This window comes from Furipterus horrens, unplaced genomic scaffold (assembly GCF_987537825.1).
Source record: "Furipterus horrens unplaced genomic scaffold, mFurHor1.1.pri manual_scaffold_5, whole genome shotgun sequence".
Lineage (NCBI taxonomy): Eukaryota > Metazoa > Chordata > Mammalia > Chiroptera > Furipteridae > Furipterus > Furipterus horrens.
The window spans coordinates 121,290,152-121,362,240 of NW_028327175.1; the positions used below are offsets into that span (position 1 = coordinate 121,290,152).

A 72,089-nucleotide genomic window follows, 5' to 3' on the forward strand; every position below is an offset into this window, starting at 1 on the left:
AGGTGGGTGCTGGAATTATCTGGAGGAACACTTGGTAAAGCATTTGATTGTATAACCACTGTGCTGTACACCTGAAACTAATGCAAATTAATATTGAATATGAACAGTAATTGAAAATTTAAAACCACACATTTGCTTTAATTCTGTTTTTTAGAGTTCTCACCACATTTTTTCCATTGGACAAATTACTCTGCATCTCACAGTATATTTAAAATTCAGAATTACCTGTGAATTAAGATGAATACAGCTGAACCTAACTTACTTTCATAGGTAACATTGTTTCTGACAGGAATTCCTTTCCCAGTTCCCCTGCAAGACTCAGGAACTCCCACTTCTGCAGGCATTTTTGTAGCCTTGGGCAGCACCTCCAGAGAAGAAGAGCCTTTGGGGGGAAAGTGATGGAGACAGGCAGGGGCACAGGCAAGGGCTGCAGGCACCGTTTTTACCCAGGAGGAACTATGATTCCATCATATTCTCTCTGTTCTTAATAGACAAATAAACATTTGTGATAACGGCAGGAGAGGAGGAGGGTTGCCCTGGATGTAGACACCTGTTTCCTGGAATATGCTACTTTATTAGTTGGGGAATACCTCTGTTACTCCTCTAGGATGGAACCTCTTGCCTCTCTACATTTGCAGACACAGGCAACGACATGGTGACAGTGCTTTACCCCCATGGCCTTCTCTCCACCCTAGAGTGTAGGTGGGCCCCAGTGGTAGGGGTAGTTTTCTGGTAGTGATGGTTCTCTCTTGGACCTGGTGGCGGGGAAGCTACCAAGTGCTGACACCTGCTTCATTAGGTTTCAGCTTTTGTTGGTGTGGGTGTTTTTTCTGTCATATCAACATAGCTCTAACTTCTCTTCTGAAGGTCAACCTGGAGGCAAGGGAGGCTCCTCATTTCCCAGAACCACCTTGCATGCCCTACCCTATGGGCCACCTTCAGTCACAAGACATGGGCTATGAGCCACTGCCATGTTTTCCACCCTCGTGGCCTCTGGAATGTTACCGTCCTCCTCCACCTGCAGCACTTGGTGAGATGATCTGAAGAGTATGAATTGGCTTGTGAGGCATTTCCCCCATTTTTCTTATTAAGAGTTTTGAGAAAATGTACTGGTGGCACTGAGGGCTTTGCAATTCCTGAGCAAACCTGGGTAAGGACATTGTAACAGTCCTCAAGTCCTCAGGACATACACACAATCGGCTGTGTCATTTCTTCATCCTAAGCTGGGCAGCAGGTGTTTGTCATGGAGAAGGAAAGAGGCTTCTCACAGAAATGCAGACATATCAGTTCTGCAGATGTGCTCTGTACTAGACCATGTGCTAGGCACATCCCAGGCCTCATGAACTTAAGGTGTCCTTCAGGAGAGAGAAACATCCATTAATGACACAGAGCTTGTGATCACCATAACAGAAGCACTAGTGAAGGAACTTGACTACAAAAGTGGGAGATGTGGCCCTGCCTGGTGTGGCTCAGTGGATTAAGTGCCATCCTGAGAACCTAAAGTTTGCCGGTTCAATTCCCACTCGGGGCACATGCCTGGGTTGTGGGCCAGGTCCCCCATTGGGGTCACGTGAGAGGCAACCTTCTCTCACACATTGATGTTTCTCTCCCTCTCTTTCTCCCTCCCTTGCCCTCTGTCTTAAAAAATAAATAAATAAATAAAATCTTTAAAAAAACCCAAAAGAGATAGACCTGGCTCACAGGAGAATACAGAGGATATTGTGGAAGAGAAGGAAACATTAAGGAGGTACCCACGGGAGTTTGTTGGACTCAGGTAGATGGAGCTGGCAGGCCATTTGTGGCAGGACAAGCAGTTTGAGCATGGAGTGTGGAGGTGGCAGGTTCACACAGAGCCACTGCGTGTGTTCAAATGACACAATGTGGGCATTGCAGGTATCCTCATCAAATGTCCATGTTGCCACAAAGCCCTCCATTCATCATCTGAGTACAGATTATTGTTCCTCCTGGGTTTCTGGAGGTTCTGGAGCTGTGTGAAAGAATGCCCTGGAAATTGGTTCTGCCAGGATATATTTTGTGTTCCTGAGCTCATTGTGCTGCAAAGGGACTGGAAATGAAGACAAGATCTAGATCAGCTGAGCAGCTGCCTTGGCCTTCATCTGGAGTCAGATTCTGTGGGGATTTCAAGGTTGGACAGCACCCTTGCTGCACCCCCCTCACCACCTCTGACTGTCAGCTTCGCCCTCAATGTACACCACAATATCCGAATCATGGCTTGTGTTCTTGCTGCCTCAGCCTCCCATTCCAGGTATCAGGGGGGCCTACTCAGAACCTCAGCTCTATCATCTTGGAAATGGGAGTAATAGTAGTGTTTGAGGTCATTGTGAGGAAGATGAGACTAAGTACGTAAAGAGAGTGTCTTGCAAAATGTCTGGGACATGTTGGGCACTTAACCATTCTCATTGTTGAAAGGTAAGTATCTCCACAGAGCCCTGACCAGTGTGGCTCAGTTAGTTGAGCATCATCCCACAAAGTGAAAGGTTGCTTGTTTGATTCCCGTTTAGGGCACATGCCTGGATTGCAGGCTGGTTCCCGGTTGACGTGCGTGTGAGAGGCAACCAATCAATGTTTCTCTCTCACATCGATGTTTCTCATCCTCTCTTTCTACCTCCCTTCCCTTCTCTCTAAAAATAAATAAATAAAATCTTTTGAAAAAATGCCTCCACAGACATCATCAAAAGATGTTCATTGACATACACTGACTTCAACTAAGGGCATAACAGCTCAAGCTCTGGTATTTGCAATTCCTAATTCCAGTCCTACCAGTTAAAGCAGGAAAAGTTAACTATGGGAATGTGTGAGTTCAGATCTATGTCTGAGATCTGAAGACAGTGATTTTCCATTACATGTAGACACACCAATACCACTGTAACTAACGAGTACAGCAGAGGCCACAGGTATATAACAGAAGACAAAATGTGTTAGGAAATTGAGGTCATGTTGAAATAACTCAAAACTCCTTGCCTTACAGGACAATCAGTTTAAAATTTCAAGAGGACCCTGAGCCATGACAAACAGGCTCTGTGAATCACATATTTAGAGAGGCTGTCAGATCTGCATTATGATCTGAATGATTTCACTGCCCAAACCTGCCTCTCTGCTTCTGTCTCTCATGGTGCCGCCCTGATAGACCCCTCACGGCTCTGCATCTGTGTGGGTGTCTCCCTCCTCCAGGGTACACAGTGTGACGCAAGGACACACAGCTCACAGACAGGCAGGGACTGCAGCAGTGGGGGCAGAACAAGGGTCCCCTTTGGGGTAGTGTGTTCACTTCACAGGGCCTGGGCAGTCGTTTTGGGGGTTATCTAGACCTGGTGGTGGCTGTGACCACTCATTCAATAAACACTCAAGAGCACACAGTGCCTGCATGGCAAGGAATGACTGTGGTCAGAGAGAGCAGTATCCGTCCCCAGGACGTGGCCCATTTCTGATGGTGAGGAAGAAGTGAGGGACCAGGAGTGGCTCCAGGAGACCAGCAAGGTGGGCAGTGGTCATGTAGCCTTTGTGCCCTTCACCCAACTTGCCAGCTGCCCCCAACAGCTTAAAGCCAGGTGGCTCAGAGGGGATGATCGCAGCACAAGTTGTCTTGGCAAGTCCCATGAGCTCCCGTAACTCTCCCACAATTTTCTTATGCAGAACGGGCAGGGCAGGGGTCAATGGTGTAGTGACCCTCTCCCCCACCACCAAGGGGAAAGAATTGTTTGGAAATATCTGGTTCCCTCCAAGTCCCCCAATCCAATCCATTCTGCCCCAATAGTGCCCATAGCCTATGGTCATCCCTTCTGCTAGGTGGGGGAGGCCACCAGCCCTGGGGTCAACGTGTGACAGGCCACACACTACCCGGGAGTGGCTGGAAACAGCAGAGCAACTATAAATATCAGCTTGAGCTGCGTGTGTGTGTGTGTGTGTGTGTGTGTGTGTGTGTAGCTAAGTTGTGGTAAGGGAGCATGATGGTAGGAGAAGCAGCAATGCAGATGGGCTGAGTGCAGATGTAGTCCTCTCCCACTGTCTAAGGTACAAAGTGTCAAAAAAGAACTTGTACTGCCAGCAAGAGACTGAAGATGGCTGTGGCAGAGTTTCTGGGGGGAGGCTCTGAGCTGAGCTAGCAAGTCCGACTGATGCTGGTGGTCATAGGCTACAGATGGGTCTCATGGGAATGGGCCCTGGCCCTGGCCTGGGCATTGCCTTTCTAGTGGCAGATACAGAAACTCAGAGGACTGTGACAAGCCTGCTCATCAGAAGCTACTGCCCCAGTTTGGACGGCTGAGTGTCATTTCTTCAGGCCTAGGACATATGTCCTAGCTGAGTGTTCAACAATGGGCAGAGACATCTTCCTCGGTGTACTACCTGCGTGGAGAATGGGGATGGGCAGTGAAAAACATTGTTCATCTAATAGGGGAGATGAAGACACAAAGGGCCTTCACTAGTGTGTGCTTGTACTCAGTGTGAACACATGAGGCTGAAGGAATGTCCTCACTGGGTGGACTTCTCTGTTTTTCTGGTGGATCTGGGGAGAAGGGTAGGAAGGATGCTGGTATTCTTCCTTCTCCCATGTCACCTACGTTTTTTCCTGATCACAGGACCAGGGATGCATCTACAGAGGCTGTGAACAGGGATGATTGCTAAGTGAGAAACTGTCACTGTGTTTTTAACCTTATATCACAATTCCCAAAGGCCTGATTGAACAGGGAATGCCTTTACCTTGTCTGGCAGAATTACGATTAGCGTAAGTGCAGCTATGTTGCCTGGTGGTGAAGATGTCCCTCTAGTTCTGCACTTGTATCATCTTACCCTGTGTGAACTAGAGTGGATGGAGGGAGGGCACTTGCTAGACCAGTACCTCCGACCACAGTCCAGTCCAGCACTGCAGTGAACTCAGCATCCCTCTGGGTGTATATGCAGAAAAGGAATAGTGGCTGAGGGTAAGGGAATGAAAAGCTCAGCTGTGTTTTGTCATGAGGGAAATACAACATGACATCAATGCCTCAAAAGAGCCTCAGAGCAAGAGATGATAATGACTCTTGGCTCCATACTGGGTCAAGCTGAAAGGGTGAGGCCATGTATTTCTGAGACCTCTTCTGTTTGGGGATCTGTCAAGACTGAATAGCAGCCTGCAAACCTAAGCGGCTTCACCCTGCGAGATATTTTCATATGATAAGATGATGGACAGGCTAGTTAATGACCTGAGATTCTATTCATGTGCCAGTACCTTTTTACTTTTATGATACATTTGCTCTGCAAGGCCTGTGTTCAAAGACCTTAGGAGTGTCATTGTTCATGTCTGCAGTGTGGGTCTGCGTGAGCCTGGCCATGAGCCCTGCACCTGAGCGCCTGGGTGAGGCTGAGGGTGCTCTGTGCCCGTGCGTCTCTGCGCTTGTGGCATCTGTATGTATGTTTCCTGGGGAGTTTGTGTGTCTGTGCACCCCAGCAACTGGCAGCTGCAGAGGCAATCTCCCTAAGAGTGGCTCCCAGGACTGAGGAAGAAGGAAGCAATAGGTGCTTCTTCCCTGCCCCCCAGGCTGAGCCCCTTCTGCCCCTGCTCCTCCCAGCCTCTGGTGTCCCCTGGAGTCCCATTTCAGGCCCCAAGAACAGATGAAGTAAAGTCAGTTCATGGAATTCCAGGCCCAGGGTCAGTGGTTGGGGAAGACTCTGATAGCAGAAAGGAGTTATAGAGTGTGGAGGGCATCTGTTTGGGAAGCACTCTGGGCCCTCAGAGTGGGGTGGGAAGATCCTTGATCCCTGGGAAGGAATAAGTGGATGGGTGCATATGGAGGAAAGCTGAGAGGTAAGACATTTAGGCCCCTTGGTGCCTCCTAGGAATGAGGGACTGGACACCTCCAGAGAAGGTTGGGAGAGTCCTGTGGGACATGCCTGGTCTCTGGAGAGCAGGTCACTCACTTGCCCATGTGGGTGTAGGCTGGGACCTAGCAAAGGCAGGTGCCCGGGGCTGCTCGGAGCATCACTCCCAGACCTCTGGGTCCTGGTCATCTACTAGACATGCAGGGCCACTGGGAACACTGGGGCCTTGAGGGAGAGTCAGGCCCTGTGCTCTCTCCTGTGAGGATTGGACAGAACTATGGAGGGACCGCATTTAGGACAGGTTCATGCACAGAATGAATGCACAGGATCCCATTGATGTTGGCATTTTATTTCCTTCAGCCTCAATTTGAGTGCTCACCTGGTCAGTCCAAAGGAACAAGAGACTTGGAGGTAGGGTAGTGACTGATGTTAATTTGAAAGAGCAGAAATGTAAGAATGCTGGTCATCCTGTGCCCTTCCCAATCAACTCTCTCAACATTCCCACCCTTGCCCTCCACACACAGTGGGGGACCCGAGGCAGCCAGGAATTTATCCAAGGTCACACTCAAAAGTACGTTCTGAGTTTACTGCCAGTTACATCTGACCAAACTCCTTTTTCCGAAGCTCACTTCTTTTAATCTTGCCAGTGATGGTTTTTGGCAGCTCAGGGACAAACTCGACCTGGTTAAGGAGAAACAAGTATGTCAGGTACTCCTCCTGATCCTCTGAAGTAGGCTGTAGCCCTGTGACATGCTGTAACCAATGAAATGTGGTGGCAGCGAAGCGTGTCACCTCTCACAGAAGAGTCTGTAAGCACTGAGACTGACCACCCTCTCTGTCCATCTCTGATAGCACCTGGCAGGTACCTACATGGTGGCTGCTCCTTTATCCTGGTCCTAGGAAAACCAGGGTAGACATGTGGCATGGGCAGGGAAGGTACCTTCCTTAGCATAAGGCATGGAGGCTTTGGGGCTGTTTGTTACCCGCAATAACATCTAGTCTGCCCTGACTGGTAAGCATCCTCTGTTCTAGTCTCTAGAAGCAGCAGAGACTAATATTAGAAGCAAGAATCTGTTGTCATCAGATACACACGTGTTTGAGTTCCAGCTTTGCCTTTGTTAATTCTGTTCTCAGGCAATTTATATTGAGTCTCTGAGCCTCAGTTTCCTCTCTGTAAAATAGATGGTTAAACCACCTCAGGTGTGGAGAGGATTAAATGAAATAATTCATGTTAAAGTATTGAATCCAGGGCCTAGAACGTATAGTAAATATTCAATAACTTTTGGCTATATAGCTTTACACTATGTACCGACTATAAAACATTCAGACAATGCAGGAAATGTTACCTTGTTGGCACATGTATCCTTCCAAACTTCGTTTTTAAACAAATAGAATAATATTATGTATATTCTTTCATAGCTTGCTTTTTTTACTCTTAATAATATATGGTGGGACTTCTGGCCCAGATGGAGGCATAGACTGACACGCTCTGTCACCCTCTACAACTAAGAAGGATTACAACCACTGCAAAACTAAAAATAATAAGAAGTTCCTGAAAATAAAGCTACAAGGAAGTCCAACATATGCAGTCATAAACAAGTGGTGCTCGTCCCGACGGGTAGAAAGTGCGAACCCGCGGATGAGAAAGATCGAACTGTGCTGGAGGCGGCAGCCGCAGCAGCGAACAGCGGGACCAGGTGAGCAGACGCCTGTGTTTGGGGGAAGGAGAGAGGCGCCTGGGGGCCTCCCCGGCTGCAAATCAGATCCGTCGGCTCGCGATTCCAACACCCGGGAAGGCAGACCCCATTGGGAAGCGGCCCTGTTCCTCAGCGGAGAGTAACAGCAGGAATGCATCTTGGACCCCCACCCCCACACAAAGCGCCACAGGGTGGTGAGAAAGGTCGCCGGGTTGTGACAAGCACACGGGGTTCCACCCAATATAGCGTAGCAGGTATGACAGCGCCCCGCCCAAGAAGGAAAGGTAAACAAAACGGTCAGAATGGCAGAATTAATGCTTGAAATACCAATCAAACAGCTAACGAAAAAACAAATAAAAGCCTTGACCAATGAACAAATAGCAAATCTTTCCGAGGTTCAGTTCAGAGCTATAGTTATAAGACAGTTTACAGACCTAACAGTGGGGCTGAATCAAGACAGGCAAAGAATGAAGGCTAGTCCTGCTGAAATGAACAAAAATACATACAAGACAGGTGGTGAGGAAGGGAAAGCCATGGATCAAATTAACAAATCGGAACATAAGGAGGGAACAAATGGTCAACCAGTGCAGAAAGAGGAAACAAAAAGTGAGAAATATGATGAGAGGCTCAGAAACCTCTGGGAAAGCTATAAGCAATCAAACATTCGAATTATCGGATTGCCAGAGGGTGAAGAAGAACTAGAAATTGAAAAATTATGTGAAAAAATAATGAAGCAGAACTTCCCTAACTTGGGGAAGGAAATTAACTTACAGGTCCAGGAAGCACAGAGAGTTCCGGATAGGGTGAACCCAGGGAGGACCACACCAAGACACATTATCATCAAAACATCAAAAATTAAAGATAAAGAGAGAATCTTAAAAGCAGAAAGAGAGAAGTATTATGTACAAAGGGGTTCCAATTAGACTATCAGCGGATTTGTCAAAAGAAACTCTGCAGGCAAGAAGGGATTGGCAAGAAATATTCAAAGTAATGAAAAGCAAAAACCTACAACCATGATTACTCTATCCAGCGAAGCTGTCATACAGGATAGAAGGGCAGAGAAAGTGTTTCCAGGACAAAGTAAAACTGAAGGAGTTTGTTAGAGCCAAACCACTGTTATACGAGATGTTAAAGGGACTGGTTTAGAAGAAGGAGGGTCAAAACTATGAACATTAAAATGAAAACTGTATCACAACAACCAACAGCAGAAGCTAGGGAATCGAAACAAAGGCAAACTAAGTAGCAATGAGAGTGGGAAAAGAACTATAGGTATGGGGAACATATTGGGGGCAGGTCAGCGGGGAGGGGGAAGGGGGAAAAGGGAGGGAGATGATGCAGGAATTAAGAAGCATAGTAGGAGGGAGTGGAGTAGACATGAAGATGTTGAGAAGAACTATATGCACAACCAATGGGCATGGACTAAGGAAGGGGACAACTGGAGGGAGGGGGGAGCAGGGGGTAAAGAAATTGGGACAACTGTAACAGTATAATCAATAATAAAAATAAATAAAAATAATATATGGTGATATTTGTATGTTAAAAATAAAAAAACATCTAGGCCATGGCCAGATGGCTTAGTTGGTTGGAATGTCATCCCATACACCAAAAGGTTGTGGGTTCAATCCTTGGTCAGGGCACATACACCTGAGTTGAGGGTTCAGTCCCCAGTTGGGGTGCATATGGAAGGCAACCAATCAATGCTTCTCTCTCTCTTTCTTCTTTCCTCTCTAAAAATCAATAAACATATCCTTGGGTGAGGATTAAAATACTAATAATAAAATAAAATAAAATTTAAAGCTACATCATTAGACTTATGGTCAAGATGGAGGCATAGGTAAACATGGCTCATCTCCTCACACAACCACAGCAAAAATTACAACTAAACTACAAAAAACTTTCCCCCAGAACTGTCAAAAAATCAAGTTGTATGGAAGTACAACAACAAAGGAATTAAAGAAGTCACATTCATCTAGATGGGTAGGAGGGGCAGAGGAATGGAGATGTGAAGATTCAGCGATGCAGAATGGACAGCCCCATACCCACATGGGATGGATAAAAATTGGGAGGGATACCTAAGAAGTGAGGGATCCCATCCCCAAACCAGACTACCAAGCCTAGAGTTCCAGTGTCAGGAAGATAACTCTGCATAATTTCTGGTTGTAAAAACCAGGGAGGGTTGGGGTGGCCAAAGAAACTGTGGGATTCCTTGGCATCTCCTCTTAAAGAGCCTGCAATGGACTCAGGACTTATGCAGATTCACTCTCTCTGGACTCCAGCACTGGGGCAGCAGCTGGAAGGGCACCACTGGCATACAGGGAGAAACTGAAGTGTCTGGCCTCAGGATAAGCACTGGGGGGCAGCATCCTCCCAGACAAAATTCCAGAGGCCAAGCAGCAGCCATTGTCCATTTTCTGAGCCCTCCCCCTCACAGAGCTACAGAATGGTGACACCATATCTGAGGTTCCATCAACCTGATTCATATGAGTTGTTCCTCCCAGTCAATTACCTAAGGATCCACCCCATCCAACTTAAGGGTGTGTTTTTCTACAATAGGCCATGCTACTAAGACAGAGAGTCAAAGCATCTCCACATAGAAACAAACACAGGGAGGCTGCCAAAATGGGAGACAAAGAAATATGGCCCAAATGAAAACACAGAACAAAACTCCAGAAAAAGAACTAAACAAAAATTGAGATAAGCAATCTATCAGATGCAGAGTTCAAAACACTGATTATTAGGATGCTCAAGGAACTCACTGGGTACTTCACAGCATAAAAAAGACCCAAGCAAAAACAAAGGTTACACTAAGTAAAATAAAGAAAAACGTACAGGGAATCAACAGTGGAGTGAATGAAGCCAAGAATCAAATCAATGATTTGGAACATAACAAAGAAAAAAATTCAATCAGAACAGCAAGAAGGAAAAACAATCCAAAAACATAAGGATAGAGTAGGGAGCACCTGGGACAACTTCAAATATACCAACATTCAAATCATAGTGGTGCTGGAAGGAGAAGAGAAAGAGCGACAAATTGAAAACTTATTTGAAAAAGCAATGAAAGAAAACTTCCCTAATTTGGTGAAGAAAATAGACATACAAGTCCAGGAAGCACAGAGAGTCCCAAACAAGCTAGACCCAAGTAGGACCACACCAGGATATATCATAATTAAATTGCGAAAGGTTAAAGATAAAGACAGAATCTTAAAAGTAGCAAGAGAAAAGCAGAGAGTTACCTACAAAGGAGTTTCCATAAGACTATCAGCTGATTTCTCAAAAGAAACTTTACAGGCAAGAAGGGACTGGCAAGAAGTATTCAAAGTGATGAAAAGCAAGGACCTACAACCAAGATTACTCTATCCAGCAAAGCTATCATTTAAAATGGAAGGACAGATAAAATGCTTCCCAGACAAGGTAAAGCTAAAGGAGTATATCATCACCAAGCCATTATTATATGAAATGTTAAAGGGACATATTTAAGAAAAAGAAGAGCAAAACCATGAACATTAATGGCAATAAATTCACAACCATCAACAACTGATCATAAAAAAACAAACTAAGCAAACAAACAGAACAGAAACAGAATCATAGATATGGAGATCATTTGGATGGTTATTAGCTGGAAGGGGGAAGAGGGAGAATTGGGGAAAAGGTGCAGGGATTAAGAAGTATAAACTGGTAGGTACAGAATAGGCAGAGGGATGTTAAGAATAGTATAGTAAATGGAGAAGCCAAAGAACTAACAATGCATGACCCATGGACATAAACTAATGGGGGGTATTGCTGGGGGGAATGGGGGGTATTGAGTGGAGGGGGACAAAGCAGGGGAAGTTGGGACAACTGTAATAGCATAACCAATAAAATATATTAAAAAATAATTTTTAAAAACCTACATCATCATTTTAAATACAGGATAATATTCAATTTCACAAATAATTTAATAATTTCTGTATTGTTGACACTCTTGTTGCTTGCACATAACATTTAAACAGATGCAGTAGTGCCCTGGCTGGTGTGACTCAGTGGATTGAGGGCTGGCCTGCAAACCAAAGGGTCACTGGTTTGAATCCCAGTCAGGACACATGCCTGGGTTGTGGGCCAGGTCCCCAGTTGGGGGTACATGAGAGACAACCGCACAATTATGTTTCTCTTCCTCTCTTTCTCCCTCCCTTCCCCTCTCTCTAAAAATAAATAAAATGGACTTCTGGCCAAGATGGAGGCCTAGGCTGATATGCTCTGTCTTCCTCCACAACTAAGAAGGAATACAACTACTGCAAAACCATAAATAACCAGAAGTTCCAGAAAATAAAGCTACATGGAAGTCCAATGTATGAAGTTATAAAGAAGTGGTGCTAGTCCAGATGGGTAGGAGGGGCGAAGCCAGGGCAGAGAGGTCAAGCTGTACTGGCAGTGGCAGCTGCGGTGACAGCGGTAAGCACAGACACCCATATTTAAAAAGAGTTGAGAAACACCTGGGGAGCACCCTCAGCTGCAGACCAGACTTGTCAGCTCATGATTCCAATGCCAGGGAAGGCAGACCCCCTTCGTCTAAGACTGTAAAGGCTGAAGAGGGTGGGGACAGAGGAAGAAGCTGCTGGTCTCTCAGCAGAAATTAAACAGCAAGAATGCATCTTGGACTCCCGCCCGCACACAAAACACCACAGCATGGTGAGAAGGGTCGCCTAGAAGTGAGGAGTGCACAAGGCTCCACCCCCTATAGTGTAGGAGGTGTGACAGCCCCGCCCAGGAAGCAAAGGTAAACACAAAACTCTCAGGATGGCAGAGATCATCATAGAGATCCCAGTGACGCAGCTGATCAGCCAGCAAATATCTGATCTAACGAAGCAGCAGACAGGAAATCTTTCTGAGGCACTGTTCAGAGCTTTGGTTATAAGAATGCTTACAGACCTAACAACAGATCTTAAACAAGATGGGGAAGGAATGAAGGCTAGTCCTGCTGAAATGAACAGAAATACATATGAAACAAGTGGTGAGGGAAAGAAAACCAGGGATCAAATCAACAAATCGGAACAGAGGGAAGGAACAAACAGTCAACCAGTGCAGAAAGAGGAAACAAAAAGTGAGGAAAATGAGGAGAGGCTCAGAAACCTACAGGACAGCTATAAGTGGGCCAACATCCGAATCATAGGGTTGCCAGAAGGTGAAGAAGAAGAACTAGAAGTTGAAAAATTATGTGAAAAAATAATGAAGCAGAACTTCCCTAACTTGGGGAAGGAAAGAGAGTTAAAAAAAAAAAAAAAATGGACCCAGGGAGAACCACACCAAGACACATTATAATCAAAATGTCAAAAATTAAGGTTTATCCTTATCTTAAAGGCAGCAAGAGAGAAAAAGAGAATTATGTACAAAGGGTTCCCAATAAGACTATCAGCTGATTTCTCAAAAGAAACTCTGCAGGCAAGAAGGGACTGGCAAGAAATATTCAAAGTATTAAAAACCAAAAACCTACAAACACGATGACTCTATCCAGTGAAGCTGTCATTCAGAATAGAAGGACAGAGACAGTGCTTCCAGAACATATAAAACTGAAGGAGTTCATCAGATACAAACCACTATTATATGAAATGTTAAAGGGACTTGCTTAGGAGAAAGAGGATCAAAACTATGAACATTAAAATAAAAACTGTATCACAACAACCAACAACAGAAGCTAGGGAATCAAAACAAAGGCAGACTAAGTAGGCAACGAGAGTGGAAAAAGAACTACAGGTATGGGGAACATACAGGGGGAGGTCAGCTGGGAGGGGTGAGGGGTGAAAGGGAGGGAGGTGATACAGGAATTAAGAAGCATAGTAGGAGGGAGTGGAGTAGACAGGAAGATGTTGAAAAGAACTATATGCACAACCAATGGACATGGACTAAGAGGGGGGACAACTGGAGAGAGGGGGTCACTGGGTGGAGAAGAACAAAGGGAAAAGAAATTTGGACAACTGTAACAGCATAATCAATAAAGCACATTTAAAAATTAAAAATAAATATAATATTTTTAAACATTTAAAAAAATTTTAAATGCAGTAGAACAAAATATATCAGAATGGACTGACTGTTGTAAGGATAAATATAATTTTGTTACCATTCATTTGCAGTGTATGTAAATAAGTATGGACTTGCAGTATCAAATTTTTCTTAGTATGAATCATGTTAAAAAATAGCTTGGAAGCTGCTGATTTAGGTTTCTTTTTTTTTTTTCAAAATTTAAAAGATTTTAAATAACCTTCTCAGATAGCTTTGGGCACTTGTCTGATTTTTTGCCCTCAAGTTAACATGGATTCCTTTTGGGAGTTCCAACTCAGGATAGAGGTTCCGTCTCATTCAGTTCTCTGCCCCTAAACCGAATTGCTTCTTCTGCCGAAGAAAATGCTAGTTCTGTTTGCAGTTCAAGTTTCACCCAGCCATCCTACCAGACTTGGGGCAGCAGAGCTCAGAAAGGGCTCGGCGCGACCGCCCTCACTCACCTTCCTTGGGTACTTGTACGGGGCTGTCACTGACTTCACGTGCTGCTGCAGCTCCTTGGTGAGCTGGCCTGGATCATGGGACAGGAACTGTGGGGTCAGGACTATAAAAGCCTTAACCACCTGCAATGCAGAACGACAGTGGAGGCTCAGGGTGAACGCCAACCAATTGTACAGTTTAAAAAGTAAATGTTTATGTAATGAATGGAAAAACAAGTTGATACTTGAGCCTTTGGAAAAGGACAGGACCTGGTTCAAATCCAAATACTTCCAATTTCCACTCTTTGCCTTGGAAAGTTACTTAACTTCAAATTCCTTCTCTGTGACATGCAGACAGTACAGGTTCATGCCTCAGTGGGCTTATGCACAGATTCCACAAGATAATACATATAAAATATGCAGCTGGTTTAACTTTATTATTACCCCCATTATCATTATTTACTATTAATGTATGTACAGTTCTCTGCCTGGAACCCTCTAGACATTTAATAACTGTTGGTAAGTTATTGTTTTTATACTGTTATTTATGTCCCCATTTAATTGCACGGGGCCTATTACATAGTAGGTGATCAATAAACACTTGTTCAGTCAATGAGTGCATTGGAACCAGAGTTCTCAGATTTTCAGCCTGGCTCTACCACGGTATAATCTGGGTAAGTTATTTAATTTATTTATGCCTGTCTCTGTATCCATTAAAAGAGTCTTGAACTCACTAGGTTGTTGTGAGGTTAAATGAACCGGCACATAGTACGGGCTCACTGAATATTAGCTGTCATCAAAATCAGTGTTATTTGTTGGGATTATATTGTCACAGATGATGGCACCAGTGCCTCCTGCTGCCCACACGGCACAAGTGCACAGCGCACACCAACTACCCTCCCCGAAGTTCCCCTTGCACAGCTTTCCCATGTCCACACACAGACGCGATGACCTCCCGATCCTCACCTCCCCTCTAATCGGGTCCGGGCTGCTGACCACCGCTGACTCGGCCACCGCCGGATGTTCGGCCAGGGCGTTCTCCACCTCTGCCGGCCCAATGCGGTACCTGCGGGACCAAAGGTTCCTGCTCTGGTTCTGAGCAGATGCCAGGTCTGGAGAGACCCAGACCCTTCAATCTCGTGTTTCAGAGGGTCACAACTTCTGCTGGCATAGAGGACAACGGTCACGAGAGCCAGAGGACTGTGCAAAGGGTGTCAGGGTTTCTCTCCTCACTGCCTCTGGTGAGAGGTGTGGGGGCGGGAGTGTAAAGCAGGAGGACTCAAACTCTTGGGAGACTCAAACTTTGCCTTAAACATTTAGGGAAAGTCTGCCTCTTAGTCCCACTACATCAGCATTTCATTTAGAAATTTTAAAAGTAAAACAAACTTAATTTCCCTGATATATCCAATAGAAGTCATTACTTGTGTCACTTTTCCTCCTAACTCATGTACGTGTTGGGGACAACAGATTGGGAGCCAGGCTACCTCAGGTCAAATTGGGTTTCTCCCTGCACTATCTTGGAAACTTTCACAACTTATTTTACTGGTCAGTGACAGTTTTCTCATCTGTAAAATGGGTATAACAATGGCATCTATTAAGGTATACAAAGCACTAAGGAGAGCACTTTCACAAAGTGAGTACTCAGTAAAGGTTAGCTGCTACTACTATTATTTTTTGTTGTTGTTTCTGTGACATGTGCCATGTGCCCATCAGAGGAGCACAGAGAATAATTTCCCCCAATCAATGGGGACCCGCAGAGGCCAAAATGAGGTCTTCCTCCCCAGTCCTATCCCCCCACTCCTCTCTAAATTGCATGATGTGTTATTGTGGTTGTACTTCCAATCCTTCTTGAACTTTATTTTGATATTGGGAGAGATGCACAGATACCCTGGGCCAGGGCCCCGTGGATGTGGCTCTGTTCAGGAATAGGCTGAGGGTCCCATCACCGATGCATGGAGGACTGCAAGGCAAGCTAGATCCCGCCAGCATGCAAAGTGGTACCTCTGGGCTTTGGATAAGCCGCACCTACCCAGAAGCGTTGATGATGTCATCACCCCTCCCCAGGAACCAGATGTAGCCCTCTTCATCAATAGTTGCTTTGTCCCCAGAGTTGTAAAAGTCCCCACACTCCACTTCAGCTGTCTTCGCTGGGTCATTCTGCAAAGAGAAAGGCATTCTTGTTGAAGGCAATGAGTTTAGAGATGTGCTGCAACCTGGGGCTCAGATCTGGGTTAGAATCCTGCTTCTCTACTAGGCACTTGTGCAACTTCTGTAATCTGAGTCCACTTTCTTTATATGCAAACATTCAATGCATGCTACAGCACAAAATACACTAACAATTGATATCGATATAACACAGTAGCTGAAAATATGGGAAGTGTCAATAACCATTTGCTGAATAAATCTTCTTCCCCAAGTACTGTCTCATCTCATCCTCAAAGAAAGTCTATGGAGTGGTATTTTTTAAATTAAACTTTTAAGATAATTGTAGATTTGCATGCAATTACAAAAGTAATTAGATTCTGTTACCCTTTATCCTGTTTCCACAATGGTTTCATCTTGCAAAACTATAGTTCGATATCACAAGCAGGATATTGACATTAGTACAAGCCACCAATCTCATTCAGATTGCCCCAGTTTTGTACTCATTTGTGTGTGAGAGAGTGTATTTAGTACTGTGCAATTCTATCAGATGTGTAGGTTCAGGTATCAGCCACCATGGCCAGTCCCATCATCACCAGGACCTCTCATGTTGCTCTTTTATATCCACACCCACCTCCCTCCTCTGCTCTCTCTCTCCTACCTCCACATCCCTGACCCCTTTTCAGTAACTAATCTTTTCTCCATTTTTATAATTCTGTCATTTTAAGAATGGACTCATATAGCATGTAACCTTTTGCAAGTGGCTCTTCTTTCTTTTTTCACTCAATATAATTCTCCAGAGGTTCATCCAGGCTGTTGTGTCCATCAATACCTTGACACTATTTATTGCCAAACAGTATTTTATGTAAGTGATGAACCACAGTTTGCTTAACTGTTCACCCACAGAAGGGCATCTGGGTTATTTCTAGTTTTTAGCTATCACGAATAAAGTTGCTATGAACATTCATGCACAGGTTTTATGTGAGCTTGACATTTTCACAGACTATTTAACAGAAGAAGAAACTGATGCTCTGAGAGGCACGGTAATGTGCTCCAAGAAGGTAAGTGGGAGGGTTGGCATTTGAACCACTAAGCAATGTGTTGGGATTGTCCCTCTTATAGAACATGAGATTATTTTACAAGGTTCCAGTAAAAAAAAAATTTTTTAAACATTGAGTCACATCCCTTTTGGTTCTGATTACATCAATAAGACTCTGACATGTTTTTAAAATCTCTGGAACTACCAAGAGGAAGCTATGTTTCAAGATCAGAGCTTTTAGCAGGAATAGGACTTAGCTAGAATTTAAGAAAATTGTTTTGTTTGTAGTATAGTTATGGTAATAATTGTCTTCTGTTTTTGACAAATGAAACTGTTTTCCACTTGCAATACCAGATCAACTTATTCTTTTTTATTTTTATAAAACAAATGCTTTAAAGTAAACTAATAAGTATTGTGCTGCATTTGTCTAACCTGTCTGGGGGCACCTGGGGGACTGAAGCAAGACTCTCATTTCACAGAAGTCAGAATACAGGTGGGAAAAGCAGCAGGAGCTGCTCATAGAAGCTATCAGGCAGATAGCAAAATTAAGATGCCCGAGGCAAGAAATTATGGGTGGAGAACCACAATGGACCATCATGGTCTGGAGGAGAAACTGGGGTGATATTTTGGGCTGGGGTGAGGGAATTTGGATATTCAAGACAGCTGTGTATAGGGAGAGCGTAGAAAGCCATGCACATGTCTGGGCAAGATGCAAGCTCAGAAAAGCCCTGAGAAGACCTTAAGCTTTCACGTCAGGCTGATGACCCTAGGCTCAGAGCAAGACCAGCTGAGTGGTGGCAAGGGCCCCAGCGCAGAGCCCATCTACACAGTGGTTGTTCTCCTCTCCTCTTTCTGTTGATCTTTTCATTTGTTTGTCTGAGCTCCTGTCAAAACATTCACTGATCATGAGCTAAAGGATCAGAACTTCAGTGATGACACATGAAAAATAATAGTCCTTGCAAAAAAAATTGGAAAAATCTCAAAGCAAAGGACTACTATGACTATGGCTTCCAACAGTCAGAACACGAAGCAAAAAAAAAAAAAACAAAAAAAACAAACAAACAAACAAAAATAAAACCACCAGCAATCTCAACCCCTAGGGAAGTGGGAGAATCTGATTTCCAGGGTTATCACATTATAATAGTGAAAGGTCCAATTTTTAACTAAAAAATCACAGAACATACAAAGAAAACAGGACACATTGTTCATTCAAAGAAATAAAATTAATTAACAGATAAGAGAAGGAAAAATTGACAAAGAACTAAATGAAGGCAGTAAAATTAAATATTAACAAAGGAAATTAAGAAAACCATTCTATTGACTGTAGCATCAAGGATAATAAGTTCTAAGAATAAATTTAGTCACGAAAGTGAAAGGCTTGTACACTGAAAACTAAAACTCATTGCCTAAAGAAATTAAAGAAGACAAATAAATGGGAAGGCCTCCCATTCTCACTGACTGGAGACAATATTAAGATGGCAATACTACCAAAGCTATCTACAGTTTCAATACAATCCCTATCAAAATGTCAGTGATGTTTTTTGCAGAAATAGAACACTCCCTCCTAAATTTTATATAAAATCTAAAGGTATCCCAATAGCCAAAGCAATCTTTTAAAAGAAGAAGAAAGTTCAGGAATTTACACTCCTGATTTCAAAATTTACTACAAAGCCACAGTAATCAAAACAGTATAGTACTATCATAAAAGCAGCCATATAGACAACTGAAATACAACAGAGAGCCCATAAAGAAACCCTCACGTGTATCTTCAACTAATTTAAGACAATCAACCTCTGTATCATCCCTCCCATTGGTGTGACAACAGCAACCAAGGTTCAACTACAACAGAAGGGTACACACAGCCCACATGGGGGATGCACCTGGAGGGCCCAGCTTGGGTACTGAGGAGACTGTGCCACTGGGCCCCACAAATATCTATGACATAAGGTCACTCTACCAAGATCAGGAAACATAGCAGCTCTACCTAATACATAGAAACAAACACAGGGAGGCAGCCAAAATGAGGAGACAAAGAAATATGGCCCAAATGAAAGAACAGAACAAAAGTCTAGAGAAAGAACTAAACAAAATGGAGACAAGCATTATACCAGATAAAGAGTTCAAAACACTGTTAATAAGGATGCTCAATGATCTCAGTGAGAACTTCAACAAAAAGATAGGAAATATAAAAATGAAGATAGAATACATGAAAAAGAACCAGTCGAATGAAGAATACAATAACTGAAGTGAAGAATATATTACAGGGAATAAACAATAGATGAAGCAGAGGTCCAAATCAGCAATTTGGAAGATAAGAAAATAGAAAACACCCAATTAGAACAGTAGAAAGAAAAGAAGAATAAAAAAAATGAGGATAGTTTAAGTCATCTCTAGGACAACTTTGAGCCAAGATTTGCATCATGGCAGTGCCAGAAAGAGGAGAGAGCAAAAAATTGAAAACCTATTTGAGAAAATAATGACAGAAATCTTCCATAACTTGGTGAAGGAAATACACATACAAGCCCAGGAAGCACAGAGTTCCAAATAAAATGAACCCAAAGAGACCCACACCAAGACACATCATAACTAAAATGGTGAAGATTAAAGACAAAGGGAGAATCTTAAAAGCAGCAAAAGAAAAGAAGCTAGTTATCTACCAGTGAGCTCCCATAAGACTGTCAGCTGATTTCTACACAGAAACTTTGAGGCCAGAAGGGATTGGCACAAAATATTCAAAGTGATGAAAAGCAAGGACCTACAACCAAGATTACTGTATCCAGCAAAGCTATCATAGAATCAAAAGACATATAAAAAGCTTGCCAGACAAGGAAAAAACTAAAGAAGTTCATTACCAACAAACCATTATTACAAGAAATATTAAATGGTCTTCTTTAAGAAGAAGAAAAAAAGGTAAAATATATAAATAATAAAATGGCAATAACTACATATCCGTCAACAATTACTTTAAATGTCAAAGGAGTAAATGCTCCAATAAAAAGACATATGGAGGCTGAAGGGATAACAAAACAAGACCCTTATATGTGCTGTCTACAAGAGACTCACCTCAGGTTGAAAGACACACACAGACTGAAAGTAAAGGGATGGAAAAAGATACAGTGTTTCGTGAAAAAGGAAACAGACAAACAAAAAACTGGGGTAGCAATACTTATCCCAGAGAAAATAGACTTTAAAACAAATCTATATAACAAAAGACAAAGAAGGACCAAGCAATTCCGCTTGAGTATTTATATGAAGAAACCCAAAAGACTAAATTGGAAATACATGTGCATCCCTATGTTCACTGCAGCTTATTTAAAACAGCAAGATATAGGAGCAACCTGTGTCCATCAACAGATGAAAGGAAGTTTGATCAGTAGTGGGAGCAGAGAATAGACCCCAGAGAGCCCTGAGCAGCGTGGTCACTGCTGTCAGTCTAGTTACTCATCACACCCAGGGAGGAGCCACAGCTGCTGCAGCAGGCCCCAGTCACCAGCACCACAACCATGAGCAGTGGGCCAAGACCCAGTGACCACCCACTACCTTAACCCCACCCTACACTCCCACCCCCGTGCCACCCACCCTCAGTGCTGCAGACAACAAGCCTAGCACCACAGGGAGCAGGCAGCCCGGGCAGCCTCACATCGATGGCAAGGCAGTAAATATACAGAAGACTAACTATTACAGACACTATCCATGTCACAGGGGTCCTCCACATTACATGCACAACCCAAGGACATGAACTAAGGGGGGAGATTGCTGGAGGGTAGGGGTCCTGGGCAGAGGGAAGGAAAGGGAAAAGAAATTGGGACAACTGTAACAGCCATAATCACTAAGATATACTTAAAATGTATATGGAAAAGCAAAAAAAAAATTTTCTGCACACATGAATTTAATATAATGTTATATGTCAATTATACTTCAATTGAAAAAACTGGAAGTGACTTTACCAATTAAATTCAAATCACTGAAAGAAAAATGTCAAAATTTACTGAATGCCTACTATGCATTTTTAAAAAATGAGTGGAGGACTTGAATTGATAATTCTGCAGAGAAGTTATTCAAATGGCCAAGAGGAACATGGAAAGGTGTTCGACATCACTAGGCATTAGGAAAATGCAAATCAAGATCACAATGAGATACTATCTTCCACCCATTAGGATGTCTATTATTAAAAACAAGCAAAAAAACCCTGGAAATAACAAGTGTTGGGAAGGAAGTGAAGAAATAGGAACACTTGTTGATTGTTGGTGGGAATGTAAAATAGTTCACCAATTGTAGAAGACATGTTGGAAGTTCCTCAAATTTTTAAATACAGAATTACTGAATGGTCCAGCAATTCCGCTTCTGGGTATATACTCCCAAGAAATGAAAGCAGAAATTTGAACACATACCTGCACACCAATGTTCATAACAGCATTATTCACAATAGCCAAAGGGTGAAATCAATTCAAATGTCCATCAAGAGATTAATGATAAACAAAATGTGGTGTATATATACCATGCAATATTGTTCAGACTTATTAGGAATGACATTTCATCGCATGGCACAACAGGGATGAACCCTGAAAACATTGTGCTAAGTGAAACAGCCTGACACCAAGGGCAAATGTTGTATGATTCCACTTAATTGAGATACTAAAGTAGGCAAATTCTTACAGACAGAAATTATATGAAAGGTTACAAAAATGTGGAGAGATGGGGATAGGGAGTTAGTGTTTAATGAGAACATTTTCTGCACACGTATAGTTGTGATGGTTGCATAATATTGTGAATTTACTCTGTGCCATGGAACTGTATGCCCAAAAAATAGTGAAAAGCGTAAATTTTATGTTATATATATTTTACCTCAATAAGAAGAAAAGAAAAGGAGGGGGAAAAAAGCAAGCAAATCTCAGTGGAGGAGAGACAACATATTGTCGTGAGAACATGTGAAATGGGAGAGCATGTGTGGGCACATGTGAGGACATCTTTGCAAAATAAATGTCACACCCAGTAATATTAATTACTGCACCAACCACCCCAGTTCAGTTTAACCAAAATCGCTGTAGTTGAATCCAATCATTCATATTTTTTAGAAAAACTCCCCAAATGACTCTAAAGTGTAGGCAGGCTTGGGAACCACTGATCTATATGCATTCTAGTCTGTTTTCTCTTTTATCCAAACTTAAAATTGTGCTTGTGCGAATTAAGGCTAAGTCCTGCCTGTTTGCCTTTGGGTAATAGTACGTATCACAAGAGGAGCAGCACCCCTGGAAGTCGGAGTGATGACAACAGATGGCTGTTCTTTTGGAGGAAAGAGACAGAGCCTGGGATCACTTTCAGATCTGTGCACCCTTCCACGGAGAACCTTGGAAGCTACAAATTTCCTCTTAGTGGCCTCCAATACACTGGGAGGGCTAGGGTTTGTCTGGTCAAGAGTTTCAACAGGTTTCCTTATAGCCTATCACAGTTTTCTGTAATCCCTGGATTTCTCATTTACGCTTTGGAGCCTAAATGAATCTTAGACCTGCCAATTAATTGACATGGGGAAGACACAGAACTCTTCCAGTCTGCAGGGTTTTTTTCTCTGTAAAGTGGGGATAAGATAGTCCCCCCGAGGCTCAGCACGGTTCATAGATTTGTTCACACCCTGTTGGTAAGTTGGATGTTAGGATTTGAACCCAGCCAAAGTCTGCATTCTTAACTACAGGAGGTCACCGGCCCCCAAGTCCAATGATTCTGAAGCCAGGCTTCTTTCTACCCTATCAGGGCCAGATGAGTTAGAATAGGAAAGAACAGGCAACACACTATGAGCTTTGTGATTAGTTAGAACAGGCTTCATTGAATTGGAGCAAATAAAGGGAGATGTGAAGGTGTCTCAGCATACAGAGTTGAGTCCACTCCCTTATCACTGCAGGGATTCTCGGGCTGGAGAGGGGCCAATGGGGCGCCCTTACCTCATAGCATGTGAACAGGCCGATGGGCCTGGTGGGCTTGATCCTGATGCCAATGTTGCCTTCAGTGTGGGGCGGCAGGACGTTGCCCTTGCTGTCGATGATCTGGAGCAAGAGGTCTGTGAGTCTCGCCCTGCAGGGCTCCCCCACACACCTGCCCCACCCAACCACTGCCTGGCTGATTCATGGGACACCAGTGGGGGTCATTGGGGAAGATCCCTATCAGAAAATAGAATACAATTCTCAAGTCTTCGAAGTCAGCAAGTCATGGGTCTATTTGTTTCATGATATATGGACATTGCAAATGTGTCTTCAAGCTAGAAAACATGGATCAGGAAAAGCTAAAAGCACCAGCGGTGCACAGAGTTGCCAGTGCTCCTCCCGGTTACTATCTGCCATTCGCTGTGTGTGAGGCCTCTGGCTGTCATGGTGAGCTGCACGGGTGCCCACAATACTGAACCCCCCGCCCCACCGCCACCACTGCAAGAAATCAGAGGAAAAATAGAAGAGAGGAGGGAGGACAACAGGGGCAAGGGGCATGGCTGCTTCTGCCACCTGGTGTCACACAAGGGTTCAGTCCCAGCTGAGCCCTCACTGCTCCCTGAACCATGCCTTTAGGACCAGACCTGGACATCAAAGGGTGGGATGGTTTTCCCCATGGAACCAGGCTTAATCTTCATTCCCCGGAGATTGCCACAAGTTACTCCCTGTGCACAAAAGAAAGAGAATACCAGTTGTCAAAGGGTCCAGGCTAATCACAAAGCAGCAAGAATCATACACAGCACCCTTGCTCACAGATGTCACTTGGTGCTGCTCATAGAGCCCTGTATGGAAGCTAGAAGGTCTGGATTATAGGCTCAAGGCACTGACCCAGCTCTTCAGCAGATATTCACTGTGCCTAACATGCTCTGGGCCAGTGCTGGCTACTGGGACTACAGGGTCCAGTGGTGGAGGCCAGGAAAGAAGCAAAGATACTCCAAGGTTATGGGTTTGATCCCTGGTCAGGACACATACAAGAATCAACTAACGGTGAGATGTCAACTGGGCTCAGTTTAAAATTCTACCCAGCTTCTACTCCAAGTTAGTTTTTCCTTTTGAAAAATCCATCTCTACATTTTAAAAAAATGATTAAAATAAGTTCTTAATAAGTGATTCCAATTCATTTCAAATGCTATAATCATTATTACACTGCAGATGTGTAACATGCAATAATTTGAGATCAATCCAACACAGAGATGGCACATGTACACATAGTATACATATGTCAAAGGCAGACACACTGACCTAGACAGATCTTACATGTATTAAAGCAGAGTGTCAGGTCCAGGTTTAGGAAAGATTTTGAAGTTATTGGAAACAATGATAGTGTTGTCTTCATCATTCTTCCAATGTCCACTGTCCCTCCTTCTTCCCTTTCCTCTCATCAAACTCAGTTTTAATTACAGAGTCTAAAACCAATCATTTATACTTCAGAATAAACATAAATAAAAGCGAAAAAAAAAAAAAAAAGAATCAACTAATGAAAGCATAAATGGGTGAAACAATGAATCAGTGTTTCTCTGTCTCCCCTTTATCTCTCTCTGAAATCAATTTTAAAAAAGCCCTGGCTGGTGTGGCTCAGTGGATTGAGAGCCAGCCTGCAAACCAAAGGGTAGCTAGTTCAATTCCCAGTCAGGGCACATGCCTGGGTTGCAGGCCAGGTCCTCAGTTGGGGGTGTATAAGAGGCAAGCACACATTGATGTTTCTCTCCCTTTTTTTCTTCCTCCCTTCCCCTCTCCCTAAAAATAAATAAATAAAATATTTTAAAAATAAAAAATAATATCAATTGTAAAAAATCAGAGAGCTGAGCTTGGGAGATTCATCTATATCCCCTTCATGGTTCTCTAAAGTACTGTTCTTTCTGAAGCTAAGCACTTCGCAGTCAGACAGACCAGGGTTTGAATCTTAACGAATGAATGCTCCTTGATCTCCTCTGTCAAAAGGGGACAGCGCACCCCGCTCGGAGGGCCTGCAAGTGTTGGAAACTGCTCAGAGCCTGCACACACCAATTGAGTTCAACTAACTACTTAGGTCAGCCAACTGTTACTCAGGCCCCACGAGAAGTCAGCTTGGAGATCCTCTTTCTATAGTGTTTTCCCCACATTTCTATTGTCACCAACAGGGCATTATACTGATTTTTGTATGTCTGTTTCCCTCGGTAGATAACAAGCACCCTGAGGACAGAGACGGCCCATTCGTCTCTGCATGCCTGGTGTCTGGCACACTACCTCCCTACATCCAGCGAGGACAACAGAGCCTGCAGTGTGGATGTGTGCAGGGCTGGGCACTGCGGCCGGAGCTTCACACACTTCCTTTCATCCCCTTCATCACAACCTGTAAGACCAACGTTCTACTTCCCATTTTGGAGATAGGAAAATTGAGCTTCTGGAAGTTTCCATGGTATGCCTATAGTCTTAAAGCCTGCCATTGGCAATGCTGAGACTGGACCTGAGGCCTGAGCTCCTGGGAGAGGAAGGTCTTCCCCTTCACCATGTTGCTGCTCACACTTCAGGCACACGGAAATCATTCACAGATGAGTGAGGAGGTTTGAAAGTACTTTGAGAAATAAAGCACCATCAGGGCTAAGGGAGTATTCTGTTGTTTCAAATAGTGGATACAAAGGGACTGGGGTCAAGGGTGTAGTGTGTGGTTCTCCTTGTCCAAAAATAAACTGTGAGTCATGCAAGCCTAGAGGCTCAACATTTCTCAGGCCTAGAAGCAGACCACTTAACTTATTTAAATAAATTGTTTTTTTGGAAAAAAGGTCAGACAAATATGTAAATTAGGACTCAAACAGCCATTTTCTTACAGGTCCTGAGATGGCAGTTGACTCTGTCAGCCAAAGGGGTAATGGGGAGGCTGGGAAAGTGGCTCTGTCCAGAATCAGAAATGGATTGAACATGTGCTGGAAGAGAGGTAGCCCCTCAGACTATCGCTGATGAAGTCCTTGAGATTCCAGACAGGAACATTGCTCTGAATGCCCTTTCTACCTGCCTGCTCAGTGATACGCTTTGGGATCACACTGTGTGTGTGTGTGTGTGTGTGTGTGTGTGCGCGTGATGTCTCTGCTCCCTCCTCCACTCCTGCTAATGCCTCACAATCAAACCTGTGTGCTGCCCTCATAAACACCCAGAAATTAACTTCTGGGCCCAGCTCCTGCCTGGCCCTGTCGTTGCTGCCCGAGGGAGGGATGGTGACAGGGGCAGGACTTGCAGGTGGGGGCCTTCATGTTGCAGTTAGGCGCCTCCATTTCTATCACCCCTCCCTGGCTCCCTGATCTCAGGGACATAGCATCATATGCCTAGGCCTTTTCATAAGTTTTTATTCAATAGCTTTCAGCACACTGGTGTCTTGACAAGTCGATGAGCTATGTGTGAATTGTCTTTCTGTACATTGATTTTGGGCAAACTAGCCTAGAACTTTGGAGCTTCTCATCTACTTGCTGTGCACACAGTAGGGCCTTTGCACATACTTGCAGCATAATTAGGCTCATCTATTGGGCTCAGTGGCTCAATATATCCTGACTGGCCCAGAGGGGACCGCCCACCTACCGTTTCTGACTGTCCATAGGCCTCGTAAAGCAGAAGGCCTGTCTCTTGTCTCCATTTCTCTTGCTCCTCGGGCAGCAGAGCCTCCCCACCAGTACAGCAGTGCTCCAGGGTGGGGAACCTGAGGCTTAGGGAGAGACAAGGTGTCAACAGAGCTTCTGATCAGGGCCTGGATGCTCTGACCCAGGCCTAGGAGTTCAGAGCTCACAGCATTGTCATCTGGATTGTTCAACCTTCTGCTTCCTCATTTTGTTACTCGCGTTCCAGGTGGCAGTCAATTCACTTCCTATCATTCCCTATGAACTCTCCTTCAGGTGGCTGGGGTGTGGAGGCGGGGGGTGATGATGAGACTAATGGGTTCAGTCGGGGATCAAATTAAATGTAGACATTGATAATAACAAAAGGGTAAAGATATGTTTACCAGACCTCCTCTGATGGAAGCATTCTATGTGGTAAGAGAGACGTTTTTATAAACCGTAAAGGGGTGAAGGATAGACCCCAAGGATGTGCTGGGATGGTAATCAGACTGTGCTTCCTGCCTGCTGTGGAGAGTGGGGTTCTGTGACCTGAGTGGAGAATGCAAGCTAGGGGTTGGAAATAAATTGCTCAGGATGTCCAAGAAGATTGGGCTGAGTGTTGAAAAAGAGAACAGGGATCACAGGTAACAGCCCTGAAAGAAGGAATTTTGGAGTGAACAGTAAAGTCTGCTGTGAACATGTAGGAGGTATATTGTGTGCCAGGTACACCATGTGTTGTAGATCTTCTCCATTTTCCCCATGAAAAATTTCCATAAATAATACAAAAACAATTGCAAAATCCTGATGGGTTCCCTGAAGGAAATGGGGAGCAATGACTGAGGTCTGAGTACCAGTGGGCACATAGCTGAGCTGGGCCAGCTGTTGGGGATGAGGGAGGTGGCAGACATCTGGCAGACACCTTTCCACTCTGTCACCCTTTCCTGGTACACACAGACTCAGGAGTGATGGACAGGTGTTGGTTTCATTAAGGATATCTTCTTCACTTATCTGGAGCTTTCTCCAGAGTAGATAAAGTGAGCAGAGGCTCCAGTGGAGTTATTAGTTATGCCCTGGCTGGAGTTTTACTGGGTTTGGACAAAAATTCATCATCTGAGGAATGTTGCAAGAAGTGGCTGTAATATGAGCTTTGAAACATAGATAGAGGCAGAATCCAGTCAAATGGAAGCTTCATGAATAAAATCAAGTCGCATTTCAGAGTGAGCTTTGTAAGGGTAGTTGTTGAACTCCTTGATATTTTAACTCTATGTCTAAAACTTGTTAGCTCTGATTTTTGAAGCAGCCATTTCTCTTAGGCATAAGACGTGGGTTCCGGAAACTCTGGTATAGTGTTAGCAAGCCCCGTGAAATCTGCTGCCCCTGCAGTAACTGCTGGTGTTAGTAACTGCCTGTGTCCTAAGATATCTTAGCCTGTTGGCAAGAATTTAGTAACTTTTCTGTTTCAGTAACTTTTCTGTTCTGAGAGCCAACTCCCCCAAAGCCATCTACAGAGGGACCCTTCAACTCCCTCCCCCTTTCTCCCCTTTAAAAGCCCCTGACTTTCTTTTGTTTGCTGCTGGCACCTTAGGGTCTCAGCCTGCCTGTAGCAGCTGGTCAAATAAACTTTTTAAAGTCATGGCCTGTTCTCCTGTCATTTCTCCTCTCACTCTTGCCAGACCTAACAATTTCCATTTTAGAGCCTTTAAAATATACACAAATGCCCATTGGGTTCAAAGTCAAGATTGTAGTTTAGCTAAAAATTAATCTACAAACATGGGGGAATGCAAAAATAAAACTATAGTACAATAACACTATGCATCCATCAGATTGGCAAATATTAAAAACTTTGACAAGAACAAATACTGACAAAGATGCAGAACAATGGAAATTCTTCTACCCTGTTAGTGGGAGCATAAATTGATTCGCTACTTTAGAACACAGTGTAGTTGAATGCAGTTTCAGTGTGGCCTAGCAGTTTTTCTCCTAGAAAAATGCTACATAAATGTGTGGTTAAATGCACCAGGATAAATGTGCAAGAATTCAATTCAGTATTAATCATCAAGAGCCCTCAAATGAAAACTACCCAAATGTCCATCCTGACCGGTGTGGCTCAGTTGGTTGGGTGTCATTCCCCAAAGTGAAAGGTCACAGGTTCAATTTCCAGTCAGGGCATATGCCTGGGTTGCAGGTTCGGTCCCTAGTTGGGTGTGTAGCAGAGGCAACTGATCAATGTTTCTCTTTCACACCGATGCTTCTCATCCTCTCTTTCCCCTCCCCTCTGTTAGGCAGGATAGATAGTAAACCAAGACAGGAGGAGGAGGGAGGTGTGTCTCACCCACCAATGCAGCAGTCCTGGTCTGATAAGATTGCCAGGTGTTCCAAGCATCATAAAAATACCATAATAGCACAGAAGGAAGGGAGCACTTGAAGTTCTGTATGCATCATTTCCACTCTGGGAAAGAAAGCCTTTCAAACTGTGTATTCATTCCAAGGTCTAGAAGGGGGAAGAGGCAGGGGTCCATGGTGCCCAAAGAAGAAGCCCATAAAACAACCTTGGTTAATTGCCTGCCTCTGGTCACTATCTATTTTAAGAGGAGTTCCCCAGGGCTTGTAGAAAGAGCCCATAAATAATTTTGGGTAACTGCCCCAATTTTAATTAACTGCCTCCTGTCACATATCTGTTTTATAATGAGATGACCAAATGTGGTCTGGAGCAAGATAAGAATTCAGAAAAACAGACCTCCAAACATACCTATGTTTGGGTAGTAACACACACACACCCACCTTCAGGGTAAGCTGGCACCACCTTTACCCATCAACCGATATATAATTCCTGCACCCCATCCCGCCGCTATATAAATCCTCAAGACAAAGGACCTGATGCTTTTGCCTCCCTTCCCTTGCCTTGCCCTTTACCTATGCCTTTTTCCCCCACCTTGGCTAGGCCCATTCTCTTCCATGGGAACTTATCACTAATAAACTTTGCTTGCACGCTAATAGACTTGCTGATCTGTAAGTGCACACTAGTAGACTTCCTGATCTTTAAGTCTTTACTGTGTTGGCAAGAAGAACTGAGTTTTTCCCTCATCTTTCCCTCTCTCTAAAAATAAATAAATAAAATATTTATAAAGAAAAAAGAAAACTATCCAGATGTTCATTAATGGTAGAACTGATTTAAAAATGTGGACTTTTTATAAAATGAGATATTACACTGCAATGAAAATTAGCCACAGCAATATGTTGCACCATGGACACAGCTTAGGATATAATGTTGACAAAAGAAGTAAAATACTACAGAATAAAATGGGATTACAAAGTTAGAAGGAAGTAAGATAGAATGATTTCTTTCAGGATATTTCATTAGGAGGTAAGGGAAAATAAAGAAATTTAAAAAAAGAAATGAACACCACAAAAGTCAAGAGAACGGGTTCCATTAGGAGAAATGGAGAGGTATGAGTAGGTTACTGGGGTGCTGGCAAAATTCTCTTTTTGTGACTTAAAGGAATGGTTACACAGATGTTTTATTTTCAACAATTCCTTAATCTGTAAATTTATGTCTTACATCTTTTTCCGTATGTTTGTAATTTCATAATAAAAATGTTTAAAAAAGGAAAAAACCCACAGTGATGCAAGGCTCCCAAGTGTTTCATTTGGACCTCTGAGTCCTGCTTAATAAACTAATTAGACTGGCTGATAACTATCCATAGCAACAGTTCACACACATACCCCCTTCCACACACACACACACACACACACACACCCCTCAAAAAACCAGTTAAAACAGTCAGGCCACAGTGCATCAGACTCTTTAAGATCCTCCCCAAAGATTATTACAACAAGCCATTTCTACCATACCTGGTGAATCTCTGCTGCAGAATCATTCGAAAGACTGAGGGTGCACTAAGGTAATGGGTGATGGGGTATTTGAAAAATGCCTACAAAGTGAGGAGAGAAAAAAAATTATTTTTATACTTAATATTTAAAATACTGGTCAATTATTAACATTTTAATTCTGATCTCCCCTGTAGGAGAGCCCATATATTAATTTGTTAATACCTCCAGTACACATAGATTGAATATGAATGTGTTTATGGACTGAGAGAGTGAAGGTGATGAAAAGTGAGAGACTGATAATACAGAAGAAAAGGTGTATCGGATTAAAGATCAGTAGAGAGGTCTCTAATAGAAGGGCCTGGAGAAGAACAGGACCCACAGTGGTGTGAGGAGGGGCTTGGACTTTAAGAGGTGGAGAGGCAGGTCTTCTGAAGGGAAGCAAGGTTGTGGTGAGTGGCGACACAAACAAGCATTTTCAGGTGCACAGAAGTAATTTGAAGGGGTTTATACAGGCAATTTCAATTGTCACCATGATATATGCACAACAATAACAGCAGCTGCTACCAATAACTGAGTGTCTTTAGGTGCAGGCCTCAGGGCTAAGCACTTTACACACCTTGCCCATATCATCTCAATATTTCCAACAATTGTTTGAGATGGTAACTACTAAAACTCCCATCTTGCAGACGAGGAGACTAAGGCTCAGAGAGGTAAGTTAGACCACTAAATAAATGTCAGATGTGTGAGAAGAAACTAGAGCCATCATATTCCAAGGGCGCTGTTTTTAAACACTTCATTAAATTCACACACACACAGACACACAGACACACACACACACACACCCACACACACACACACACACCAGCTACCTGGCCCTGGAGAAGCCAGGAGACCTGAGCTTGTTCTGGTTGCTTTAATTTCTCAAAATGTATATTCTGGTTGATTCTGATACAAAGACTGATTCAGCACCTCACAGTTTGAGAAACCCAGAACCTGGGTTATATTAACTAATAGGCTTCTTCGTTATATAAACTATTTCTCAGGAGGGTCCAGCTTTTGAGCTTGAAACATGAGTTTCTTCTGGGAGTTTGTTGATACTGAAAGGTTAGTCTTACCTGTACAATGACCTTAGGGTCAAACTGGGACAGTTGATGGACAAAGACTGTAGACCCTGCTGTCCATGGGTCAAGCATGGACCCAAAGGTAGCCAAAATCCAGCCTGGATCTGACAGGCACCAGGCGACATCACTCGTCTTCAGCTGCTGTAATTTCCTGCTAACTCCAAAATACAGTGGCCTCAGCTTTGTAACCGTGGGAGGATGTGATCAAGGGCTGGGGAATCTAGATTTCAGAGAATTCCCCACCCCTCTCCCTCTCTGTTCATGTGGTTTGTGTGGGGCTCCAGACTCAGTTCCCACCCCAGGTCCCAATGGTATGCCAAATCATATTTCCAGGTCACATGTGACTTCATCTGGTTCAATCATAATGATCCTTAAAGCTGGGAATACTGGATGAAGTCTGTTGCACTTTTTCTGGATTTGAATCTGTTACTGGTCTAGTCTTGGGCAATGGTGGCAGCCATTTGGGGATAATAAAGGATGAGCCTTTCTGAGAACAGCATCAAAACATAACAGAAACATCTGGTAGATGGAGAGAATAAAAATCAAACCCAGAGGCTATTCAGCTATGTCTGAAGCATTTCTCTACTCTACTCTTTCTGCTTCCGAGGGACCTCTACATGCATAACTCCTAAGGAAAACACAACTCAGCTCTCCCATCAGCAGGCCATGGCTCTAAGGAGTTTTTCTATTAGTAGGGAGGGGCCTGGAGAGTCATTCCCACTCCCTCATTCCCTTTCTCTTAGGGCTGAGGCACACTCACAGGAAATTACTAGCTAGGGGACCTCTGTTCTGAGCTTTGGACCCAACTACCCACTGAACAGCTGATTTGGAATGTCTCTCAGGCACCTCAGACCCAGAGCATCCTAATCTCTCCTGCCTCCCTAGACTAATTCTTCTCCAGCATTCTCTGTATTTCAGTGACTACCACTTCTGTCCAAACCTGAAACCTGGAAGTCCACCTTGAGTCCCCCGACCCTATCTCCCACATCTAGCCAGCACACCCTGACCATTCTGTGTCCTAAAATTGCAAACATGTTAATTTCCTTCATGTCCCCAGCACCTTATCCAAGCCACCACCATCTGGCACTTAATTTATTCTAAGAGGCTCTAATTGGTCTTTCTAAATCTGTTTTTTCCAACCCATTCTCCATCTCCTCCTTTGAAAAGATCCAGTGATCTTTTCAAAATACAAATCCGATCAGGTCTCTCCCTTCTAAAAATCTTTCAATACCTCCCCATTGTTTCCCTAATAAACTCCAATCTCTGCACCAAAGCCCACACAATCCTGTATAACTGGGGCCCGGCTCACTTTCTCAGCTCCACCTGTTTGTCCCTCACCTGACACAATGAGCAGCAGCTGTTCTCAAATCTCTGTAGTTCTATGAATGCTACTTTTTATGTCTTTGTGCCTTTGCTTGTACTATTCTGACCACATAGAAAACCCTCTCTTCCCACCCCCATTCCTCCGGGGTTTTTCTGTTTAAGTGTTATTGTTAGCACAGACACCCAGTGTCCACAGGACACCTCCTCTGCCCTCTTGTGTGATTAATAAGGTAGAAAATATATAGAACTTGGTCTTGTCTGAATATTACCAACTAGCGGAAAAGGTGGTAGGAGAGAGAAGAGGTTTGGTTTAAAGTTGGTTAAATGATTAACGCAAGGCTATAGCTTCCCTCTCTACAATTATTTATTTTAGGTTAAAGGCAGTGGCTTGATTCCAGGTATTACTTCCCCTAACAGCGCATGTTTGGGAAACTCCAAGTCTGATTGGCTCATAATGAGGGAGAAAAGAGGACCTGTCACCTGTGCTCATATTTCTAGAACATTGTGTCTTTCTCTCCCACCAAATCCTGGAACCAGTGAAAAAGACACAACAGCTTGTCATTTGTGTGGCTTGCAGAATGCCCACTGCCTCCACCCACATTTCCTCCACACCTCCTGTGAAGGTGCTCAGGCAGGACCTCCTTTGGCATTTGGAGACTTCTGTCAACAAACACTTAGGAGTCTAGGGCTTCCCTTCGTAGACCCTCTGTGGCCTGAACTAAAGACAGGAGAAGGGAGAAGCAGGATGGACCCAGTTCTACTAGAACACCTTTCCCAGAAAACACACACACACACACACACACACACAACTCTTGCCCCAAATTGTGACCCCACCTCTAAGTTGGTGCCCTCTTTCCTACCATGAAGGGAAGGTGGATCGTAAGGCAAGTCCATGGTTGTGTTTTGCCATCTTGGGGAAGCCTGTGGTCCCGCTGGTGAAGAAGATGACCATTGGGTCCAAGGTCTTTGACTTAATACAGGCATGATCTGGGGATGCTGACCTACAAAGGGATTCAACAGAAAAGAATAGAAGTCATGTCTCCTGGCTCCCATCCTCAAGGGAAGCAAAAATAGCAACATGAAGCTCAAGGACAGAAAATTGAGGTTTGGGGTCTTTTTTGTTTTTATTTTTGTTTTTTTAATTTTAGAGAGGACGGGAGAGAAAAAGATACAAACATCACTTTATTGCATTCATTGATTGATTTTTGTATGTGTACTGATGGGGGAAAGAAAGAAAGAAGAAACTTCTATCATTTGTAACAACCTGGCTGGTTTGGCTGGTTTGGCTCAGTGGATTGAGCGTCGGCCTGCGAGCTAAGTGTCGCTGGTTCGATCTTCCAGTCAGGGCACATCAGAGAAGGAAAACTCTGACTCCAAAAAACCTCCGCTGCCTTGCGGCATACCTCTTCAGGGGAAAGGCTAAGGGAGTAAACCCCGACAGAAAATCCGGAGCCGGAGTCCCTAAGGCGGTTTGACGTTGTAGTCAACACCGGCAACTCCTGCGGCGCACCTGAAACCAAGCTGTATCGACTCCGTCTTTCCCTTGGACCCTTCAGCTGCGAAGAGAGGGGGGGTCTGCTGCATGGGCAACAGCAGACCCTCCATATCACCCCGCCCAGGCTCTGTAGCTTCAGCTTCGCTGGAGCGGACACTCCAGCGTCATCGTAAGAGGTCGATTCAACACGGGAGGAGACAGATACCGTGTCACTCCCGAGTCGGACTGCACAACCATTCTCGGCGGTGCAGATAGACTCTTAAGAAGCTACACCATCGTCTCTCGAGACGGACGGCTGCCGACGACGACGACTGATGGGGGATCAAACCCACAACTTTGGTGCATCAGGATGATGCTCTAACCAACTGAGTACCTGGCCAGGACAGAAAACTGGGGTTTTGCAACACTGGAGGAAAAACTGGTTCTCCAAGTTTGAGGCATCAAACAGAGTTTATGGTGACTTAGATGTGAGGAGTGACATTTTTTCATTTAAAAAATGGGGAAAACACAGCAGATTATTTTTTAATTAAACATTGAGGTAGAATTTACTTTGTTTCAGAAAATGTTCTAAATTAGGGGTCCCCAGCCCCTGGGCCACAGACGCGGTATTGGTCCGTGACCTGATGGGAACCAGGTCCCACAGCAGGAGGTGAGCAATGGGCCAGCAGCGGATGCTTCATCTGTATTTACAGCGGTTCCCCATCACTCGTATTACCACCTGAACTCTGCCTCCTGTCAGATAGGTGGTGGCATTAGATTTTCATAGGACCGCAAACCCTACTGTGAACTGCACGTGCAAGGGATCCAGGTTGCGGGCTCCTTATGAGAATCTAATGTCTGATGATCTGAGGTGGAGCTGAGGTGGTGATGCTAGTGCTGGGAGTAGTTGCCAATACAGGTGATCGTTAGCTGAGAGGTTTGACTGCACAGAGAGCATAATAAATCAATTGCTTGCAGACTCATATCAAAACACTATCAGCAAGTGGCAAATGACAGCTAAGCTGCATCTGGTGGCAGGCTATAAGGTCGCCGCCACTGCCCAGACCCTGGCGCCAATCTATGGAAAAATTGTCTTCCACAAAACTGATTCCCGGTGCCAAAAAGTTGGGGACTGCTGTTCTAAATGTTATACAAATAAGAACTCATTCGACCTTCAGAGCAATTCTAAGAGGTGAGTACCCCCACTTTGTCATGCCCCCTTTGCAAATGAGGAAACTGGGGCTCAGAGAGGTTAGGTAACTCGCCTGAAGACATACAGCCAGCAAGTGGCAGAGCTAGGTTCATACCCAGTCTGATCTATAGGCTGTGCTCTTAATCACACTGCTGAACCTGTTTTTCGCACAAACTAACTTGACAGAAATTTAATGCCATAACCTTGGTGATGAGAGGTGAGAAGAGAAGGTGAGGGAAAGCGACAAAAATGTGTGTACATCCGTCCCGGTGTAAGGCTGAAATAGGTGAAATCTGCAGTTCCCCCAGTCAGCCTCGATGCTTGGGAGCTTCTAGACTCAGTCTCCTGGGCCCGCGAGACTGGCAGTGCGAGCTTCCTGTGCTGTTCAAATAAACTGGGGGCGAATAATCCAAATGCTGGAGGAAACACCGGCTCTTGCTGAGAAATGCTCCCATCCTGACTCTGGGCAATTTGAGGTATTTTTAAACAGTGTTATTTATTTAATAAGCCTTTTAAATTTAATCATCCGACTTTTTAAAAATGTTTTTTTCAAGTTATAAGACAAAGTATATGCAGAAAGTTAAAGAGGTAGTAGAAGTGAGCCGGCTAGCTGTGCAGACTCAGGAAACAAGTTACAGAGGCAGCAGAAGGGCCCTCGCAGTTTAGGAAAGAGACAGGGAAGGCAGCACGCCTGTGGGGACGGGGCAGGGGGAGGGAAAGACGCAGGTGCGCTCCCTAGAGGGCGAGCGCTACCTCCCCGCCTTTAGAATCTAGCATAAGATGTGACTTTGCTGTAGTGCTTGCCTTTCGGGGTTGAAGTAACTTTTTACTTTAAAAATGGAAGGGTTACTTCAAGAAGACAAACCCAGTGAAAATTTTGTAATGTTATAAACTAATGTTACCTCAATAAAATAAAGAAGAGAAAGAGAAAGAGAATAAACACAGCATGGTTTGCATTGTGGATGGATAAAGAGGGTTCTGTGGAACTAACCTCACAGGGTAATCTGATCATAAATTCCTGCCTGGGCAGGTCACAGTGAGTAGTCACGCCCCAGCATATCACTCTTTAGTAAAAGGTTTTAAACCAGCCCTCTCCATTATTCTTGTGCACCTAGGTTAACACACCCTTGAAATATGAAAAGTAATACCCCTTGAAGGGGGTATTAACCCTCAAGACAGTATATAATCTTAACTATCCTGTAATCAGATCCCCATCTTGCTTGTTCCTACCTTCCTGTACTCTTTCTTAAGTTCCTCTTTAATTTCAAATGCATAAAAGAAGCTGCAAAACTGATATTCTCTGGAGCATTTGAAATCTCGTTCCCTGGCATATGTGGTCAATTTGGCTCAAATAAACTCTTATAAAACTTCTCTACTGATCTGGATGTTTCTTACATTGACAGTGTGTGTGATATAAAAAAATGCCTGAAGGTTACAGAAAGAGAGTTTTGGAGGTGTAAGAGGTCTGTCTTACCTCCAACATTTCCCTAACTTTTCTTGCAAGGTGTCCTTAAGGGCACCTGGAAGATGTTTGCTCCCAAAACTCCCTGCCAGCCACAGCCTCAATTTTTCTTGCAAGTTTCACCTTAAAGATTCATTTTTAATCACTCATTCAATTACTTCACATATATGTTTATATAAGGATATTTTCGATCCCCCACCTACAAGAAGGTTGAAACACAGTAATCCTCTGACTTGACACATCTGCTTCGCACAATCCTGGGATGAAGAGAAGCGTAAAAGTGTAACGTCCTTATATTGCATAGAACGCAACCTTAGCTAAGAGAGGGGAAGGAACTACTCCAGGGTCACACAACAAGTCAGTGAAGCAGCTGGGAAGTTTTCTAAAGTCAGAAAGTTTCCTACCACCAGCTGCTTGTCTACCAGCGCTTAGGAGTGGATGGCCTTCCACCAATCCCCAGAGAGCACATTCGTCAGACTGGAAACTCACTTAATCAGAGATCGGAAGTCCAGCCACCCTTTACGGCTGTGGTCAGACACCAGGAGCTTGGTTTTCAGAACAGGACACTTAGAAGCCACAGAGTCCACCTCTGGGGCAAGCATATCCGTGGTCACGATGCCCTTGGCTTCAGACACATTTAGTCGGTAGAGAATGTCATTGATCTTCATCTGGGTTGTCCCTGGCATGAAGATAATTCCTGGGGATGAGAAAGAAACTATTTGTTTCATTTCCTCTTTCATAGTCATGGGCTTCAGGCCTGAATTATCTGCATAGAAATCCCTTAACCTCTTGCTATGCAGACCAGCAGCATCAGCACCACCTAGGACACGAAATCAGAATCTGCATTTTAATAAGATCTCCAAGTGATTCCCATGCACATTAACATTTGAAAAGCTTGCCCTAAACTTCTCTACTCTAAATGGATGGAGCCAGTAGACAGGTGGACCCCACTTTGCACAAGTCTACATGGGATCTGGGACTAAGATGCAAGCAGGACAGTGTCTCTGACATTAGGACCACCTTCATTCCTGCCCCTACTTTTCTCCTCCCACTTCCTCCTCTGTCAGTCCCTGCGTCATTGTGAACCCCCCTCTTTACTGCATCTCTCTATCCAAATGTGAACACATTGTCCCTTGAGCTTTCCTATCTTCCCTTCCATCTTCTATCACCAACCATTAGTTCAAGTCTTTGTGTGCACCTATTGAATTCTAATCTCTCCACCAGATGCTTTGCCCTGAATCTTCCATATTGTTACCTGTTTAAGTTCCAAAGAGCGTTGACTTCCCCCCTTCACATTTTTTGTCTTCACTAACACCTGTGCCCTCTCTCCAGAAAAATACCACACTTCCCATTCTAACATCAAAGATGCTGCCCACTCTCCACCTTTCTCTCCCAAAACTATTCTCTATTTCAAAATGGCCATTCTTCACATAGTCTACTTCTGACTCTAAGACTTTGCATGTTCTGTGCCCGTTCTTGGAATTCCCTTCCTTTGCTCCTTTAACTGTGCTTATCCCAGAGGGCTCAGCTCATGCCTTAGATTTCTCATGGGCCATCTCTTAGCTCTTCAGATGACATGGATTCTTTATATTCCTTATGCTGTTGCTGTTAATTTTCGATTCCATGTAACCTTGATGGATTGATCAACTATTTTATTTGTGAAAGAGAGAGAATATATAACCAAGAGCATGAACAGACTGTTGTGAACCCGCATACAATATAAGATTCAACTGAAGTGATTCAAAAAAGAGTCCATGAGTCCCATACTGATTCTAAATTATATAGCTAGATCTCTACAGAAGAATGCTAATGCACAAATGTAGAGGGAGTGATATAAACAGAAAATCCTCATTAAAACCACCACAATAATATTCAGTTCAGTGGATACTCAAACCACAGGGTGAAAGAGAGTTGGAGAACAGGATAGTCACTCAATTTCAGGTATTACTTACTAATTATGAAGGGGAAAGCTGCCTTTACAAAGATAAACACCACCTTTCTAATGAGATAAGACAGTATCTCTGATGAAAGGACAAAACAACTTCATTTACCCACTAACGTGATGCACTGAAAAAGATACCACATTGTCCTCCTAGTACTCCTGCTAAAAATGTTTAACGTGAATACAGTCATAAAGCAAGAGTCATAAATACCAGTTTGGATGGATCTCCTGCAAAGCAACTGGCTTAGATACTTCAAAAATGTCATTGTCATGCAGAAAAGGCTAGGGAACCATTCTAGATTAAATGAGACTGAGAAGACATGACAACCAAATGCAAGACATGATCTTCAATTGGATTTTGGACTTAAAGAAAGAAATGGCTCTCGAGGACATTATTAAGACAATGGAGGAGTTGTGATTATGGATATATATCAGGTAACTATATTGTATCAATGTCAGACTTCTTGTGTGATAAGTCTGTTGTGGTTATGTGAAGGAAATGTCGGGGATCCAGTTTTATGGGTATTTATATGGTATCTATGGGTGTCACAATGCCTGCAACTGATTCTTAAATAACTCAGTGAGGAGCTCAAATATGGTTAAAGGTTAACAGTTGATGGATTTTTTTTAAGTAATAACATCTGAGACTGTGCAAGAGAAAGATGTGTGTGTGTGTGTGTGTGTGTGTGTGTGTGAACTATGACATTAAGTTTGAGCATATGTGAGTGTAAGGCAGAGAGTGAGTGAGACAAAGTAAAAAATATTTGAGGGAGTCTGAGAAAGATAAAGACTGTGAAGAGAAAGAATATAGGAAAAGAGAAAGCACCTAATATTCCAGGACCACTTGGCGCCGGGGCATTCCTGAGGTCTCTACAGGTTTCTTTGAGTCACTGACCTGTTCGGATGCAGCCCAGGGCCGCCAGCCACCACTCAGGCACCCGAGGCAGAATCAAGGCTAGCCGGTCCCCCTGCTGAAGACCACAGGCCTGTGTGAAGACATTGGCTGCGCGGCAGCTGAGGTCTGTCATCTCTCTGAAACTCCACTTCACTTCATTTCCTTCGTCATTCACCCACCACAGGGCTGGGTTTGGGCCTCTTTTGCCTTCCTGGTCAAGATCACACACCATGTGTTACTTCCTATTTCAAAGGAAAAGGACACTTTTCCCCCCAATCCACTGGGAACATAGCTCAGGGACTGACACCTCATTTTAAGTCATTTAAAGAGCCAAGAGAAGTTAGGAGTGGGGTGTGACCCAGCCAACTTCTGGCCTACTGTGGCCACTGCCTCTGAAGTCACATAAAACCATGAGTAGCTTTCATGTCACCAACTAAAGACTTGAAGCTCCATTCCCTTATGTTTCTGCCTTAGTCCCATATAGAGAGTGGGCTCCTCTTTGTGTCTCAGCTTTCTCATCTACGAGGTGGGAACGGGAATACTACATGGAGGGCAGTAAAGTCTCAATGAGTTATTTAAATGAGCAAAGTGTATATAACAGTGCATAGCACAAATAGGTGCTCAATAAATATTACTATTATTATAGTTGCTACACAATAAAAGAGGCCGATTTAGGTTTTGAATACTTTGGGGAATTTATTTTTTTAATTAAGTTACCTCTAAAGATGAAATTCACAAAAGCAGACTGGGAAGCTCCAGGCCCCCATTCCTTCAGAGAAATATCAAGTAAACAACAGACTAAAATAGCTTTGTGGAAGCTCTTGAGACAGTCAAGAATCTGCAGCAACCAGCAAATGCCCAAACAATTAAAGCCACATTCGGAATGGTAGGACATTTTGTGATTTTTTTGCTCATTTTTGCTCCACTCTTTCTCTGCTGTGGTGCTGCACGGTTGTGCAAAAGTCACCCAGTTCCCAGCCCCTCCTTCAGACAGAAGGAAAAGAGTAAAACCTGTTTGCAACATTCAATAGGGGTGAGATGTCCCTAGAAAGAAATAAGGTTTTTATATGCAATTGAAGTTACATTGTTATTAGTTTAAAATAGATTGTTATAACTTTAAGATATCATATGTAATATACACAATGCACAATATACACAGAAAGAAATGAGAAGAAAATCAGAGCATATCACTACAAAAGAAGACCAACTAAACACAAAAGAAATAGGTAAAAAGAGAAAATGAGGGACAAAAATAACAGCTATGACATCAAGAAAATGACAAAATGGCAACAGTCAGGCCTTTCTTATCAGTAATTATTTTACAAGTGAACTAAATTTCCCAGTCAAAAGACAAAGATTGGCAGAATGAATAGAAAAATAAAAAACAGGATCCAACTATATCTGTCGACAAAATTATAGAATAAAACCAATAAAAAATTCAGATTTTTTGCAATAATATGCTAACAATATAATATCAGTTTATAAAAGAAAAACCATACTTATATTATAATCCAAATTTAATAATAATTTTTCACTTAAGGGATGGGGCAGGAGAGAAGGGGAGAAAGAAGGGGAAGGGTCTAGTCAAAGAACATGTATGAATAACCCATGGACATGGACAACAGGGAGGGGATTGACTGTGGGAGTAGCGGTGGGCTGGGCAGAGGAGGGCAAAGGGGGAAAATTGGGACAACTAATAGAATAACAATAAAAATATAAATATAAATAAATAAACAAAACTAGTTATTCACTTATTCATTCAATATTACTTAGTTCTCATGATTTCTTAGGCACTGTTCTTAGACCAAAAAGTTACAATGGTAAACAAGACATATATATACACACATATGTACATAAATGGTTTTAAATATTTATGGCCAATTTTCATTTTCTTGTCTAAATCACCTTGTTTCCCCCAAGTTTTCTATAATGAGCACTATTTTTTTTAAAAAGTACTTTTTTTATCCCCAAAACAAAACATGTTCAGAGTGAAGATTCAGGCAATGCAGAAACTTATGATTACAAAACCTTCTTACAAACAAAAGAATTTCTTCAAATTTCTCATCACAGTTTTACTTCTTGAATATTAGCACTGAAAATGGTTTAGTGTATGTTTTTCCAGCAATTCTTTTTCTCACAGTGCACAAACATGATCCTACTACTTTTGACTCAGATGACTGTAACAAAGGAGTGTATCTCATCTGAGATAAGATTAATATATCTGCATATACATATGTGTGTATTTATAGCTATATAAATCAGTGCTATGAAAAAACTTCTTGCACAGCAGATTAAAGAATATTCACAAGTATTTATGACAAGTAATGCACTGCTGATATAAGGAGAGCATAGTATGTAATATTTCAGTAGGAGTTTTAAAAATAATTGAGAAACTGGTACATCAAGGTAGAAAACAATTGTTGCTTAGAATTCAGTGTGTTTGATTGACCCTTATTCTTGCAACTTGAAGAAGATATCGCTTAGGTAGTTATGGATTTTTGTGCTAAGGATTAATCCGATAATGTGATATTGACATAAAGCTGTTTTGAGAAGATAAAACAAAATCCTTAAACTGGATTTGAAATTTAAAGTTGTATGAGGTGAGGTTTGAAGCCATCTCATGGTCCAGAAAGGTCTTCATCAGATTTTTGGTCTGGGCAGTAATGAAAGTCAGTTCACAGTATGAAGGAATATATGTTTTTGCATCATCGGATTGTGAACTAGGTTAAATAATGGATTTTAGAATTAGACAGCCTGGAACCAAATTCTGCCCCTTTACTTATTAGGTGTGTGATTTCCATAGGTTATTTAAAACTCTTGGAACCTCAGTTTTCTCATCTGGGAAATGGGAATAACAAAAGTGCCCATTTAATCAGACCATTGAATGCGAAGTGCTTGGCATGGCCTATAAAGAATGTTTTTCAGCCCTGGCTTGTGTGGCTCAGTGGATTGAGCACCGGCCTGTGAAGTTAAGGGTTGCCGGTTTGATTTCCAGTCAAAGCAAATATCTGGGTTGTGGGCCAGGTCCCCAGATGTGGGGACGCAAGAGGCAACCGCATGTTGAAGTTTCTCTCCTTCTCTTTCTCCCTCCCTTCCCTTTCTCTAAAAAATAAATAAATAAAAGTGTTGTGTTTTTTTTAAAGAATGCTTTTCATAACCAAAGCCTCTATTTTCCTTGGAGTTATTATGAAAATTTAGAGAAAGGCAAAATAAAGAGGTAGAAGAAAGCCCCCATGAGAGGCATATAAGTCTTGAATATTAACATAAGAATGCATGTTTGCGAGAAATTGAAAAATTCTATTAACTCTCTGACTCCGTGGCAGGCGAATTCTCTCTCTGTACAAAGAGGATGTTGGGTAACTTTTCACACTGTGAATATCATCAGTTGGCACTTAGTAGCTGGCACACCAGCCATTGCCGACCCCAACCCCTGGTGTCATCACTGCTCCTCTTTTGGCCTGTCTCTTGGGAAAAGAGACAGAAACTAAGCACTTGGTTTTTTCTGAAGAAACATATAAATTCTAGAGGCTTACAGGGACTGGTTCCTCTGGACGTGCTCTAGTGTCACACCCAAGTAGGTAGTTGTTAGGGGGCACTCCAGGCTGGACCTGCTATCCTCATAGGAAAATTGATGACATGACTTAGCTCTATGTGTCAGATGCGCATGTGCACAATCAAGTGGTCTGTTACTTCCCTGAAGTTAGGCCCATGCGATGAAATCCTGTTAGTCTTATAGTCCTACTAGTTGAAGGTCAGAATTCAGACTAACATGAACTTGCCGGACTTGTGGTTAGAACTTCGCATGTGGTCACAATCATCTGACTGTGTACCAGACACTTGTACCTGCTATCTTGTTTCTTAAATGAGATTATCCCTGTTTCACAGATAAAACCACTGAGGCTCAGAGAAGTGAAGAAGCAGCCAGACTGAGAACTGAACCCCAAAACAAGCTTCTCCCATGATACTGGTAAGCTGAGGCAGAAGCTGTATTTCTTCTGTGTCTCTCAAACTGCTAGGAGCAAGATAAGCCAGGGAGGCCACTCCTGTCCTCACCCCCCATCACAGGTGGCTCCTCACCTTCTCCATTTGAGTCCAGTAGTCTAATACATCGTTTGCAAAGTTAAATTCCTCAGGTGTATCGTGGTCATTCCATCTCAGAGCTCCAGTTGCCGATAAAGACCGGTAGCACAAGGGGCGAGGGACAGGGTGGAAGCCAGGGTAGGATTTGTAGGAGCCCCAGAGGGCCCGGAGCCTCATCAGCCACTGCATGGCAGCGCAGTCGTCAGGAAGCAGGCACAGAATTCTCAGGGCACCACCTGCCTGGGAAAGAGATGGCTGATAGGTTGGTCATGGAACAAAACTTACCTCCACAAGATGAACGCACATTTCTGCTTAATGGCTAGAGCTTTGTTTTAGCCGACCAGTATTTAGAAGGCACAACTTATTGACTTAGGATTTAAGATTTCTCTTCCCAGCTCAGGAATTACAAGGTAGAGAATTATGGGGAAGGATTATACCTGCTAGCTGAGGTTGGTACACATTCCTGAGGGTCTTCTTCTCTTTCACCACCTGGGGATTTAAGCTCAGGTTGGCAGCCATGTGGCCAGCCCTTTTGTGGTAGAAACTTACCATTTGAAAGTCCTATACTCCATGCTAGCCTTGCTCTGGAGACCTCTCTTCCTTCCGGACCCAACTGTATAGTTCTCATGAAAGCTGTCATATTTTTATTTTTTAAAAACTTTTTAAAGATTTTATTTATTTTTAGAGAGAAGGTAAGGGAGGGAGAAAGAGAGGGAGAAAAAGCATCAATGTGTGGTTGCCTCTTGCATGCCCCCAACTGGGGACCTGGACTGCAACCCAGGCGTGTGCCCTGACTGGAAATCGACCCAGCAATTCTTTGGTTCACAGGCCACAGCTCAATCCACTGAGCCACAAACCAGGGCGAAACCTGTTTTTAGATGATCCCAGCCCCTGCCCAAAGTTGATTGGTCTGGAGTTAAGTAATCATTCCTTACAAGTTTTTAATCCAGACTGGGATACTCATAATTCCTCTCCCAAATTTGTGTGTATGTGCGCTTGTTACTGAAGAGTATAAAGGCCGTCTCTCTCTGGTAGAAGGCATGAAATACACTTCTCAGGAACTGTGGTGTGGAGATATCAGCTCTGCCTGGGAGAAGAAAACTGGTATGCAGAGATGTGGAACTGAGGGGCAGAGAGTATCTCAGCGGCATTCACATCACTAGTTCATATTTGTTCCCGAGGCCCCTCTGCATCTCTACCTCTGTTGTTAATATCCTGTCCTGGATTCTGTGAACCAATAATTTTTTCTGCCTGAGATTAGGTTTCAGTCACTTGAGACTATAAGGATACTGTCAAATATACTCCACCACACACAGGACAGACAAGGCTAGTATCATAGCACCTTCTGTACTGGACTGTGGCCAGCCTGTGTCTTCCTCAGGACTGCCTTTCAGGCCACTATTCCCATTCCATCAGACTTGATCCATGAAACAGACTTCTTTGGCACTCCAGATTCCAACAAGTGCTCATAAAATGGGAGCAAAACACTGATTTATTGGAGTCCTTCTTGAATTTTGAATGTAAAAATGGGCTTAAGCTAGAATTACCTTTCCATGAGAATGTGGACAGAGCGGAAGCTGCCTCACAAACAGCTCTGAGACTCAAGCACTTTATCACCGCAAAGAGTTAAGCCTCCTGTCCCTCAGTTTCAGCAATAACATAATACTGTTTGACAAGAGACCCATAGACTAGATCAATAAAACTCAACTCAATTTATTTTCAGGCCATTTTGAACCATAATAACCTAACCTCAATTAATTCTGATGTTGCCCCCAGAACACTTGTTTCACATTCCCAGTAGGAAGGCCACAACTCAATACATCATTGGGTTACAGTCTGCAGAAAAGAGCAGAGGAGTGTGAAGAGTTCCCCACTCTAGTCTGCTTGTCAGCATGGGTCTTGAGGCCACATGAACTACACTATGTCCCTTTCTTTCAATCAACAGTACCATCTTTTGTTTGGTCAGAGCTCCATTGGGAAAGAAAGGTCCTGAGATATTAGCTGGTCAAGGCCTGGCCTTCAGACATATTTCCTTTGTCCCTTAGTCTTCGGAGGAAAAATGTTCTGCTTCATTTAAATGGGCTGTTCCCCAGCTTTACAGAGTTCCCACCACCCCTTATTATGCCACACCTCCCTGCTTCTCCGCTTACTGCACCTGTTCAGCTTCTGGGGACATTTGAGCTTAAAACCCTGATCTAGGCCAACACCCCAAGAGGGACAGGAATTCCTTCAAAGTTGCAAGGTAAGTTTAGTTGCAGAGCTGGTTCTAAAAGCCTCCTCTCCCTGCTATTATTTCCTTCACAGGCAAGAACTGATTTAGAGCAAGAATACCAGACTCGCCCTGGCTGGGTGGTTCAGTTGGTTGGAGTATCATCCTGTACACCAAAAAGTTGCAGAGGGGAGAGCAATGGGGGGAAAAAATGGAACAGCTGTAATAGAAAAACAATTTTTAAAAAAAGGTTGTGGGTTCAATTCCTGGTCAGGGCACATACCCAGGTTGCAGGTTTGATCCCAAGTCAGGGAGCATAAGGTAGGCAACTGAGGCAACTGATCAGTGTTTCTCACATCGATGTGTGTGTGTGTGTGTGTGTGTGTGTGTGTGTGTGTGTGTCTCTGCCCCACCTTCCTTCCTCTTTCTTTCAAATCATTAAACATATCCTTGATTAAGGATTAACAAAAATACCAGACTCAGTTGCTATTTCTAGGCACAAGTATGTAAATGACCCAGAAGCCTCCTTAAGAAGGACAGTTCAAACAACCCCTCAATAAGTGGCTGAAGACCAAAACCAAAGGGAGAGGAATAACAAGGAAATTAATTAAACCTTTCTTACGGGCTAAATTGCATCCCCTCAAAATCTGTATGTTCAAGTCATAAATCCCAGTACTTCAGAATAAAACTGTATTTTGAGGAAGAATCTTTAAAGAGGTAATTAGGTTAAACTGAGTTCATTAGACAGACCCTAATCCAACATGACTAATGTCTTTCAAAGAAGAGTTTAGGACACAGACACACGTAGAGGGAGAACATTATATGAGCATGAAGACAGCCGTCTTCAAGCCAAGGAGCTAAACCTCAGAAGAGGCCAACCATGCAGACATCTTGATCTCAGACTTCTTGCCTCCAGAACTGTGAGAAAATTAATTTCTGATGCTTGAGCCACCGCCCCCTCCCCCAACACACACACACCATCTGTGGCATTTTGTTCTGGCAGCCTGAGAAAACTAATACACCTCTTCTAATCGAATAAAAAAGAAATTACTTTGTCATTATCTTATAAACCTGTTTGAAACTCTAATTTAATCTTCATCATATGAGTGAGTCAAACGCCACAAGCGCCCAGCTTGCGGTGGCTGAGAGCGTGCCCTTAGGAGCCAAGCAGCACAGGTTTAAGTTCCAGCCCCTTCACTCGCCTACACAGCTTTAGGCAAATTTCTTTCTTTTAAAAACATCCTCCTACACCAGGATATATTTGTTGATTTTAGAGCAAGCATGTGGGGTGGGGAGCGAGGGTGAGGAAGAGAGAGAATGAGAAACACTGATGTGAGAAAGAAACATTGGCTATTTGCCTTCGGTACCCACCCCAACTGGGGAACAAACCTGAGACCTTTTGGTGTGCTGGACAGCATTCCAACCAAAAGAGCCACTTGGCCAGGGCATAGGCAGATTTCTTAACCTTTAAAATATGGAAATATTAGCAACACCTATTTCCTAAAGTTGTGGTAGTGAATAAATGACAGACATCCTGTGTAATGTGCATAAGCACAGACTCAGCGCAGACGAGTACTCTGCATATGGGAGTTACTGTTAACATACACTCTCTCTGGGGAAACTCTCCTTGAGTGATTAGGCTTTGAAAAAAGAAATGGCTGTTTGATCTTTGGAATTAGAGTCTAATGAAAAGGAACAGGGATAAATTCCTGAACGGGGACACCTGCAATGTCCAGCTTCTGCATTAATAAGTTAAGAACCTAATCTCACAGTGTGTTAAGAAGACTGAAAGTCAGAGATATCTGTACTTATATGTCTATCTCTATATACATGTGTATCTGTCTTTATAACTGTAATTTCTGTATCTATAATTATGCCAATATCTACTATCATTATCTGTATCAATAATTATATCATATCTATAACTACATCTATAGCTGTATCTATAACTATTTGTATATGTATATGTATACATATTCTTCACAATCACTGACACATTAGCACTCAACAAAATGTTATATTTTCCCTTTCTGTCATAATTTGGAAAACTAAAAGATGAAAATTGAGGAGAGAAAATTCAGTGTGCTTACAGAATGTCTGAATTACAGATAAATATATTTTTCATTCATCAGATATTTACTATGCCACATATGGTTTTAGATACCATCAGAAATTCATTAGGCTGTGAGGGTTCCTATCCTCTTGGAGTTTATAGTCTAAAGCAGAGATTTTCAACCAGTGTGCTGTGGCACACTGGTATGCTGCAAGAGGCACACCTGTGTGCCACAAGAATTTTTAAAACATGCGATAGCCCTGGCCAGATAGCTCAGTTGGTTAGAGTGTGGTCCTGATACGCCAAGGTTGGGGGTTTGATCGTCAGTCAGGGCACATACAAGAATCAACCAATGCCTCAATAAGTGTAACAACAAATCAATGTTTCTCTCTCTTTCTCTCTCTCTCTCTCAATATCAATAAATAAAAAATTTTAAAAATGCAATAGCTGACTATTGAGTCAGGAACACTGGCCTCTTTTCCCTTAGATTGTCAAATTAAAAAATTACAACAGCCAACTTGCTGGAGTGGCTCAGTTGGTTGGAGCATTATCCCATAACCAAAAGGTTGCAGGTTCTATTCCAAGTCTGGGCTCTTACAGGCATCAACCAATCAATGTTTTTATCTCTCACTGATATTTCTCTCTTTCTCTCTCCTTTCCTCTCTCTCTGAAAGTAATGAAAAAAAGTCCTTGAGTAAAGGTTTTTTAAATATAAAAAAATTGACAACAGCCAACACGACAATAGCATCCCAGTGTGAATGTATCAAAATGATACCTATTTGGGGGGGAGGGGGAGAAGGGAAAAAAGAAGAGGAAGGGTCTAGTCAAGGAATGAATGTAAATGACCCATGGACATGGACAACAGGAAGGGACTGACTGTGGGAGAGGAGGAGGTAGGCGGGGCAAGGGAGAGCAGTAGGGGGGAAATGGGACAACTGTAATGGAACAACAATTTTTAAAAATTGGAAAAATAAATAAATAAATTATACCTATTTTTTCTAAGATCAGCAAAAAATATATTTTTTGGTGTGCCACAGAATTTTAGGAATTGGTTTATGTGTGCTATGAGATGAAGAAGATTGAAAATCGTAGTTTTAAGGATATCCTACAAAATAGTTTTAAAGAACAATCTTTTGAAATGCTATGAAGTGTATTTTATTCACTTAAGATTCTTTTTTTTATTGTTTTTCTATTACAGTTGTCCCATTTTCCCCCCATTACCCTCCCCTGCTCCACCCACCCACCCCCTCTCCCACAGTCAGTCCCCACCCTGTTGTTCATATCCATGGGTCCTTTATACCTGTTCCTTGACTAGACCCTTCCCCTTCTTTCCCCCCTTCTCCCCCTCGCCCCTACCCTCTGGTCGCTGTCAGTCTGTTTCTTGTTTACATGCCTCTGGTTCTATTTTGCTCACTTGTTTGTTTTGCTCATGAGGTTTATATGATATCTGTCTTTCAATGCCTGGCTTATTTCACTAAGTATAATGTAAAGTGTATTTTGAAGTCAGTTTGGCATTGTGACTTTGAGAGGTGGCTTGGCTCACTGGTACATGCCCAGGTCCACAGTCCCTTGAAGAGTTCCAGCAACTAGCTCTGATTTCACAAGACTTTGGCCTGAACAAAAGCTATTTATTTTATAAAACAACAGACTTAGTGAGTCACAATGAATCAATTTTGCCTTCATTGCCTATCAGGTGGGTGATTTTGGCCACAATTTGTGGGCAAGATCTGAATTTGAGGGCACGGTAATAAAACCCACCACCCAGCTTCCCACAAGGTTTAGTAAGATAATTTATAAAAATCACTTTGCCAGCACTGTGTCTAATAGGAGTAAGGACTCAATAAATGTAGAAGTGCCCTGCAACATCCAGCAAATTCTAAAGCCAACCCACCAGTTAGATATTAAATTTTTTTAAAAAATGAAAGCCATGCCCTTTATATAATGTGAACCCACTACTGTATAATGGAGTCTCCTTTCAAGTATTCACCTTCTGGGTCTTTTTTTATTCCCCTCTGTACCCTCCACCCATGCAGAGCTGTCTAACATTAAAATGACCACCTACTATGTGCCAGCCACTGTGCTAGGCATATCATGTGCATATTCCCATTTAACTCTCTACTCAATATCACCACCTTCACTTTGCAGTTAAGGATGTGAAGTATCAGAGAGGTTAAGAGACTTACCGAAGATCAGCCAACCTGTAAGTGGCATTGCCACAACTTGAAACTGAGCTTTCAGGTTTTAAGTTCAGGGCTCTGTATATCCTTACTGCCCCCAGACAAACACACACACACACACACACACAGAAGCTGTCATTCACAGCTCATTTGCTTTTGTCTTACCTGGGACTGGGGACTGTCCAAGAAACAGCTGCACCAGGTCTTGGACTGGTATGAAAAAGAGAACTTTGCAAGTTTAGTTCTCTGATCAGCAGTTTCTAAAAATGTGTGCCTCACTGAACTTAGCTCTTGCCAAACGGGGCGGAGGACTTGGCAGGAACTGAATGATTCAGGAGGAAGAAGATACTCAGTTGGAATAGGGCAGAGAGCAATCACAGGCCTTCATGGAGAGACAATCGGTTAGAAAAACAAACTATATGAAGTCACCTCCAATTCTTGTGGGATGACTTGCAGTGTGAATGAACAAATAAAGTCAAATGGACCCCTTTCACTGTTCTTCCTGGCTAACTTGTTCCCCTTGCCCAGCCTTGTACCTTCAGTGTTTTCATTTAAATGAGAGACAAACAGTAGTGTGCCTAGTAGTTAAAGCCAGTGCTCTGGAGGCAGAAATATTTGAGTTTAAGCCTCAGGTCTGCCATTTACAATTTCTTTGACCTTTGCTGACCGCTTTCCTATGCTTCAGTTTCCTTATTTGTAAAATGGGGACAACAATAGTGACACCTATCCCCTATGGCTGTTTTGTTATTGTCTGGATTAAATGAAATAATTTGTGAAAGCATATAGCACAATGTTTGGCATAATCAATGCTGGCTATTTTTATTAATTTAGGATTCTAAGTGAAAGTTTGGTGTACTAGCAAAATGGAGGAATCTTTGGAATCCCAAATTCTTGAGCTTAAATCCTGGTTCAGCCACTTAAGATGGCTCATATGCAAGCCATTTATCTATCCTAACCTTGGTCTTCTCATCTGAAAAATGGAGGTGTGGGGGTTGTTAATAAACTTATCTCATGGGATCTCTGAAGGGACTGCATGTGTATAATGCCTGTAAAGCACCTGGCCAGGCATGTGGATGCTGAGGTGATATTGAGGTTGTGTTGAATAAGCCTGGCTTGTCACATGTAGTAACTTGAACTGTTAGTTTCTTACTAGAGCCATTTTGGGGGTGTTGTTGAGTGATAGGGGAATCTCCAGTATTCTGACCCAACTTTCCCAGTACACTTTGCCTCCCAAATTCAATTGAGCCAGGGAGAGAAATTCCACCATTCAAAGTAACCACCAGAGATTGCTGGAAACACTGGAAACGTCCCTCCATGGCTGAGGGGGAATGCTGGGTTCTAAGAAGTGGGTCTTGATCTTCCTAATTGATTCATCCATGATGAACTTTTAACTCAGGACAGGCTTTTATTTTATGGAGAGGAGTAATGAGAAGGCAGGGTTAGCTGACTGGCCACAGTAAGCTAAAGATTAAACACCAAAAGTATCAAAGTACAAAAAACCCTATTATTCCAGCAGAAGTCACTTTTGGGAAGATAATGGGGACAGGAACAAAAGCCCATGGGATACCCTCTGGATCTCAGTGAATCTCCTGTGTGGAATTGCAACATCTGTATTGGGGTTAAAAAGAACAGGCTCTGAGGCCAGGAGCCTGGGTTTCAGTCTAGCTTTTGTCAGTTGCCAGTTCTGACATTGAGAAGGTTTCTTATCCCTTTGTGCCTCAGTTTTCTCACCTCTAACAATGGGTATGTGGTAGAAACAGTAGAACTCTTCTGAAGATGTTATTCACACTTTTCTTTCATTGCCAGGCCTCTCTTATAGTTAGAATGAAGCCACTAAATTCCAGTCTGGTTAGTGAACCCGAGTTGAAAGTGACACAAGTCACTCCTGGTCTAGGGCATTTCAGGGCATTTATGAGTCCTCTATACTCTCTTTCCCTGACTCAATAGTCCTGGGAACCAGTGTGGAGATGGTAAGATTCAAAATATGACAGAAATTCTATCAGCCTAGTTCTCTGAGTGATTGTGTAGTCAAGTCTCCTGCCAACCTGAATAATTTACACCCATTACCCTCCTTAACTTTATAATGAACCTATGGTACATTAATTCATTCAATAGATATTAAATGGGTTCTAGGTATAGATATTGCTTTGAACATGTCAGACAAGGTTACTGTTCTCAAGTTTATAGTCCCATAATAGGGAGGCAGAAGACTACAAGCAAAAAATCGATTAAATTGACAAGATAATTTCAAATGGTAATAGGTGCCCAGAAGAAAATAAAACAAGGTAACATAACAGTGTGACTGTGTATGGGGGTGGTGACTAAGGATATCCTCTCTTAGGAAGTGGCACTTTGAGACCTGAAGGAGGATAAGGAGCCAACTATACAAAGACCAAGGGAAAAGCATTCCAGGCAGGAGATGCAGCAAGTACAAAGGCTGGAAGCTAAGCTTTTCAAGGAATAGAACAAGGCTGGTGTGGCAGATTACTGAGTGAGGGATAATGAAGCTGGGATCAGACACACAGACAAGAGACAGGCCACAAAGGACAACCATTTTGGCCATAACAAATTCGGATTCTGTTTGAGGTGCAATGGGGAGTCTCGAGAGGATTTTAAGAGAAAGGAATCATGATTTAAGATTAAATAAGTAGCTGATTTCCTTGGTTACTTAATTTTGAAATAAAATAGTATGGGAAAATAAATAATTCAGAAAAGAAATTATCAGATTTGTACTTGAGAGAGTTCACGGGCAGTTCTGTGGAGAAGGGCTGTTGAAGGACCAGCATAGCTATGGGGCTGCACTGAGGAGGGTGCTGCAATCGCCTAAGCTTTGATGGTGACCTCATCAAGCTTGACACAAAGAAGATGGGAGAAGAGGAAAGATGTGGGATGGCACTAAGAGATACCATTAGGAGAACATACTGATGGTTTTAATAGAGGAAATGAAGAAAGGGAGGAATTAAAGATAACTTTCAGGCCTTTGGGTTCTGCAATTGCATATATAGTAGGTTATGTTTTATCTCTGTGGAAGCATGCTGAAGAGATTTTCTAACATGTCCAAGGTCCCAAAGGCAATAAAAGGCAGGAAAAGTACTTGAGACCTGATTTTCTTTAAGGAAGTCTGCCCTGCTCAAGTCTCCCAACAATATTCTACTTCTATCCTACCTGCCACACTTCTCCATCCCTGATTTCTGTCTCCTTCCACCAAAGGAATAGATAGGAGTTGCTCAACTGAGAAACTGGGTACTGGACGGGAGGGACTCTCACTCTCTTTATATTACCTGGTCAAGCCTATCTGCTGCAAGAAGGAAAAAAATTCTTTGGTTCTGGAATTTAGGACACCACAAAATCTCAGTGTGGTTTTATCTTTGACCAAGCCATAAAAATTAATCAATTCCTTCCCCAATCATTTCAGAGCCAATATTGAATGAACTTGTGTCCTGTGGGGAGAGCCATTTGAAATATGTTTGGAAGACACCCAAAATAGACTAACATATGGAACATGTGGAAAGTGCTTTTCAAATGGCAGCTGTTATTGTGTGGTTGTTGTTTTTTTTTAATTTTTTAATTGATTAGAGAGAGACAGTGGGAAAGAGAGAGAAACATCAACTTGTTGTTCCGTTTATTTATTTATGTATTCATCAGTTGCTTCTCGTACATGCCCTGACTGGAGATCGAACCCACAACCTTGGCATATAGGAATGATGTTCTGACTAACTGAGCTACCCAGTCAGGGCCAGCTGTTATTTTTTTTAAACCAGAGACTCCAGTGCCAGAACTGAAATATTTGTTCCACTGTTACAGAACCCCAGCCTATGCTGTTCTGGAACAGCTGTGGGGTCCGATTGCCCACCACCAAGAAACATGACTCACTTCTGGCCAAGATGGAGGCATAAATACACATGCTGTGTCTCCTCACATCTAAGAAAAAATTTACAACCACTTCAAAACTAAAAAAAAAAAGGAAAAGAAAATTCATAAAATCAAAACTACAGGGGAATTTAGCAAAGAAATAAAGAAGAAATAATTGGCCAGAAAGGTAGGAGGGGCAGAGCTGGTACAGAGAGAACAAGGAGTGGAGCAGCAGCTGTGGGGGCGGTGCTTCGCGGGCACGTGACTGGCAGGTTTGGCTAGCAGTACGGATGGATCTTAGCCCCAGACCAGACCAGGTAGCTTGCGGTTCCAACGCCGGGAAAATAGAGCCACATTGCTTCTGACTGTGAAAGCCAGTAGGGGTTGAGGCAGAAGAAGACACTATCAGTCTCAAAAAGGAGGCAGCTTGCTTAGTACGAGAAGGGGGAGAAGTGGCTGGAAAAGCAGCGACAACCGGCACTGTTCCCTCTCAGACCCCTCCCCCAAAATGCAACGCCAAAACGTGGTGAAACAAGTCGCCAGCACTAACAGATACCTAAGGCTCCACCCCACATAACGTAAAAAGTGTGACAGCCCTACCCAAATCACAGAGGCAAACAAAGAAAGCTGTCAAAATGAGGAGACAGAGAAGTATGGCCCAGAAAGTGGGGCAGATCAAGGTCCCAGTGACACAACTGAGCAACGAGCAGATAGTGAACCTAACAGATGAAGAGGTAACGAACTTAACAAATGCACATTTTAAGGCATTGGTGAGAAAGATGCTCACAGACTTTACAGAAAAGATTAAACAGAATGGGGGAAGAATGAAGGCTATCCTGGCTGAAATGAAGGAAAAGCCACATGAAACAACTGGTGAAGGAAAGGAAACCAGGGTTCAAATCAACAAATTGGAACATAAGAGAGAAATAAACAGTCAACCAGTACAGAAGGAGGAAATGAGAATTGAAAAAATGAGAAGAGGCTTAGAAACCTCTGGGACAGCTATAATCATGCCAACATCCAAATCATAGGGTTGTCAGAAGGTGAAGAGGAAGAGCAAGAAATTGAAAAATTATGTAAAAAAAAAAAATGAAGGAAAACTTCCCTAATTTGGGGAAGGAAATGGACATATGGGTCTAGGAAGCACAGAGAGTCCCAAACAAACTAGACCCAGGAAGGACCACACCAAGACACATCATAATCAAAGTGCCAAAGGTTAAGGACAGAGAGAATCTTAAAAGCAGCAAGAGAGAAGAGGTGAATTACCTACAAAGGGGTACCTATAAAACTGTCAGCTGATTTCTCAAAAGAAATTTTGCAGGCAAGAAGGGACTGGCAGGAAATATTCAGTGTGATGAAAAGCAAGGACCTACAACCAAGATTACTCTACCCAGCAAAGCTATCATTCAGAATAAAAGGACAGAGACAGTGCTTTCCAGACAAGGTAAAGCTGAAGGAGTTCATCATCACCAAGCCATTATTATATGAAGTGTTAAAGGGACATATTTAAGAAAAAGAAGATCAAAACTATGAACATTAAAATAAAAACAGTATCAGAACTATCAACCACAGAAGCTAGGGAATGGAAACAAAGGCAAACTAAGCAGACAACCAGAGTGGGAACACAATCATAGGTATGGGGAGCATGATGGGAGGAGGTCAACTGGGAGGGGGAAGAGGGGAGAGTGAGGGAAATGATGCAGGAATTAAGAAGCATAGTAAGAGGGTGCAGAATGGACAGGGAGATGTTGAGAATAGCTTATATGCACGATCCATGGACATGGACTAAGAGGGGGGACTCCTGGAGGAGGAGTTGCTGGATGGAGGGGATCAAAGAGAAAAGAAATTTGGACAACTGTAACAGTATAATCAATAAAACATTAAAAAAAAAAAAAAAAGAAAAGAAATGTGACTCCCAATACAAAAGTTTAGTGAAAAAGAAAAGGGAATTTATTTTAAACTTTTAGGGCGATCCAAGATGGCAGAAGTGAAGTGGAAGCTACACTAACCTCCTCTCAGGACCAATCTGGAATTACAACTTAATTGTGGAGGAATTATCCAGAATAACCGACAGAACACTAGCTAGAGAGAAGCCTTATAACCACAGAGAAACAGAAGAGGCCATTTCATCAAATGTGACTGGTAGAAGTGTGGAGACATAAGAGGGCTGGCTGAGCTCCCAAAGGTGGCAGCTGAAGAGGGAGAGAAACATCTCAGCAGCCAGGGGTTCCCCCTGAGAAGGGTGGGGTCTAAACCCCCAGCTGGGCTTCCCAGCCTACAGCAACAGAGCCAAGAGTAAAACAGCACCCAGCTCTGAAAAGCAAAAAGCTGCAGGTTTTTTTTGCTGGCCCAAGATGGCTGGGGACACAGAAAGATACTTAAAGGAACCACGCACAAATATACATTGGCACCCACTTAACCTGGAGTCCATCAGAGGGAGGGTGGAGTGGACTACAGACACTTAAGGAGTTTGGGGTGGTGGCTTTGAGGAGAGAACTGAGGGAGCAGCTGACGGGGCCCCAGGGCTGACTCATCCCCATACTGCAGGCAGACCACCCCCCTCCAAGTGGAGTCAGCCTGAGGAGAAGCAATAGCCCCGCCCACAGGAATTAATCTGCCCCACCTAGCAGTGCTTTAGCCTGACAGCTGACCACAGATTGAATAGATCAACAACCGAAGGAGACAGACAAAGACAGTGGATCCCTGGTAGTATTGAACAGGCTGCCTAGGCTCAGACTGGGACACAATCTGAGGTCACCAGGGCGGATCCAGGAAGTAAAGAAAGTCCACCTCTAAAACAGTATGCAAGATGTGGTGGGATGACTGACTCTCAGCCAGCTAGCCAGAGGGAAGGACTCAGCAAAAGAGCAACACAACCACGATCAAAACCCAAGTACAACCAGACAGCCCATATAAACAACATAAAGGACATTCTAAGAGCATCAAGTTCAGGAGGTGAAGGAGACTGCAACACTGAATCCCACAGGTCTCCAACACAAAAGATCACACCACAAAGACAGGGAGTCAAAGCAGATAAATACAAGAAGCAGGAACAAATAAGAGTCACATAAAGTGGGGAGACAAAAAAAAAAAAGAAAGAAAGAAAGAAAGAAAACCTCCATCAAAAGGAAAGGAGTAATCCCCCAGAAAGAGTGCTAAATGAAATAGAGGCAAGCAAACTATCAGACATGGAATTCAAAACAATGGTTATAAGGAAGCTCAATGAGCTCAACAAGCTCAAAGAAAACTACAAAGAACTCCAGGGGAGCTATGAAGAACTCCAGGGAAACTACAAGGAACTTACTGAGAACTACACCAGCATTAAAAAAGAGATAGAAACTATCAATAAGAGCCAGGAGGAAAGGATTAACACAATTTCTGAATTGAAGAACACAGTATAATGAATCAAAAGCAGGCTAGATGAAGCAGAGGATCAGATCAGCAAGCTGGAGGACAACGTAGAAAAAAATTCCCAGAGAATGCAATCAAATGAAAAAAGATTTAAAAATAATGAAGAGGTTTTAAGAGAGCTGCAGGACAACATGAAATATAATAATACCCACATCATAGGGATACTAGAAGGAGAAAAAGAGAAGCAAGGAATGGAAAACCTGTTGACAATGTAATGAGAGAAAACTTCTCTAACTTGATGAGAGAAAAAGTCATGCAAGTCCAGGAAGCACAGTGAATCCAATGAAGATGAACCCAAACAGGTCCACTCCAAGACACATCATAATTAAAATGGCAAAACTCAAAGACAAAGAGAGGATCCTAAAAGCAGCAAAAGAGAAACAGCTAATAACATTCAAGGGGGCTCCAATAAGACTATCAACTGATTTCTCAACAGAAACACTACGAGCCAGAAGGGAATGGCAAAAATATTCCAAGCAATGAAAAACAAAGGCCTACAACCAAGACTACTCTACCCAACAAGGCTCTCATTCAAAATGGAATGTGAAATGAGGAGTTTTCCAGGCAAAGAAGGCTAAAAGAATACATCTCCACCTAACCAGCCTTGCAAGAGATGCTAAAGAGTCTGCTTTAAGAAGATGAAGAAACAGAGAGAGGCAGTGAGGAACATAGGTATAAAGGGAGAAAATGACAATGAATAAGTACCTATCAATAATAACCTTAGGACTTCCAGCCAAGATGGAGGTCTAGACAGACACGCTGTGTCTCCCTCCACAACTAAGAAGGAATACAACTACCTGAAAACTACAGACAACCAGAAGTTTTAGAAAATCAAGCTGTATGGAAGTCCAACAAACAAAGATATAAAAAAGAAATATTCATCAAGACAGGTAGGAGGGACAGAGCCAGGGCAAAGAGGACATGGTGTGGTGGCAGCAGCACTTTCAGCAGCGGCAGGCTGGTGGAAAGCACAGTCACAGGTTTTAAAAAGTAGGGAGGATCACCTGAGGAGCACTCCCAGCACGAGTTCAGACTGCACAGCTCACAGTTCCAGCGCTGGGGAAAATAAAGCCCCATTGCTTTTGACTGGAAAACAGTGGGGGTTGGGACGGAGGAAGAAACTGCTAGTCTCTCAGTAGAGTCTGCTTGTTTAAAGGACCCCATGGTCCTAGAACGTCAGCAGACCCACCCACTCTGGGAACAATGGGCCAGGGCAACAGCTGGAGAGGAGCCAGTTCCACACTGAAATGAGAGAAGTGTCTGAAAAAGGGGCCAGTGCTGAGCAAGTGGCATTGTTCCCTCTCAGACCCTTCCTCCACATAAAGCGCCACAACGTGGTAAAATGGGTTGCCCATACTGATGAATACCTAAGGCTCCGCCCCTTACAACATAACAGGTGTGACAGCTCTACCTAAGCCACAGGGGCAAAAAACACAAGAGCCTCTCAAGATGAGGAGACAGAGACATATGGCCTAAAAGAGGGAACGAATTAAGGTTCCAGTGGGAGAACTAAGCGATGAGGAGTTAGCCAACATAAGAGAGGAGGAGAAAGCCAACCTAACAGATGTAGAGTTCAAAACACTGGTGATAAATATGCTCACAGGCTTGACAGATATACTTAAGTATGGCAAACACATAAGGGAAGAAGTGAAGGCTATGCTAAATAAAATGAAGGAAAACCCACAGAAAACCAATGGTGATGGGTGGGAAACCGGGATTCAAATCAATGATTTGGAACATGAGGAAGAAAAAAAGAGTCAGCCATTACAGAATGAGGAAACAAGAATTGAAAAAAAAAATGAGGAGAGGCTTAAGAACCTCTGAGACAACTCTAAACGTGCCAACATCTGAATCATAGGGGTGCCAGAAGGAGAAGAGGAAGAGCAATAAATTCAAAGCTTATGTGAAAAAATAATGAAGGAAAACTTCCCAAATTTGGTAAAGGAAATAGACATACAAGTCCAGGAAGCACAGAGAGTCCCAAACAAGCTGGACCAAAAGAGGACCACACCAAGACACTTCATAATTAAAATGTCAAATGTGAAAGATAAAGAGAGAATATTAAGAGCAGCAAGAGAAAAGCAGAGAGTTACTTACGAAGGGGTGCCTATAAGACTCTTAGCTGATTTCTCAAAAGAAACTTTGCAGGCAAGAAGGAACTGGCAAGAAATATTCAATGTGATGAAAAGCAAGGACCTACAATGAAGATTACTTTATTTAGCAAAGCTATGATTTAGAATGGAAGGGCAGATAAAGTGCTTCCTAGAGAAGATAAAGCTAAAAGAGTTCATCATCGCCAAGCCATTACTGTACAAAATGTTAAAGGGACTTATTTAAGAAAAAGAAGATCAAAACTATGAACACTAAAATGACAACATACAACTATCAACAACTGAATCTAAAAAATACAAACGAAATCCAACTAAGTAAACCAGAATAGGAACAGAATCACAGGTAAGGGGATCATGTGGAGGGTTATCAGCTAGGAGGGGTGAGGGAAAGAAATGGGGATATGGTGCAGGGATTAAGAAGCATAATTGGCTGGTACAAAATAGACAGCGGGAAGTTAAGAATAGTATAGGAAAGGGTGAAGCTAAAGAACTTATATGCACGACCCATGGACATGAACTAAGGGGGGTGGGATTGCTGGAGGGAAGGGGGGTACTGGGCAAAGGGGAGCAAAGAGGGGGAAACTGGGACTACTGTAACAACATAATCAATAAAATATACTTACAAAAAAAATAGTATGGAAAGAGTGAAGCCAAAGAATTTATATGTACGACCCATGGACGTGAACCAAGTGGGAGCAATTGCTGAAGGGAATGGGGGTACTTGGCAGAGAATAGAAAGGGAAAGAAATTGGGACAATTATAACAGCAATGAATAAAATGTACTTTAAACAATAAAAAGAAAGAAAAGATAAATAAAGTCAACAAGCCTTTAACCAGACTCATCAGGAAAAAAAGAGAGAATATTACAGAATGGGAGTGTCCAAAAAAAACCCCAGACCTTGCAGCTGGGGGATGGGGAAAAGGAAGCAGCTTTTAGGATGCCTTTGCATGCCTGGGGCTAGTGGCTGATAACTTTGTTGCGCATATGGCTTTGATGCTTCCAGGGCCCAGGAAGATGGGAGGAGTCTTGGACCATGGGATGGTATTGAAAGAATTTAGAGAGCCTTCGTAAGGTTCAGTGAATGATCATACTGGTTACCACACACACTGCGTCAGAGGACGCGGTCGGGGATTTAAAAAGCAGCTGCGGACATTTTTAGCGGGGGCTCTCCAGGCTGCTTTAAGAAGGACTCTCTCCATGCATCTTGGTGAAGAGGTTCTCCATGCGGTTTTGAGAAGGTTCTCCATGCAGTTTTGAGAAGGTTCTCCATGCCGTTTTGAGAGGGAAACACCATGCGGCTTTGAGAAGGCAGTTTACAAGGAGGCTGAGAATCCACGCAGTTCTGCATTGAGAGCTGGAGGGCACCACAGCACAGAAAGGACCTCCCCAATCAGAATTGAATGATTGGCAGCTACCGGTAAAGCAGGACTGTGTCTAGGAAGTAGGGAAATGGTATTTCTAACTTTTCTAAAACTAGCCTGGCTTGGTAAGGGAGGCAGAACTATGTGTTTGTGGGTGTTTTAAAGAACATAAGACTTAATGGCAGAAATACACAAATAATGTAAATCTATATAAGTGTTAAATAAACAATTCTTTTTCTTTTCACTAAACTCTGGTATTGAGAGTTACAATTTGGGGGTGGGCAATCGGGCCCCTAACTAAACAGCCTGTGAGTTCTGTTTCAAATCGGAGCAGCCCAGGGGTTCTGTTACAAGAGGACCTAAATAAATAAAATCAGAAATGAAAGGGAAGAAATCACAACTGATACCACAGAAACACAGAGGATTGTAAGAACTTACTACAAACAACTATATGATGAGAAATTTGATAACTTGGATGAAATGGACAAGGTTTTGGAAACATATAATCTTAAACTGAATCAATAAGAAGCAGAAAGCGGGACTTCTGGTCAAGATGGAGGCGTAGACAGACACGCTGCATCTCCCTCCACAATTAAGAAGGAATACAACTACCTTAAAACTAGAAACAACCAGAAATTCCAGAAAATCAAACTGCATGGAAGTCCAGCAAACAAAGATATAAAGAAGAAATACTCATCCAGACAGGTAGGAGGGGTGGAGCTGGGGCAGGGATGACACGGTGTAGTGACAACAGCGGCGACAATGGCAGTGGTGGGCTGCCGGAAAGCTCAGTCACATATTTTAAAAAGTCAGGAGGGACACCTGGGGAACGTTCCCAGCTCCTCACCAGATCTCGCAGCTCATGGTCCCAGTGCCAGGGAAAATAAAGCCTCATTGCTTCTGACTGTGCCGACCAGTGGGGGTTGGGGTAGAGGCAAAAACTTCCAGTCTCAGCAGAGTCCTCTTGTTTAAAGGGCCCCCACAGTCCTAGAACGTTGGCAGACCCACCCACTCTGGGAACAACGGCCAGGGCAGCAGCTAGAGGGGTACCAGTCTGGTGCAGAAGTGGGAGAGGTGCCTGGAAAAGGGGTGAGTGCTGGGCAGGAGACATTGTTCTCTCTCAGACCCCTCCCCCACATACAGCACCACAACGTGGTGAAACAGGTCGCCATGTACTGACGAATACCCTAGGCTCTGCCCCTTACAAAGTAACAGGAGCGACAGCTCTACCTAGAACTCAGAGGCAAACAAACACAAGAGCCTGTCAGAATGAGGAGACAGAGAAGTATGGCCCAAAGGGGGGAATGGATCAAGGTTCCAGAGGGAGAACTAAGCGATGAGGAGATAGCCAACCTAACAGATGCAAAATTCAAAACACTGGTGATAAAGATGCTCACAGGCTTGACAGATATGCTTGAGTATGGCAAACGTGTAAGAGAAGAAGTGAAGGCTATGCTAAGTGAAACAAAGGGAAATCCACACAAAACCAATGGTGAAAGGAAGGAAATGGGTTCAAATCAATGATTTGGAATATAAGGAAGAAAAAACAGTCAACCAGTGCAGAATGAGGAAGCAAGAATTGAAAAAAATGAGGAAGCCTTCCCAAATTTTGCGAAGGAGATGGACATACAGGTCCGGGAAGCATGGAGTGTCCTGGGAGAGTTGGACCCAGAGGAGACCACACCAGGAAGCATCATGATTGAGATGCCAAAGGTGAAAGATAAAAGAGAGAGTCCTGGGGGCAGCAAGAGAGAGGTGGAGAGTTGCCTACAGGGGCTGCCTATAGGACTATCAGCTGATTTCTCAGAGGACACTTTGCAGGCAGGAAGGAACTGACAAGCAGTATTCATGTGATGAAAAGCAACCTACAACCAAGATTACTCTATCCAGCAAAGCTATCATTTAAAATGGAAGGGCACTTTTTCGCAACGGGTTTGCCGCCAGAACACAGGTGTTGCAAAAACCACCACTACTAAATCAAAGCCAAAATGGAAAAGGAAAAGACTCACATCAACATTGTGGTCATTGGACACGTAGATTCCAGCAAGTCTACTACTACTGGCCATCTGATCTACAAATGTGGTGGGATCGACAAAAGAACCATTGAAAATTTTGAGAAGGAGGCCGCTGAGATGGGCAAGGGCTCCTTCGAGTATGCCTGGGTCTTGGATAAACTTAAAGCTGAACGTGAGCGTGGTATCACCATTGATATCTCCCTGTGGAAATTTGAGACCAGCAAGTATTATGTGACCATCATCGATGCCCCAGGACACAGAGACTTTATCAAAAACATGATTACAGGTACATCTCAGGCTGACTGTGCTGTCCTGGTTGTTGCTGCTGGTGTTGGTGAACTTGAAGCAGGTATCTCCGAGAATGGGCAGACCCGTGAGCATGCCCTTCTGGCTTACACACTGGGTGTGAAACAGCTAATTGTTGGTGTTAACAAAATGGATTCCACTGAGCCACCCTACAGCCAGAAGAGATACGAGGAAATTGTTAAAGAAGTCAGCACCTACATTAAGAAAATTGGCTACAACCCTGACACAGTAGCATTCGTGCCAATTTCTGGTTGGAATGGCGACAACGTGCTGGAGCCAGGTGCTAACATGCCTTGGTTCAAGGGATGGAAAGTCACCCGTAAAGATGGCAACGCCAGTGGAACCACACTGCTTGAAGCTCTGGATTGCATCCTGCCACCAACTCGTCCAACTGACAAGCCTCTGCGTCTGCCCCTCCAGGATGTCTATAAAATTGGTGGTATTGGTACTGTCCCTGTGGGTCGAGTGGAGACTGGTGTTCTCAAACCCGGCATGGTGGTCACCTTTGCTCCAGTCAATGTTACAACTGAAGTAAAGTCTGTTGAAATGCACCATGAAGCTTTGAGTGAAGCTCTTCCTGGGGACAATGTGGGATTCAATGTCAAGAACGTGTCTGTCAAAGATGTTCGTCATGGCAATGTGGCTGGTGACAGCAAAAATGACCCACCAATGGAAGCAGCTGGCTTCACAGCTCAGGTAATTATCCTGAACCATCCAGGCCAAATCAGTGCTGGATATGCTCCTGTTCTGGACTGTCACACAGCCCATATTGCTTGCAAATTTGCTGAGCTGAAGGAGAAGATCGATTGTCGTTCTGGGAAAAAGCTGGAAGATGGCCCAAAGTTTTTGAAATCTGGTGATGCTGCCATCGTTGATATGGTTCCTGGCAAGCCCATGTGTGTTGAGAGCTTCTCTGACTATCCTCCTCTGGGCCGCTTTGCTGTTCGTGACATGAGACAGACAGTTGCTGTGGGTGTCATCAAAGCAGTGGACAAGAAGGCAGCTGGAGCTGGCAAAGTCACTAAGTCTTCCCAGAAAGCTCAGGAGGTTAAATGAATATTATCCCCAACACCTGCCACCCCAGTCTTAATCAGTGGTGGAAGAACGGCCTCAGAACTGTTTGTCTCAATTGGCCACTTAAGTTTAATAGTAAAGGACTGGTTAATGATTACAATGCATCGTAAAACCTTCAGAAGGAAAGGAGAATCTTGTGGACCATTTGTGTTTTTTGTGTGTGTGTGGCAGTTAAGTTATTAGTTTTTAAAATCAGTACTTTTTAATGGAAACAACTTGACCAAAATCTGTCACAGAATTTTTGAGACCTATTAAAACAAAGTTTAATGAGAAAAATAAATAAAAATAAAATAAATAAAATAAAATGGAAGGGCAGATGAAGTGCTTCCCAGACAAGGTGAAGCCAAAGGAGTTCATCATCACCAAGCCATTATTATATGAGATGTCAAAGGGACTTACTTAAGAAAAAGAAGATCAACACTATGAACACTAAAATGACAACAAACTCACAACTATTAACAACTGAATCTAAAAAATAAAAACAAAATTTAACTAAGCAAACCAGAATAGGAACAGAATGACAGGTATGGGGATCATTTGGAGGGTTATCAGTTGGGAGGGGAAGGGGGAGAAATGGGGAAATGGCGCAGGGACTAAGAAGTATAATCGCTTGGTACAAAATAGACAGGGGGAAGTTAAGAATAATATAGGAAAGGGTCAAGCCAAAGAACTTATATGCACGACCCATGGACATGAACTAAGGGGATGGGATTGCTGGAGGGAAGGGGGGTACTAAGCAGAGGGGAGCGAAGGGGAAAAAATTGGAACTACTGTAACAACATAATCAATAAAATATACTTTAAAAAAAAGAAAAGAATAGAAAAGAAGCAGAAAGCCTGAATAGACCGATAACAACTAGTGAAATTGAAATAGTAATCAAAAAACTCCCAGCACACAAAAGTCTTGGACCGGAGGTCTTCCAGGTGAATTTTACCAAACATTTAGGGAAGAACTAACTCCTATTAATAACTATGATATAGCTTTAATAACTATGCTCAAAGTCTAAAGAAAAATATGCTCATGGTGAACAAATAAAAACATTGAGCAAAGAAATAGAAATTATTTTTTAAATTGAGAATCTTTAGCCCTGGCCTGGTGGCTCAGTTGGTTGGAGCGCCGTCTTATACACCAAAAAGTTGCAGGTTTTGTAAGTGAGCAAACCAGGGCTTGGCCACATGACCCAACAATTAGTGCTGAAGGAAACGGGTTTCTATTTACAGGATTCCAACCTCAGGGGAGCTGGGACCACTCCTGCTCAGAGTCCTGTTTTCCCACGAGACCCAACACTTGCCTTGCTCCCCAAAAGGCTGTAAGCCAAAACCATGCACAGAAGTTCCCCATATCTGTATCTGTTCTTAAGCCAGCTGTACAAACAGATCTCCATCCCTTCTGGAATGGGCACTTGTGGGTTTCAGAGTCACCATCCTCTCACAGCAGCTCTCTCCTTCAGTATCTGGGTATGTTGTCCTCATCCTCCATGTAGTAGTCAAGGGAAACGTGCCATGTTGCACTGGATCATGGTGTAGTCCTGTGAGGCACATGTCCCAGGAAAGTGGCTTCTCCGTAAGTCCTTCAGAGAAGCCTAGGTCTGTAGCTCAGCATCCTCAGTCACAGTTCAGTTCAGCTCCAATCAGCTCCCACAAATCTGTGCTTGGTTAGGCATGTCCCCAATGCTCCATCAGCTCTCTCCATACACTGTTTCAGACCACATGGTTGCTTCCCTACACACCAGACCTCATGGCAGACTTGCCCCCTTTCTACACCCTTTCCTCTGTATGGCTTCTTTACACACAAGACCTCGTGGTGGAAAAGTCCCTTTCTATTTTAGCCTGCCCTCATTTCTCAGCCCAGAACTTCCTATGTGATCTCATATCCAGCCCCTCTTATGATGTGCTACTTTTGCCAGTTCCACCATATCTTTTACCTTCTTTCAGCTGCCATCTTTAGTCTAGGCAAGAGTTCCCCATGACAAAGGGGCATCTGCCACCCCTGGCTTTGTTATGAGTCACTATATGCTCTTAAGGTCATGTATACCTTCTATCTGGGGTGGCAGCATAGCTATTAACTTGCCATTGTTATGCAAAGTATCTTAAATGCTCTATCATCCACTTCCCCTTCCCCCAATTAAGGTTTGTGAGAAATATGCACTATTTTCCAGAGACCTCTGCTCTGCACTCCATTACAGTTTGATCCCTGATCAGAGTACATACCTAGGTTGTGGGTTCAATCCCCAGTTGGGGCACATACAGCAGGAAATCAATCAATGTTTCCCTCTCATATTCATGTCTCTCTCTCTCTCTCATCAATAAGTATATCCTCAGTTGAGGATTATAATAATTGAGACTCTCTAACTGAAAAATACATTACTTTAAGTGAAAAGTTCACTTTAAAGCAGTTTGGAGATCACCAAATAACTTGAAAAAGGTGCCCCCTGCCAGAGGATGCACTTCTGCTGGACATAATCTGTACAACCTTGGGCAACACCCTCAATGAGAACAACTGGGTAAACTCAAAGAAGGAGAAAACTACCAATGTGAATATTAATCTATGAATGTCATGTATCTTTTATATTACTACCAGTGAGTTTGATGACATTGGGAAAGTAGCTTAAATTCTCTGAGCATCAAGAAATGAAGGAGTCCTGGCTGGTGTGGCTCAGTGGAACCAAAAGGTCGCTGATTCGATTTCCAGTCAGGGCACATGCCTGGGTTGCAGAACAGGTTCTCATTTGAGGGTGTGCAAGAGGCAACTGATGAGGTGTCTCCTGCACATCGAGTTTTGTCCCTGCCTGTCCCCACCCCCCAGAAATAAATAAATAAAATCTTTTTTTCTTTTAAATGAAGGAAACCAGATAACAAGTCTAACAAAATACCCCTTTCCATAAGTCAGAATGGGCAAGACAAGGAATGGGGACCTTTTCTGTGCCTTTCAATGAGCTAACATGACATTCCAGTGGCCTGTAGTCCCTAAGAAGGTAGGCATGGTGGTGGAATTTTACTGTAAATCTTTTGAAAACAAACAAACAAAAATCTATCAACAGTATATGGTTCTATTTATTCCACCCCAGATATTTTCTATCCCTAAAAATAGAAAAAATTGCAATCACTTTGGTTCTTATCAACTGAATTTTCTCCATACCATTTACCACAACCTACCTTACTCTATGTTTTGATTATCTTAATTATTGTCTGCTTCTTTCTTCCTCTTTCCACAACAAACTAGAATGTGAGTTCCAGGAGGGAGAGAACTTTCTTTGTTAAAGCTGTAGTCTTCCTTGGTGGGACAATACCAGTCCTAGGAATCACTTAACAGCTAGTTGTTGAATAAATGAATGCAAGACTTTGGTGCCACATGGTAGAGAGACCAGCTATTATCCACATGCAGTTGAGCTTTGCCTGCTTCCCCTTGGCATCACTTTTGGTTCTCGGTGCCTGGGAATCTTGGAGGAGGAGTGGGGATAAGATCCAGGACACACCCTCATTGTGACAACTGAGCCTTATTAGATCACTTATCAGGTCTTTGGCTGGTGCCATCTCTAGAAGGAAATGGCAAACTTGGAAACCAAATAGTCTGATGCAAACAAGAAACCCTATAATGACAGGGGACTCACTACCTCCTAAACAGCCCAGAGCACTGGTGGAAAGATGTCACTTTCAGAAAATTCTGAGATTGCTCAAGTTTATGCCTTCATGCCATGTTCCTTCGCTATTCCTGGGCTGGTCCTGGAGCCATGCAGAACCAGCCTGTTGTCCAGGTCCTTGGGCGTCCCATCCTGGGCTCCATGGGAAGTAAATGCCCCTGGGCTTTTGCCCTCCCAAGTGACCATGACCAGGCGGGAGGACAAGCTGCTGAACAGCAGGATAGTGTCCGGCTTCTAGGGCAATGCTGACTGACATACTGGCCCACAAGCACAGTCAGGACCACAGTGATGAAGCTTCCTGAGGTTTTTGCAGTTCCACTTACACTGCTGTGGAGATAAAGAAAGGACCTGAGGGACAGTGAGTTATTTTATAGGGGGCGGACAGAAGGAGCACCAATGGAGTGTGAGTTTTAACACAACCTGAGCAAGAAGGGAGAAAATCAACTAAGCTCTTGTCTTGTCAGGGTGACCGTAGCCAGGATCGCCACCTCTGCATGCAGGTATTTTCATTTTCCTAGGTCACCCTTATCTAAAGATAATTTCTTAGGACATAAGTGTTATGCCATCACATAGCTCAGACTGGTCAGGTGCCACCTTTGGTAACTTCATGTATATATACGGGCCCCTGCTGTTCAAACGGTGTGGATCAACTTGGTACCCCTGACTCTCCTGTTCTCGCTATCGCCGCAAGAATTAAAGCGGCAGATCCTGTTGTTCCTGTCCTCACTCACTGGAGCGAGATTGAACTGGTATGAATTCCCTCTCCAATGTTCCACTGTCATTTTTCGGTCTTGCCAAATCCAAAGTAAAACTGCCTGGAGCTGAGCTCCTGTGCTACAATTGGCATCACAAACAGGATTTGCAGCAGACCGAACCTAGGAAGCAGGGGCCAGCCACAGCCACTCAGGGTGAGCTATCAGGATGGCCTGCCACGGACATGTGGTTTGTAGTGGCGACTGTGCTGGAGACTTGGGCACCCACGCAAAATTGGGAGAGGGTAGAGGTGACCCCTGAGGCAATAGAATCGGCTCTGCTGAAGATAGGGGACTCTCTAGAGAAGAGAAGGGCCAGGGCGGGAGCAGGCGCAGTGGGTTGGCTATTTCCCACTGCTTTATGTAAAGCAGTTAGAGACTTGTTTGCATTAGAGGCACAGGTCCAAGAGTCAAAAGAGGATCTGTGCCAGGAACATGAAATGAGAACTGCCTGGGAAAAGATACGGGAATTATCAGAACCAGAAGGGGCCGCTCTGAAGGCCCAGATCAGAGCCGGTTCCATTAAGGGGTCAGAGGTGCAGGTCACAGACTCCTCAGAGGACAAAGATGATAGGGAGAGTCAGATCCCCTATCTGTTTCAGACACGACCAGTGGTGATGCAGAAGATTAAGACTGAGCAACCCGAATAGCCATGGGCCAGTCACAGAGGACTCCACTGAGCCCGCCCACACTGGCAAGCGGAGCTTGTAGATCTGGGAAGCCGATTCTGGCAAAAGACGCTGGAGTCTTTAGCAGCTTGGCTGCTAAGATTATGGGATTTAGGGGTGGATAGCATTTTGCTTTCTGGCCAGGAAATAAGTAAGCTTGCATCATTCACCACGCACTCAGCACTCTGAGATGCGCGCCAGACTCCAGGTGAACACCCTCTATGGGATCGAATTATGGCGGCTGCTTGCACCATGCTGCTGAGCTCAGAAGATTTGCCATCTACAACTGGTAGATAGCAGTCGTATAAGTTATGGCAAATGTTGCAAGAGCTGGGAACTTGTCATTATATTGATAATGTGCTGATCTTTGACTTTCTTATAAGTTTAAAATCTGCTGCATTTGCTTTGCTGAAGCATTTGCAGCAGTGAGGATAGGCGGTAAACATGAACAAGATACAAGGACCTGGTTTATCTGTAAAGTTCTTGGGGGTTGTCTGATCTGGTAAGACAAAGTTAGTGCCAGAGGCACTAATCAATAAAGCACAGGCATTTCCAACTCCTGGAACGGTCAGGCAGTTACAGGAATTTTGGGGTATGTCAGGCCTTCTGAGGGTGTTTATTTTGCATTTGGCACAAGTTCTGAAACCTTTCTACCACTCAGTACAGAAAAGAGTCAGGTGGGACTGGGAACACAAACTTGAAATGGCTTTTGCTGCAGCTAAACAGGTCATAAATACAGTAGAGGCCTTGAGTGTTTTGGATCCAATATGACCCATGTCACCTCCAAAGGGTATGGTTGGGGTCTATGGCAACAGCAAGAACGGGTCTGACAACCCATCAGGTTTTGGTCACAACTTTGGGAAGGAGCAGAGGTTCATTATTCCCTAACTGAAAAGCAGCTAGCTGCCACCTACCATGTCTTGGCAGCTACAGAGCCTATTACAGGTATTGCCCCCATAAAGGTGACCACAACTTATCGAATAGTAGGCCGGGTGCATGACTGGATGCAAAAGCCTGAAAGCAGGGTGGCACAATTGCCCACACTAACAAAGTGAGGTGCATATTTACAACAGTGAAGTGCCGTGTCCTCAAGTCTCCTAAGTGGAGAGTTGCAACACGTTCTGGGACCTGTAGAATACCTTGTGATGCAGGAGACTGAAGGACCACTACCCTTGTGAGCCCCTATAAAGAAGGACAACCGCTGATACCAAAGGATGCATGGTATACAGATGGATCGAGCGGGGAGCAGCCCGCTACATGGAATGCCTTGGCCTTCCATCCTAAGACAAAAACCATATAGATGGAACATGGAACAGGGCAGAGTGGTCATTGGCTGGGGTTACGAGCCCTCCCCTCTTGTCATTTACACTGACAGCTGAGCCGTGTATCGGGTTTGACTCTCTGGTTGCCCACATAACTAGAATCTGTATGGATGGTGGCTCATAGGCTCTTGTGGGGCCAAACCGTGTGGCAAGACCTATGGACATTAGGGCAGCAGGAACAGGTAACCCTGCACCATGTTACTGGCATGCCCCATTGGCCTCACCTGGAAATGATAAGGCAGATACCCTTGCTTGGGCACAGTGGCTAGAAGAAGCTCTGGACTCAGATGTGGCCACCTGGCTCCATAGGTGACCCCTTCATGTAGGTCGGTGCACTATGAGGATGGTGGTGAAACAATGGGGATTGCCCCTGACCTTCGAAGTAGTGGCGTCCCCCACCGTGCATGCTGACCATCAGACCACCAAGAAGAACTTAGAAAAACTGTTTGCCACTTATGACCACCTCCTAATTATAGAGAGTGATCAAAGAACTCATTTTACTGGAAAAGGGTTACAGGCCTGGATAGAGGATCTGGGCATCCAATGGAAGTTTCATGTCCTATATAATCCACAGGGGTGCTGGCATCATTGAAAGATATAACAGTCTGATAAAAATGGACTTATGGAGAAGACAGACTATAAAGGAGTGGACCTTGCAGTTGTAGACTGTGTTACACTCCCTCAATGAGTGACCAAGGAAAGAAGTGCTCTCCCTTATTGACTCTTTGCTCCATCTCACCGTGGCCCCCATACAGCTGCAAGTGCGCACCAAAGATGATATGTTGAAGCCTAGTTTTGGAAGACAGAATAACAGTCTCTTGCCTGCATCAACAGCCTTGAATCTGGCTGACACAATGCAATGGACCTGGCCTTGGGAATTTCGTCACATGGGTCAATGATTGTTAGCGTTAGTGACCCCGTGGGGTCAAGATATTCAAGCCAACTTAATGTGTGTACCTTGGGTAAGAGCCACATGGTCATGGTGGTATACTCAAAGGGTGCAGAGGCCACGAGCATCCTGCAAGACAGTTTTATTCTCTCACTATGGCCAATGCATGCACTTCCAACAGCCTTACATATTGACCCAACAGTAACTACCCTGGAGGAGGTGAGTAAAGGTGTGGTATACAAAACC

At 43.5% G+C, this 72,089-nt stretch overlaps 1 protein-coding gene and 1 pseudogene across 1 annotated transcript; one reads left to right on the forward strand and one right to left on the reverse strand.

The window, feature by feature from the left end:
• Positions 1 to 6,145: 6,145 nt before the first annotated feature.
• On the reverse strand, positions 6,146 to 50,721 carry ACSM1 (acyl-CoA synthetase medium chain family member 1). Its single transcript, XM_090277504.1, has 14 exons — positions 50,607 to 50,721; positions 44,000 to 44,242; positions 39,923 to 40,133; positions 37,575 to 37,782; positions 33,818 to 33,958; positions 31,629 to 31,788; positions 30,535 to 30,614; positions 26,669 to 26,792; positions 23,704 to 23,784; positions 23,081 to 23,182; positions 15,993 to 16,120; positions 14,930 to 15,029; positions 13,988 to 14,107; positions 6,146 to 6,498 (listed from the first exon to the last, which is right to left on the reverse strand). Exons 2-14 carry the CDS (start codon positions 44,189 to 44,191, stop codon positions 6,412 to 6,414), a joined length of 1,734 nt encoding a protein of 577 aa, XP_090133630.1. The 5' UTR covers positions 44,192 to 44,242; positions 50,607 to 50,721; the 3' UTR covers positions 6,146 to 6,411.
• A 12,426-nt stretch (positions 50,722 to 63,147) lies between these two features.
• On the forward strand, positions 63,148 to 64,639 carry LOC150009610 (elongation factor 1-alpha 1 pseudogene; annotated as a pseudogene).
• The last annotated feature ends 7,450 nt before the right edge of the window (positions 64,640 to 72,089 follow it).

Bases quoted from the DNA above. Each gene is read 5' to 3' on its own strand.
- ACSM1 (XM_090277504.1), bottom strand. From the start codon at position 44,191: ATGCAGTGGCTGATGAGGCTCCGGGCCCTCTGGGGCTCCTACAAATCC. The intron at 26,793-30,534 runs GTATGGTAGAAA...TCTCTCCCTAAG, and splicing joins CTGCAGCAGAGATTCACCAG to CCTCAGGTTCCCCACCCTGG. The intron at 16,121-23,080 runs GTAAGGGCGCCC...TTCTCTTTGCAG, and splicing joins GCCTGTTCACATGCTATGAG to AATGACCCAGCGAAGACAGC.